The 72,089-nt window shown below is 33.6% G+C and overlaps 2 protein-coding genes across 3 annotated transcripts; both read left to right on the top strand.

Moving 5' to 3' along the window:
* The first annotated feature begins 13,948 nt into the window (after window positions 1-13,948).
* On the top strand, window positions 13,949-68,431 carry LOC140440203 (uncharacterized). Of its 2 annotated transcripts, none has more exons than XM_072530555.1 (4): window positions 13,949-14,053; window positions 55,008-55,161; window positions 62,372-62,868; window positions 68,234-68,431. In XM_072530555.1, the coding sequence occupies exons 2-4, from the start codon at window positions 55,043-55,045 to the stop codon at window positions 68,338-68,340; spliced, it is 723 nt and encodes a 240-aa protein (XP_072386656.1). In that variant the 5' UTR covers window positions 13,949-14,053; window positions 55,008-55,042; the 3' UTR covers window positions 68,341-68,431. The 2 variants fall into 2 exon arrangements, with proteins under 2 accessions (XP_072386656.1, XP_072386648.1); XM_072530547.1 differs by having other exon boundaries at window positions 62,351-62,868.
* A 2,436-nt stretch (window positions 68,432-70,867) lies between these two features.
* Window positions 70,868-71,290, top strand: LOC140435138 (uncharacterized). The gene has a single exon (XM_072523874.1). The coding sequence runs from the start codon at window positions 70,868-70,870 to the stop codon at window positions 71,288-71,290; it is 423 nt and encodes a 140-aa protein (XP_072379975.1).
* Window positions 71,291-72,089: the final 799 nt, after the last annotated feature.

The raw sequence follows: 72,089 nt of genomic DNA, 5'->3' as shown, positions 1-72,089 counted from the left end.
TCGTCTTCGATATTAATGAACGTATAGCGACATACGACATATCACATGACACTACGGAAGCTAATAGACATAGTTGCTTTATATATAAAGCATAAGGTAAATATATGGTAAATTTGTTTTATTAAATAATAAAGCAAATATAATAGTACAATTAAACCTAGAGCTAAGATTATTACTATTATGAAAATTAATATTAAACTCGCCAGTCTTCCGGGTTGAACCGCGTCGATATTCATTGGGCCGAGCTTTCGACATCCTCTCTGATGGGCTTCCGAGGTCACTACAATAGTGAACTAGTGAGTGAACTAGAAGTGACTAGTGAGTATAGTAGTATCTGGGGGCTCGGGAGACTGAGACCTCGGAAGCCCTGAAGAAGACATCAGAGAGGATGTCGAAAGCTCGGCCCAATGGATATCGACGTGGTTCATCCCGGAAGACTGGTGAGTTTAATATTAATTTTCATAATAGTATCAATCTTAGCTCTAGGTTTAGTATATATATATATATATATATATATATATATATATATATATATATATAACTGTTTTGGATGGGTTGGAGTCAATAAAAGGGCTATTGGTTAACTATTTTTTTATTCTCGAGCTTTCAATTGTGTTTACAATTATTATCAAGAGCTAAAAAAGACAAAATACTTACAAGGTTGAACTAAAAAGAAAAAACAATTTTTGTTAACTTACCAAATAAAAATTAGTTTAGTAAGTAAAAATTACTGCTAATACATCTTCAAAATATTTAATATAAAAATGCTTTAATCCAATAAATGTTTCTCCGAAAATTTTTATAATTTTGAAAACATTTTTTTAGTACAAAAATAATTGATAAAAGATATATATATATATATATATATATATATATATATATATATATATATATTTATATATATATATATATATATATAAGATAAGATTTTGATAACATTAAAATTTTATGTAGTGAAAGTAATAAATTTAAAAGGACTTTTTTGGAAATGGTTTGTATTAGCAAAAGTGATAATAATTTAAACAAAAGATCAGAAATTCAAAATTTAAGCAAAATTTATAATTATATTCTTTCTTTATGATTTATATATAAAACTTGTAAAATGTAATATTTAATTTTCCATATATCTGTTACATTCTTTCAGACATCTTACCCTCGGTGAATAAATCTTCTTCTTTTTGTTACTAAACAAAAAATAATGTTTAAACGAAATTTTACTTTTGGCAATATAATTGTCAAAAATAAAAATTTTATGTTGGCATTTATGACATTGAGGCTATTTGTAATTGGTTGCTATTTGAACTTATTTATAAATTCATTTATTTTTGTATTAAAAAAAATGTTTTCAAAATTATAAAAATTTTCGGAGAAACATTTATTGGATTAAAGCATTTTTATACTAAATATTTTGAAGATGTATTAGCAGTAATTTTTACTTACTAAACTAATTTTTATTTGGTAAGTTAACAAAAATTGTTTTTTCTTTTTAGTTCAACCTTGTAAGTATTTTGTCTTTTTTAGCTCTTGATAATAATTGTAAACACAATTGAAAGCTCGAGAATAAAAAAAAAATAGTTAACCAATAGCCGTTTTATTGACTCCAACCCATCCAAAACAGTTATATATTTGTTCCAAACGAGTCACAAGTACTTCTTTTTTCTTATATATATATATATATATATATATATATATATATATATATATATATATATATATATATATATATATAGAGGGTATAGTAAAAAACATGATGTCAGGTCAGAACTGCACCAGATCATACTTTATATTTACTTGGATTATATGAAAAAAGTTTTTTTTTTAAATTTAATGACTGACTGTAGATGACAGTTCATTGGATTCCCCGACGGGCAAAGTTACTAGTATTATATATTTATGCGAAAGTTTTGAATGATTTTATACAAAAAATGTTTTACGTATAACAATACTATATAATTTTTTCCATGTTATTGTTAATTTTCTATTTTAAATCATAATAATGTATTAGTTGAGTTATTTTTAAGTAGTTTCAATAAAAAAATTTAAAAAAATTCTGTTTTTCAATGCTGGAAGTTAATGGGTTAAGAAGAAGTGTGTAGTACATCGAGAAACTGCTAATCTTTCGTAAAATTAATTTAATGAAATTGATTTTTTCTTTATTTACTTATTATATTTTTGTACGGATTTGCTGTTTGCATGAATGTCGGTGAACATACAATTTGTTTTGACTCTCTTTTACCATCACCTTGTAAAATTCTATTAAAATCCATTATTCAATAATAGCAAACTCATGGTAAATTCCCGCAGGCCTGTTTCCATTCAAAAATACCTAACACCGCTTGGTACTACGGAAGGTAAACTACACAATTAATGCCTCAGACATCTAATTTGCCAGCCAGTTATTTAAAATTATATCCTGACATCCACCCTCAAACTGCGAAGGCGCAATGCGTTCTTTTACAATTCGATTGTCAGCTATTTTAGTTTATAAATAGACCCTAATATCATTATCATAAAGCTAATAAAATTATATAAATCACACGACTACAGTGTGGTCTTTTAAGACGCTTAGAAAATAAAGGTATCAACAAGTAGTTTTATGAATATCTTAAAGACAAATTACTACAAAGTTGAGCTTGTTCTGCTTTTTTTTTCTTAAGTAAGTAGCTGGTTGCCACTTATTTATTTGGTTTAATTAGGTAAGACACCATTTTATCTCCTGACGTCTTAAAATTTTTACTGTTCACCGTACAGGTTCTCCTCGTATTACCTCCATTAGTCTTCTATCTTCCATGGTGCTAATATAGCATTTCCACTCTTATTTTTTACTCAATTCCTAGTCGTTTATGTTTTGATGTGCCTTTGCATGTAAATCTGATGTACTCGTCTTTCCCTGCCCGTTAATGTTTTTCCAGATATTTTCATTGTACTCCTATTTCCCTAATATTTGTATAATGTCTAGTGGCTCCAATATGGCAAATAGTTTATATTTTTTGACTGAAATAGGTCTTTTTAAATCACTATTATGAATACATGTATTTCTAAAAGCCATACATAATGGTTGAAACCAGTTTCAACCAGTTGGTTTTTTGACCAGTACGTGTTAGTTAAATTGTGGTTAATTTTAAGGCTATTTTATCTATCAGAGTACGGTTTTCAAAAAAAAAGACAACGATTCCCACCGTAAAAATAATGGTAGTACTAGTGCTTTAATCCGAAATGTTTCCACAGGCGTTAAACACAATATACCCAAATAAAGTCTTAAAGAAATATTTTGAATTATTTTCAATCGTTTTAGGGTGCAAGGACTGGCTGATCCATATAACGTACATCCGTAATCCAAGATGGACCTAATAAAGGCTTTGTAAAAAGTTAAACACGATTGTGGACCTGCTCCTCACCAGATTCTCTTTATAAAAAAAAATTATACCTTTTAAACATTTTGGTTCTACACTTTGTATAAGTGATTTCCACCTAAGCTTCTTGTCAAGAATAATTCCAAGATAAGTTACTTTATTTGATACTGGATATAAGGTACCATTTACATTTATAATATCAATATTGGGTAGATAATTTTTTGTAAAGATAGTAACACTAGATGTGATAATATTAATTTTAATCGTATTGACAATTAAACTTATTCATTCTTCTTCTCATGGCGTCGTCTCCTTTCGAAGGTTGGCGATCCAAAGGCAATTGTAGTTTTGGAAACTGCTGCGCGAAAAATTTCTGCAGATGAGCGGTCGAACCATCTCCTCAGGTCTTTCAGCCACGAGTTCTGGCGTCTTCCTACTGATCTTTTGTCCTGTACTTTTCCTTCCAGTATAACTTGAAGTTATTCGTATCTTTCGCCTCTCAATACATGACCCAAGTATTGCATTTTCCTCTCTTTGATTATTCTTAGTAATTCTTTTTGTTTACACATGCGACGAAGTACCTCAACATTAGTAACTCTTTGTACCCAAGTCTGTATATATACATCTTATGATCTTACTTATTCATTAAAAATCTCAAATTAATAAATTATTCGTAGATAAAGTAAAGTATATTACTCGCAATAATGGCTAATATTTTGTTGGAATAATATTCCCTCACCGGTAACGCATCTCGGTAAATAAATATTGTTCCGAAATAATAGCTATTCCGTGTATATTATAATATTATATTTTATTTTTACTTTAAATTTGTTGATTTTCTTTTTTTGTGTGTTATTAAGAAATTTTAAATCTATAATTATAGATACATATATATCTAAATCTGGGAGTATCCTTGCCTGATAACTTGTCTGATTTTCAGTTGCTCATGTACACCATTATCTTACTTTTTCTTGGCCCATAAATTACACCATTTTATGTTCCTACACAACTGTGTATAAGCATGGACTGAATTGCGTGCCTGCTGTAATAGATCATTTCCAACATCAGCATCGGTCTGAAAGAGTTTTTCTTTCTGAAAACAGTTGCATGTCGATTAAACTGAAAGGAAATATGATCGTAATTAAATAAAAAGTTGTAAAGGTGTTTCTCGACTACTATGTATACTTTGCGCTTGATCGTGTTTGCAATTTTCATAAACGTTCTGACATCTTACAAATGCGGAACTGCAAATACTATCGAAAATGATAATTATTTTTTTAATTACATTTTTTTAAATGACGCTTAGTTAATTCAATTTAATTTGATCCGCCAAAACAAACAATTTAAATTTATGATTTATTAATTGCATAAGACAGATATTGAATATCATATAAATTCAGGTGCAAAAAATTCGAACCGCGCCTATTTTATAGAAAAAAAGACACATTTTTGGAAATGTCACTTAAAGATTGGGTATGTATTTCAGGAGGAACATTACATATAAATAATACAAACAATGTATGCGAAAAAATTGTTTATTTATAAAAATATATGGCATAATTCCAAAATTAAAAAATGAAAAGTTGCTGCTTTGATAATAAAAAACCGTTATAACAGAATAATGTTTGTCATTCGTTATTATTACCTAGTAATACCTCTTCTCTTTAACCTGTACATCGCTGATATACCAGAAACCAGATCAAGGAAGTTTGGTTACTCCGATGACTGGGTTCTTGCAATAAGGTGTAAGGCATTTAAACAAACAGAAGAAATCCTCACGGCGGACTTACACACAGTGGGAAACTATTTCCGTAAATGGAGTCTTCAACCAAATGCTACCAAAACAGAGGTTTTCAGTTGTCACCTAAATAACAAGCTTTCAGGAAGAACACTCAACATCCAATTCGAAAACACCACACTCGCCTACAATAAAACACCAAAGTACCTTAAAGTGACTCTTGACATACCCTTATCTATTAAAGAACATCTGTCAAAAACAGCGGTAAAACTAAAAACAACATCATCCAAAAGCTGTGCGGCACAACATGGGGAGCATCGGCTTCCACCTTACGATCATCTGCCTTGGGTTTTGTCTTCTCAACCGCGGAATACTGCTCTTCAGCCTAGCTTAACAGCCCACATGTACACAAAGTAGATGCCCAATTGAACAATACAATGAGAATGATTGCTGGTGTTATTGTAACGGTTATATTGCTTACCACATAGGTTATTACTTATAGGGGGTTGAAAACTGGGGTCAGAAATTATTGGCTGAGGATAGGGTAAGCAAAACAAAGCCGAACGTTTGCCAACGGCTACTCTTGATTTGATTGGAGAGCTGGGTCGTAGATAAGTGAATAACAAGGGGACTGGAATGGGGTAACTACAAAAAGAGAATCAAAAGGGGTACTTACATGGATCTCCTGGACAAAACAACACAAGAAGGTTCCTAATCTATTTAAAATGGACGCCGCCTACAAGAATCTTCCTGCTGGATGGAAAGATAGGCTTTTTTTTCCTAAAAAAATACAAAAAGAAATTAGAATCTTTTAAAAGGAAATAATACTCTTGGTTTAGGGAGAAAAATTACATATTTATTATTGTCTCACCATAAACAGTTACAAATATAAATAATAAATACAAAATAACAAAAACAAATTTACAATGTTGCTATCGGTTTACAACTCTAGACGTTGGAGACACTATAAGAACTTAAATTATTATTGGGCGACATTTTGTAGCGGAAATAAATTATTACTAATGAAAAATATCTTTTTAAATGCAACTATATATAGAGGTTAACCTTTTTAAATACAAACAAAACAAATTTTCAATTTATGATTAGGTATGTACCAATTGTCAAGAAAATAATGCTAACTGTCATATGTAAATATTAAATTTTAAAACTTTATCTTCTTCTTTTGGTGCCTATCCTCTGTGGATGTTGGTAATCACGTTGGTCCATACAACTCTGTTGACAGCTGACAGTCATTCCTGCCAACTGTCTGATCTTCTTCAACCACGATGTCCTTCTGCGCCCTTTAAAACTTTAAAGAATAATTAATATGACAATTAGTCACTCCCTAATATTTATAATTTTACTTATTACAATTTTTAACTTGAAAGCAATTATTGATGGAAAATGTCTATGTTTACTTTAAAAAAATTTAACAAAAAAAAGTAGTTAAAGAATGTTATATCTCCTTTAAAAGTTCTGGTGTTGGAGCTGGACTTAAAACTCACTGCAAAACAAACAAATGCGTCTCACAAACTGCAAAAAGGATCTGGAATGACAACCAGGGACAAACAAAGTGAGTATGGAAGCTGGACACTAAATTATGAAATCTTTAAAGCTTGGCTTTTAGAACACTTAAGGTTTTGCTTGGGACCACGTGGACATTTATAAAGTTATTTGGAACGCCGTCTTACAAGTTGCTTAGATGAGACACAGCACGAAACAAAACAGTGATTACTCTAACAAAAATTGACACATTACATTCGAGTACAATTAATTTTTTTACAAACAAAATTGCCGGTTTCTTCAGGCTACACACGCCGCGTCTTATTTTAAATAATTTTAAAAAAAATCGGACTTAAAACAAGTGACCACTTCGGTGATCTATTGCAGAATGATAATCTTTAAAAATCATTCGCCCAACTCGGTATAAACAAAGCATATAAACGGGAATATTTCTGTTTATTTGACGTGCAAAATATCCCTTACCGGCATTTCGATCAAAAGAATACCGAAGAAATACGCATCTGTGGTATACAAACAAACTTTAAAATGTGTTTATTATCAACTCCAGCGATGTAAAAGGATTGAAAATACTTTTTCGGTGTTTTAACATATACGATAGGCAATGGAAATACATTGAAAATATTTTTCCGTGTTTTAATACATACAAGGTGATTTCAATAGATACAAAAGAAAATAAAAATGCTACATTATCAAATCCACCCCTACGCAATGGCTCCCAGTACTGAGCGACATTCCACCACCCAAACTATGGTGCATACACTCACCACTAGTGAGTACAGACGCCCCAGACGACCGCCAATAAAAATAGCACAGACTGCTGTGAAAAATGAGTTCAACTTAACGACTACTTGGACTCGAGAATGGATGAAACAACATGTGAACACATGTGAACAAAACGAGGATGAAAGAAAAATAATATGCGGAGAAAACATGGAAAAGGACAAGGAAGATGAGAATCGGAAAAATGATGATTTAGACAAAGAACAAACGGTGGAAATGAATTTGACAACGAAGCAAGGACAGAGAAAGAAGAAAAAGCAAAAAAAAAATTAAAAAAAGGAATAGGGAATTCCGCAAAAGAAGAGATGAGCTCAGCCGAAGAAGAATAAGAAAAATCTGGTTTAATAAAAGAAAAGGGAAAATATATAATTGAAACGGAGGTGTTTGAAGAAGAAGTATGCGAGATGGAGAAACGGAATTAATTTCCGAGTTGAAAGCTGTAAAATTTGAAAAGAAAAATTTGCAGATGTTGCTGGAAATGAAAACTGATGACAACAAAAGACTAATGGATCGCCTAAATAAATTTACATTTATAGAAGAAAGTTTAAACATGAAAATTGACAGATTGTTAAAACTTTTAGGAGAACAAAAACGAAAAATTGTGGAATTAGAATCTTATGTTCTAGCCAGTAGATTTGTTTTTTTGAATTTAAGATCAAGCTTTGATGTAGAAAACTTGTAGAAACAAGGATCTCAAATACCTGTTTTATCTGTGCATATCGAAAAATTTGCTGTACGATCCTAAAATGGGATCAAAGTGTTGTTGCGAATTAGGCGGTAGGATTGGTAACATTCACGACATTTATCGATATCATGAGTAAATTTCAATAACATATTGTAATAACTTGACCCTTAAAAAACTTTTTTCATTTTATAAAAAAAAGTGATAAAGAGTTTTTCGGCGAATCAAATGGCGGGGAGTTGTTGTGGTATTCAAAATTGAAGAGTAAAAATATTAAATGTACGATGAAATCAATATTTCAGAGATTATAGAAAATAAAAATACTCCGAGCTGCCTGGAATTAACCAAAGGTAATCTTAGTCATAAATAATCTTTTGTATAAATATAACAAGTGAATAGTGCGGGTACAATGAATAGAAGTTAACGATGGTTTTTCCCCATAAGCCATAAAGTGTTCAGTAATGCGGTTTTGCGCCATGAACAAGACAATAAAAATAGTTAATAAATAAATAGTTTTCGGAATATGTAAATACCCCGTAGAAATTAAGTGTCCTTGTAGAAATAATATGAATTAGGAAAGTTTGTAGGTATTTCTAATTTTATGTGGGGAGTGGTATGCAAATTTCTGATTGGCCGAGAATTTGGAAAGTGGTGATGGGTGTGTATAATGAGAGGTTGGATGGATGGATAGAGGAGATGAGAGAGTTAGTTAGTTCCAGATTCTTAAAGTGAATGGTTGGAAAGGTACGTGCATTCGAAGGAGAGCATTAAAGACACTAAATTGCAATATCTTGTTTAATATTACATAGGAGGGTGCTGAGAACTGATAGTTCATTTTGCACACAACGAGGAATTGGACAACTCAATGCAGAGGAAGCGTTTCAACGGGAGAAACATTCATAATATATTTAATTTGAGAATTTCGGGTAAAATAATATTATATCATATTAGTAACGTGTGAATAAGTTGTCGATAGTCGAAGGAGATCAAATTTGTTCTTAGAGGGGACACGGAGCTGTGGAGAAAATTGGATAATTCATACAAATTTTTCTTGGTACAATCGATATATCAAAATTGCCTTAGGAAGGACACTGAATATTATTTGATTTGTTTATGTAGAATAATAAGCTGGATTTTAAATTGTAATTATATTATATTATCCATGCATTATTGAAGGTTCACGTACGTAGAACGAATTTTGTTTGATAAACATTGTATACTAATAATTTTTGGAGGTATTTTAATCAGTTTATTTTATTACATTATCTTCATATCATATTATGTTGTTTTATTTCGTTATTCTTTGGACCTAACCCATCAGCTGTAAAGTATAGATATTGAAGCACGAGTAAAACCTGAGATAACAAAATAACAAAATTGAAAGGTGTGATATAAATCATAAATCAAAAATTTTAGTAATGTTTTATATAAATTGTTTGCAAAGTTTTAAAATTAAAATTCTTGATATCACATTAATATATATATATACGAGGCATGTTTTTTAAGTAAGTACCGTTTTGCGATTCCGCCACCGCAGAGCTACGGTCGGCGTTCCGCGCATGAGCGCTGGTTACCTACATCTCTTGTCTACGCACTGACGCCATTACAGTGTGATTCTTCATTGTATACTTGTTTACTCCAGTGTTTAAGATGCTTCCAACAATCGTGAGTCACGCTGATTGTGAAGTACGGGCTAAAGGCGTAAAACCGATCGATATTCATCGTGAGATCGTTGAAGTTTACGGACAAAACATTATGAGTGATGGAATGGTAAGGAAATGGGTGAGAGCATTTAATGATGGCCGCACAAATGTGCATGATGAAGAGTGGAGTGGGCGTCCTTCGGTCGTTAATGAAAATTTGGTGCAGAAAGTGGACGAAAAGGTGAGAGAAAACAGACGCTTTACAATTTCATCATTGTCCGACTGCTTTCCTCAGTATTCTCGTAGTGTTTTGTATCGCATTGTTACCGAGAACTTGAATTACCGGAAATTGTGTTCACGTTGGGTTCCAAAAATGTTGACGGATTTGCACAAAACCCAACGTTTAGGCAGTTCATTGACTTTCCTTGAGCGGTACCACAGTGAAGGTGAAGATTTTTTAGACCAAATTGTTACTGGTGACAAAACGTGGGTAACCTACGTTACACCAGAATCGAAACAACAATCGATGGAATGGCGACATTCATCATCACCCAAAAGAGTGAAGTTTAAGCAAACAATTTCTGCCCGGAAAATCATGTGCACAGTTTTTTGGAACAGAAAAAGAGTATTGCTAGTGGAGTTTCTGCCTCGTTATGAGACAATCAATGCAGTGTCTTATTGTGAGACATTGAAAAATCTGCATGGTGCAATCCAGAACAAAAGACGTGGCAAGTTGAGTAAGGGTATCGTTTTGCTGCATGACAATGCCCGTCCACATGTGGCTAATCAGACCAAAGATCTCATCAAATCATTTAAATGGGAAACTCTAGATCATCCTCCATACAGCCCTGATCTGGCGCCCAGCGACTACCATTTGTTCCAGCACTTGAAGAAATACCTGGGCGGTCAGCGTCTTCAAGACGATAACGAAGTCAAAACATTTGTGATGCAGTGGTTAACAAGTCAGGCGGCAGAATTTTATCAAGAGGTTATTCAAAAACTGGTGCCACGTTATGACAAGTGCTCCAATATTCACGGAAACTATGTAGAAAAGTAGATTAAGGTACAGGCTTTCATGTAAAAATAAAATTATTGCCATATCTTTGCACGTCTTTTTTTAATTCCAAAACGGTACTTACTTAAAAAACACGCCTCGTATATATATATATATATATATATATATATATATATATATATATATATATATATATATATATATATATATAAATAAATTAGATGCTCGTTTGTAAATATATATGTAAAATTGATCTAGAAGAACTTTACAGTAAGAATAAAAGGGTAGAATTTGTTTGGATTCTATCTCATGTAGGCATAATAGGTAATGAAAAAGCTGATCGGAAAGCTAAAGAAACCTGCTATACGAATAGACCAGATAAAGAGCTCCTAGAAATTCCTCATTCCGACATTCAAAACACCATCAAAGAATTTTCAATGAGAATATGGCTCGAAAGATGGAAAAAACTTGACGACAACAAACTACAACGCATCAACCCAAATTTGTCACCAAAAGGGATAATGCCACAAAAACGACGAGATCAAGTCATACAACACCGCTTGAGAATAGGACATACCAGGTTAACCCACCAGTACCTAATGAAGAAAGAATAACAAAAACTATGCTATGTTTGTGATATTCCTCTGACAATCGAACACATTACTGTTAGTTGCCCACTCTATCACCTGGAACGACTTCAAAGTGATTTACCAAGTGATCTGAAAAGGTGCTCTGAACTATAGTAAATGTGATAAAGTGACTAAGTTTCCAAAACTAACTAAATTGTACAATCTAATATAAAAATAGACTTAAGTTCTCAATTGTAATTAGTTGTTATAAGCAAACATCTGATTTTATGCCCAACTCTATCCGCCTATAACCTTTCATGGTTGACGCGGTTTACTTAATAAAAAATAAAATATGTATTATGTTTTATACAAAATATATGTAAATTTAAATGTAAATGTGTCAAGTTCCATACGATAAATAAATAAATTCTAGTATATTTGAAAAATAAGCTGGAGTAAATTCTCAGAAAAAAAAAACTAAATTGTTAAGCAAATTGTAGTACGTGTGCTTTTCGTACAACGTCAATATTTTAGCTTATTTTACGTTGGGTTTGACTATTTAGATAGAAATTTTTCCACGTCATATGGACTATCGTAAAATTTAGTTACCTGCTATTGTTAGAACAGTAGGGTAGGGATTATTCAGCTAAAAATAATTTACCCACTTTTCATATTTTAAACAATTTATGCACATGTTTCTTACTAAAATCCTAATCTTTATTACATATCTCTAATATTTAGGAATGTCCCGAAAACTGCATTTTAATTTTCAATGTTCATTGTTTCGTAAAACTATTATACCTTCATTTGTTCTTTCAGATGATAATTAACAGTTCTTGAAATCACTTTAAAAACTATGACGCAATTTTTACGGAAGTACAAAAGTATCTTTATTTATATCTTAATTTTAAAACAGATGCCTGCATATACAATTTCTAAAATATTTTTTTAAATTTATAAATCAAGAATTATAACAAATATATTGTTCTGAAACTATTTTCTTGTGGCATGTTAAAGTAATTTCTGGGGGAAAAAACATTTTTTAACATCTGTTTTATTAAAAAATGATTATCCTTTATCGTTTATAAATAAGGAATTTTCAACAATTGACCGAATAGAACAGAACAACTTAGAACGAGATCCTACAGCATACACAAGGAATAATACGAGGAAAATAACAATACCATACATGAAAGGATTATTACAAAAACTTATTGCATTTATAAAATACCTTGTGCTTGCGATCAGTTTTATTTAGGTGAAACATTAAGGCCATTAAATGTTAGAATAAGTGAACATCAATCTTATATTAAAAACAGAGAATTTGATAGATCTCAAATATGTGAACACGCATGGGATAGTCCTTAAAGAAACGGATGGTAAAAAGACAAAAATCAAAGAAGCGGCTCTAATTATGCTAAATGAAGCCAATTGTGCAACAAATTCCTCGGCAGAATGTAGTAGGATCTGGCTACTCATAATAAAAGAGGAAGTTATTAAAAAGAAAATACCAGTATTAGTAAGTCGGTAACATATAGAGGATACATCATTTATGTATTTTAAATCACAAACACAAAATTCTGACAAAATCAGAATTTGGTGTTTATTGAAGGTAAACTAAATGCACGACCAAATACTTACGATGTCGGGATAGTATTATGAGGTTTTTCCTGGTTTTTCCCTCATAATTTACTATGGAATCACTAACAGGAGATTTTTACTGTCATCATGGCATTGTCTTTTTAAAGACGAATTACATGCTATGATTTTTTTATGACGGATATTCTTAAGTCAAAGTTGATTTCATGTAATCGAATGAACTATCTTACAAGTAAAGTCGTCCCAGGAACGCAACTCAATCAACAATATTTACAATATCATTTTAAAGTCGTCTACTTTAAAATGTATAATGTATGTCTGAATTGTCAATATAAATGAGTCAGATAAAATTAAATTATTAGAAGAATTTTTCACCAAGTAACAAAACAACAAAATTTGTTTAATTTACTAATGTTTGTATTTTGAGAACGATTTACGAAATGGAAATTGAAACGTCAATAAACGTACTTTAACTTTTAATTGTGGCTTATTCACATTTAAATAGTAATTACCATAACATATATTTATATATATATTTATATATTTATATATATATATATATATATATATATATATATATATATATATATATAATATTCTAATAAACACCAGTATGTTATCGCGGTTTCCTTATAACCTGGGAATGCCAAATAAATGTCAATAAAATATTTTAAATTTAACAAACAAGTTTAATTAAGACTTTTTAATTATAAATGTCTATCTCGTTTCTATTCGAAATTGGTTTAGAGCTTCCAGCATGATTTCAAATTTAGTAGAAATCATAAATGTATTTGTAACATACAAATATTATTAATTGTCTAAGCAGTATAATTATTTTCGGTATTTTTTAGTTACATCTGTTAAGGTTATTCACTCTGTAATCATAAGACCAAATGTGCAACATAATTTGGCATTAAATTACCTACAAATGGCAACCACCGTGTTGGATAGATTGCGTGCGAGTTAATAAGCAGGCGCTTATGGCATCCGAAAAGAGTATACATGCGTTTTTAAAACTCCTGCGGATTTCGAATAATCATTCACCAGCGAGTTCACCTCGTCAAAGGTTGTCTTCCATCGACACATTCAAATACTGGCGAAGTCGCGGGTTGACTCTAAACTTTGAAACCTTCCTAAACCGGATTTTGGGGTAATCCACCTAGTTTGTTGCATGATCTTTCTACACAATATTGTATTCGCTTATTTTGTATGCAAATTATTTTAAAAAATCACAAAAATGTACATAATAAGGTTAAATACTCCTTAGACGCATTTTTAGTTTGCTGAAACATTTTTAATATTATCTTATTAATCTTTTGCCTATTAAAATTTAGAAAAAAATTATCAAAACACAGTAAACAAATTACGATAAATCGCAGTTTACTTAAAATTAAATTTCTTTCAATTTATAATGTTTAATTTTAATTGGAATTTTTGCAAAATAAATTTTTTAAATTGTTGCCCAAATATAATAAATATAATTCAATATAAAGTCAAGAATGTAACATCTATATGTTTAAACCTTTCACATATTATCTTAAATATATAATTTTTCTGGAGTAATTACATCTACTTCTAAAAGAGTATTTCTTTGTTTCTTCCTAATCTTAAGTTTATAATTATATTTATTAGTTTTTGGCCCATTGTCATGGGTTAAATCGGCTAGGTATGTCCTATCTGCGATTAACCTATGTCTATTTTGGCATGAACTACCATATATATAGAGTGATTCTTTGGGAGTTTAATTAGACGTTTTAGAGAAACTTGACATAATTAATATTTTTAAGTTTAGTGTGAGGCAATTTTAGATATGAATAATTAATTTAAAATACTTAAAACCTACTACAACTTCCGGTTATACCTGAAGTTAACTACATCTTTCTTATTTTAAATAGAATGCACTATATAATATTAAGCATTTCGATAGAATAACTTTTTCGATAAAATTCTTACAATATAAGATCACGTTAACTTACACTGAGTTTTTTATGAGATATGACCAATTTTATTATGAACTAATGTGCGATTTAACACCCTGTATCTTAATAAATAATAAAATTGCAAAAAAGAATTTTCCTCCAGTAAGTTGTCAGTCCATCGTTTTCGTGGTCTTCCTACTGATCGTCTTCCTATTGGAGAACCGTCTCTTGCCGTCTTTACTACTCTATTTGTTGTCATTCGGCTTATATGATCGTTCTATTCTACTCTTCTATTTGTTATCCAGTTCTTGATGTTCTCCATCTTGCATCTACGTCGTATAACTGTACTTGTAGATCTGTCCCATAGTGTCTTACCATTATTTTGTGTTGTCATCTTTGCCGTTTCTAACATCCTTTTTGTCCTATCTGTGTCAGGTCGTATTTCTGCCGCGCATGTCATTATGTTTTGTAAATTCTGCCTTTCATTTCTTTCCCGATATTTGTATTTCTCCATACTGTTTCATTCAGGCAACCTGCGGCTCTGTTTGCTCTATTTACTTGATCTTCCACTTCTGTTTCGTGCTTTTCGTAGCTAGATAATGTGATGCCTGGATATTTAAACTCCATCACTTGTTCTATTATCTGACCTTTCAGCTCCAATTTACATCTTAGTAAATTTGCTGTTATAACCATGTATTTTGTCTTATTGGGCAAATTCACATGTTAAATTTTCTGGCGTATATATTAAATTGGTGCAGCATACGTTGTAAATTATCTTTACTTTGAGAAAGTAGTATTGGGTCGTCTTAATAGCAGATTATTTTAAGTTGTTTTTCTCTCATTTGGTATCTTTTTTTAGTTCTTATTTTTTTTATTTTTTATCCATAATCAGGTTTAACAATAGAGGGCTCAGGGAATCTCCCTTTCTTATCCCATTGCCTGCTTCAATAGAGTCGGTTAATTCTTTTTCTACTTTTACTTTTATTGTGTTGTTTTGGTAGATATTTTCCATCGTTTTGATTATTCCTAGAGGTATCTCCCTTGTGTACAATGAGTGGATAACATCCTTTAATTTAATCTGGTCAAATGCCTTCTTAAGACCCATCTTCTTCTCATGGCGCCGTCTCCTTTCGAAGGCTGGCGATCCAAATAGCAATTGTAGTTTTGGAAACTGCTGCGCAAAAAATTTCTGCGGATGAGCGGTCGAACCATCTCCTTAGTTCTTTCAGCCACGAGCTCTGGCGTCTTCCTACTGATCTTTTGCCCTGTACTTTTTCTTCCAGTATAACTTGAAGTAATTCTTCATATTTCTTCAATTTTCTCCATATTTATTTCTTCGTTTGTCGTCACTTCTGGTGTTGGTGGTTCATTATCGTCAGCTTTAGCAAATAGGGATCGAAAGTAGCCTACAAATGTTTCCTTCTGAATGTGTTTCGTTTTTATTAGTTTGTCCATCTCTTTTCTTTGTCGTCTGATCATTGTCCATATTTCTTTTTGTGTTCCGTAGAAGTCGTGTTTCATCTGTTTTGAGAAGGTCTATCAGTGTTCCGCTTTTATTTGTCTAACTAAAGTATTTGTTTTATTTCTAATTCGTTTAACATGGTTATACCTTGTCTCTTTATATTTTGTCTTCACTTCATCTCTGAACTCTTTATTCTCTCTTCTTTCTGTCCAATTAATTCTGTTGCTGCATTAATTATATTATTTTTGAGGTTTTCCCAGCTTTCCTCGATGTTATCGTTTCTTAATATTTTATTCCCAGCGATCTTCTCTGATATTTTTTTCCTGTACCTATAAGTATTCCGTGGATTCCGTATTTAGTCCTCCTACTTTGATTTTTGTTTGTGTTGGCGCCGCTCTCTTGTGTGTACAGTATTTCAAATGATTCATAATATATATATATATATATATATATATATATATATATATATATATATATATATATATATCTATATATGTATATATCTACATTTATATATAAACACAAATATTTAAGTATGTAGCGGAAGACAGGAAAAAGAAGTTCTCTTTTTAGTTAACTAAGCAAATCTTGATTTGCATCATCATGGCGCTACAATAAATAAGATTAGTACAAGTTACATAACAAAAAATTATTTTGTATCTTACACTAATTGAGGTTAGTTTTCAAGATGTTAAGAAAATGAAATATGCAACTCTGGCTTCTATATATAATATCGACATCTATCCAAAAAAAAAATGTTTTAAAAAATTTTTTACACAATACGCGCATTTAAGAAACTTTTACAGACATTTGTAACATTCAAGTAAAATTGTGTTGTCAAATCAGTACAGAAAATTATAGTAAATATTAAAATATTATAAATTATAGTCATATTATAGTAAATCTAGGTTATACTATAATTAATTAGAAACAAAACAATTGATTGTGAATTCATAATTACTAACTTGAAACGACAGAACGTTGGGTGCTAGTCTTAGAATTATAACATACGTAAAGTAGGTAGTAAACGTGGTAAGAGCTGGATTTTCTGAAAAAGAAGAGGCAAAGAAATTATTTTATGAAGTAGGAGAGATATTATATATAACTTATATAATGGAACTATACTGTTGACGATAAATTGTCTTCAGTAATAGATTTGTAATCATCTAAAGTTAACAATATTGGGTCTAAGTTGCTCAAATTGTTGATATCTGTCTTTTTATTAATGGTTTCTTTCTCTTGAAAAATGAATGCCATGGCAACAAACGATATTTTTGAGTAATTATACTCCCTGTGGATAGGATTCGAAATATCAAAAGAGTTGTCCTCTTATGTTAGCATGTGTGGCTAGGGAATATCTATCAGAGTGTAACCTTGTGAAGAGTCAAGCGGCTGGAAATTTTTTGGGAGGTGTAACCTATATACAGCCTAAACAACTAAGTTTGTATACAACATCATTTTTATCTGAGTTTTATTGACTTGTACAAAAATAACAAAACTAGAGTGCTTTTATAAGCAATTTTTACATTTGGTAAGTATTGGGCAAAAATTCTGGTCAATTTGGGAGAAATTACCCCAAATTGACCAGAGACCTTCTTGTTTGGAGAGAGCTTAGGGGAAATCCGATTCGGTTGCGAATAGTACGAACTCTATCCACTCCATCCAAAACCCGTACACGAGTTTTCACCACTGGCGAAAATGTCCAATGCTTGTTTTGCCGTACAATCTGTAGTATAATTCTCTTATCGGAATGATAACCGCAGCCCCTTTCGAAAGAAACGCCTGCGTCTCACAGCTAGAACCAACCGCAATGGCAAGAAAATCATTTCCAGTAGCCCTATACAGTTCTATCGATCGAGTACCAATGTGGTGTTTATATCTCTACAATGCCATATCTCTGTTTTCTTGGCTAACAAATCTCACTAAAGCTTCACCGTTTCGTGGTTCTTGTCCTGACAAATACAAAGCTACACCGCCATTTCATCTAAAGAAATTTACTATATCTTGATCACTACTTTGCCACGGTAATCCTCTAACGCTTACTACGCATAACTGTCAATTTCATCGTCTTTTGAACACCTTGTAACCAAAACTGCAACTGACGCGAAATTAATAATAATTCTAATACGATTTAAGAACACAGTAAATATCTCAGTCAGTTCCTCAGGAATATGACCCATATATGAGGGCGTTTTTTTATCTGTGACCTTTGGAGGTTCCCGATGGAGGAATAGGAAAACCCACAATATTTCCCGGGTTTGCTATTCCTGAATTTATTCCTGCAAGGAATTTATGAGAGTATGTTAATATTTGCTGTTGCACAATCAATAAATCAATCAATTATATTGTTACGATAAATATACTGGCCTAACTTTTATGACTAATTATTCTGTTTTATTGTAGAAATTTCGGTGGAAGTCTAGAACCAAAATTATGGTGAATGAGCCGGCTAAGCTTCTCGATCTTTCGATGCTGTTCTAGTATATCAGGATTTCGTATATAAATACAACATTTTTATATGGAGGGCCAGTTAATAAAGAAGATTCGCGCTCGCGATATTTATGTTACGCTCGCCTAAATAAATTATGTGTATTATTTAGTGAGAAATAAACTTATATAAATTATCGTGCCTTTTAATAAATTAAAGTAGGAACAATATAATAAATTAGTAAAGACATTATAAATTAAAGACATAACAATTAATAAATTCACAACAAATGGTGTCAGAGTGAGATCGAACATAAATTAGACTTATAATAATAATACAAGTGAATATAAAATAAATTGTGAAAATGGCTACGATTTATGAGCTGACAGTGACTAATTTAAGAAGACATCTTGAAGACAGAGAATTATCTTCCACCGGAAAAAAGGCTGAGTTAGTCCAACGACTAAAGAACGCTTTGCTAGAAGAAGGACTAGATCCAGAGACTTATATATTTGAAGACAAACATGATGCTGTCATCTCGTCGATTTCGAAATTGGAGAACAAAGTTTCTGACGATATTTCGAAAGTTTCTTCTGATGTAGCCAAAGTATCCGGCGACATCGCTTCTTTAGAAAGCAAAGTTTCTAACGAGATTTCTTCTCTGGAAAGCAAAGTCTCTGCTAACATCTCTTCGGAAATCTCTAAAGTCACTTCTGAGATGTCTGCCCTGGACGATAGAATATCTTCGTTAAAAAACCAAGTTGCTGCCGATATGTTGGCCTTCGAAGAAAAGATATGGAAAGAGATGGAAAAGAAGATGGAGGAAACCGGGACAGCAGAGAGAGGAAACAATCCAATTACAGTGGAGATAAAAGAAGACGAGACGAAATGTAAGTTGGAGACACGGCCGAAATTTGAAGGAAGTGGAGGTTCTATTCATGTTAAAGTCCCAACTTTCGACGGAAAATCATCATGGAACAACTACATGAAACAGTTCGAATCAGCCGCAAGAGCAAATGGATGGTCTGAAAAAGAAAAGGCGGTAAACCTGACTATCGCTCTTCGAGGAGATGCCTTAGATGTGCTTCAGACCATAGCAGTAGAGGAGACCGATGATTTCGAACAACTGAAGAAGAGGTTAAATATGCGATATGGCCACGAACATTTGGAGCATGTATATCAGTCGCAGCTTAAAAATCGTAGACAGAAGAAAGATGAGGCTCTTCAAGAATATGAGGTAGATATTGCCAGATTAGTACGATATGCTTATCCAACAGCTCCCGAAGACATGATGGAAAAATTGGCCGTTCAAACGTTTATTGATGGTCTTCGTGATCATGAAATGCAGAGAACACTACGATTAGCTCGTCACAAGACGCTGGTTGATGTCTTATCCGCCGCCCTCGAATACGAGTCAGCTACGCAGGCCTCTGGTGGGTACAGTAAAGTTAGGACTGTAAAAGAGGAAGGAGATGAAGATAAACTTGACCAGCTCGTTAATATGATGAAAAGCATGACATATAAGAAAACGAAGACCATCAGATGCTGGAATTGTGGTGAAATAGGACACGTGCGAAGCTCCTGTAAGCACCCTAGGTACGACGCAAATCAAGAAACTCACCATCAGGAAAACTAGAACGGGTCAGCCTTAGGGGGGCAGCTTCGACCCAGAACTTTTCCAAAGACCCTCTCATACTAATAGCTTCTTTGAAATGTCGTGAAGATAGTGTATATGTAGATGGAGACATAAATGGTAAAAAGCATACGTTGTTGGTGGATACCGGAGCGACCAGAACCATTATACGCCCGACAGTTATAAACAGCCGAAAGAAACTGTTACCAACGAGGTTGCGACTTCGGACCGCTACAGGTGAAAATGCTAACATTCATGGAGAAATCCAGGTACAATTGGGAATTGGAGCAGAAAAGTTCGTCCATACTGTTATAGTTGCTGACATCGAAGAGGATGTTATATTAGGAATGGACGTAATGAATATGCATGGATTCCAATTGGATTTTAAGAATAAGGTAATCAAAGTTGGCAACGAAGAGGTATTTCTCCATCCACATAATGACAACACTGTGCAAGCAGCCATTACAGAAGATACAGTCGTGCCTGCGAGAAGCGAAACAATCATAGTAGCGCGACTACAGGGAATTGTAGACGAAGGGACACCTGTTATGATGGAGCCTTGGAACCACGACGATGAGGTTGGCCGTGGAATCATAATTGGAAAGGAATTGGTGACTTCGGCCAAAGAAATTCCTGTGAGACTTATCAATGTCAACGACTACCCAGTGACCATCAAGAAAGAGACAAAGGTAGGAACTTGTGTACCTGTGACATCCATAATCCGTCAGGCGACAACATCTGATAATTCCAACGACAAATTCGACCAAATGGTTGCAGTTGCAGGACAGTCTCTAAATCAGATGGAGAAAAGGAAATTAAGGGAATTTCTTCGGCAGTATCGTGATATTTTCGTACCGAAAGGAGGAAAGACGGGAAGAACTACCGTTGTTAAGCATAAAATTGATACTGGTAATGCTAAGCCAATTCGTCAAACAGCTCGACGATTACCACAGGCGAAGAGAGAGGAAGCTGAAACGATTGTTCAGGAAATGAAGAAAAACGGGGTGATAGAACCTTCTACGAGCCCATGGGTCTCTCCGGTGGTCCTGGTTAAGAAGAAAGACGGAACGACGAGGTTCTGTGTGGATTACCGTTTGCTGAACAACGTTACCAAGAAAGATAGTTATCCTCTGCCTCGGATCGATGACACATTGGACACATTGGCTGGAAGTAAATTGTTTTCTACTTTGGATTTGAAGTCTGGATACTGGCAGGTAGAAATGGACCCAGTAGATAAAGAAAAGACAGCCTTCACCACAGGATCTGGATTGTGGCAATTCAACGTTATGCCATTTGGACTCTGTAATGCTCCTGCGACATTTGAGAGGCTTATGGAAAATGTGTTGAGAGGGTTATCTTGGAAAACATGCCTGGTTTATTTGGATGACATAATCGTCTTGGGGGAGACATTCGAAGAACATCTGAAGAATTTAGAAAACGTTTTTAATCGACTTAAAGCTGCCCAATTGATGTTAAACCCCAAGAAGTGCCAGCTATTTCAAGGTAAAGTCAATTATCTGGGTCATATAGTCAGTAAAGAAGGAGTGGCCGTGGATAAGGGAAAAATCGATTCCATTAAGGAATGGCCAAAACCAACTGACAAACATCAAGTGAGAAGTTTTCTTGGACTATGTACTTACTACCGGAGGTTTATTAAGAAGTTTGCAGATATCGCTAAGCCATTAACGCGACTTACAGAGGAAGCAAGAGAATACCGCTGGGATATAGACTGCCAAAATGCCTTTGAAACGTTGAAAAAGCATTTAATAACAGCACCAATTTTGGGGTATCCACTGCCAGAAGGAGAGTTCATCTTAGATACGGATGCAAGTAATGTGGGAATTGGAGGAGTGCTGTCTCAGATTCAAGGAGGGCAGGAACGAGTCCTCGGATATTTTAGTAAAGTTCTTTCAAAACCTGAGCGGAATTATTGCGTCACGAGAAGAGAACTTCTAGCAGTAGTTAAATCAGTAGAGCACTTCTATCAATACCTCTATGGAAGGAAGTTTTTAATCCGAACCGACCATGCCGCCCTTAAGTGGTTGATGCAGTTTAAGAATCCAGAGGGTCAGATAGCCAGGTGGATCGAACGACTCCAAGAATACGATTTTAAGATTGAGCACCGAGCCGGAGTTAGCCACAGAAATGCTGATTCTCTTTCCAGAAGGCCATGCTCCGCAGAGTGTTCCCACTGCAACAAAACGGAATCCAAGGAAGCAGCAGTGCTAAGAACGACGATTGTCAACGACGACTGGACGCCTACTAAGATAAGGGAAGAACAAGAGAGAGATCCAGTTATACAGAAAATCCGAAAATGGAAAGAGGAAAACCGTCGACCACCTTGGCAGGAAATATCAAACCTATGCTCAGTAGTTAAGACGTATTGGGCCCAGTGGGACTCATTTATCATCGAAGATGGCTTGCTCAAACGAGTCCTGGAAAATGATGACGGTTCAGAGAAGAGAAGACAGTTGGTGATCCCAAAGAGCAGAATAGCCGAAGTACTTCGTCAGTTACACGACAGTCCATCGGGAGGGCATTTTGGTGTAAGGAAAACCCTTCAGCGAATTCGGGAACGGTTTTATTGGATGAACAGTTCCGACGATGTAAAAGACTGGTGTAAGAAATGTACTATTTGTGCCACGAGTAACGGGCCTTACCGAAAAAGGAGAGCTCCTATGAGACAATATAATGTTGGAAGCCCGTTTGAAAGAATAGCTTTGGACATCGCTGGGCCATTTCCAGAAAGTGAAAATGGAGGCAAGTACATGCTGGTAGTAATGGATTACTTCACTAAGTGGGTCGAGATTTACGCACTTCCAGACCAGAAGGCCGCCACCGTTGCAGATAAGTTGATCCAAGAATATATCAGCCGATTTGGAGTGCCTTTGGAGATCCATAGTGACCAAGGCAGGAACTTCGAAAGCGATCTATTCCAAGGAATATGTGATAGACTAGGCATGAAGAAAACAAGAACTACAGCATATCATCCGCAATCTGATGGTATGGTAGAACGGATGAATAGGACAGTTGGCAAATATTTGACAAAGATGGTGTCCGATCATCAGCGAGACTGGGACCAATACCTTCCGTTCTTCACAATGGCCTACAGATCTGCTGTTAACGAATCAACAGGCCAGACACCAGCGAAAGTCCTATTCGGACGCGAAATGCGACTACCTTGTGATCTAGAGTTTGGGTGTCGACCTGGAGAAGATGTAGCAGGTGAAGATTATGTGATCGAATTACGAAGAAGAATGGACGATGTACATGAGTTGGTCCGTTCCCACCTTCAGATCGCTAGCGACCGAATGAAGAAACGGTACGATACACAAGCCGAAAAGGGTTGCTTTAAGAAGAACGACAAAGTATGGCTGTATAATCCCAAGAAGCGAAAAGGTTGTTCTCCCAAATTGCAGCAGTTTTGGGAAGGTCCATACCTCATTATGGAGAAGATCAACGATGTCATCTACCGAATAAGCAAGATTCCGAGGGGAAAGCCGATGATAGTACACCATAACCGGTTGGCATCTTTCGAAGGTGACCACGACGTAGATGAAGAAGTGGAAGTAAACCAAGTCCAAGATGTGTCTGACCTCACGTTTGAGGAATTCATGGGTGCCTATGGAGGTACCGGTAAAGCGAGACATGGTGTTACCACTGAAGAAAAGCAAGATCTACTCTCTCTCCCCGATGACTACTCGCTGGCCCTTACCATCCCGGCCAGTATCAAAGACGCACCAGGGTTGGCATCCGTCTTTCGAAGGAAGTTTGGTCGAGTTGCAGAACTTCAATGCCAAGTGCCAGCTCCCGGTAAAACCTTGAAACTCCAAGATGCATCACGTTACCTTTTCTACCTGGTAACAAAAGACACTGCCCGTGACCAACCTACCTACCGAGATGTATGGGAAGCCTTACTTCAATTGAGAGGGCACGTACTAGAGTCCGACGTGCAAAAGTTAGCCATGCCAAAGTTGGAGTGCCGCCAATTAGATTGGAGGGTTATCCGAAATATGGTGGAGGAGATCTTTAAAGACACCGAAGTCCAGGTGTTAGTCTGTTGCAATCCGCATAGTTACTGGTGCGGAGAGAAAACCGTCCCTTGTCATTTTTATACAACTGGAAGTTGTAAAAGAGGGTCCAGTTGCCGATACCAGCATACAGTTCCGGTTCCAGTCCCGACAAGGTTCCAGGAGGAACCATCTTTTAAGAGGGGGGCAATGTTACGATAAATATACTGGCCTAACTTTTATGACTAATTATTCTGTTTTATTGTAGAAATTTCGGTGGAAGTCTAGAACCAAAATTATGGTGAATGAGCCGGCTAAGCTTCTCGATCTTTCGATGCTGTTCTAGTATATCAGGATTTCGTATATAAATACAACATTTTTATATGGAGGGCCAGTTAATAAAGAAGATTCGCGCTCGCGATATTTATGTTACGCTCGCCTAAATAAATTATGTGTATTATTTAGTGAGAAATAAACTTATATAAATTATCGTGCCTTTTAATAAATTAAAGTAGGAACAATATAATAAATTAGTAAAGACATTATAAATTAAAGACATAACAATTAATAAATTCACAACAATATAGAAGCAAATGGATCTCAGATAATAATTGACCATAATCCATAATTTATTAACCCAAGATTGGCATTATTATAAAAAATCCGCATTAAGTTTTATTGCATATACTAGTATTATCACCATCTGAAAAGGCAAATAGTGATACTCTCATTGGAAGGTGAAATTTTTTCCCCTTTGTAAAAAGAGCTTCTTTTATACAATCAATTAAATGTATAATATTTATGTTCTGTTTAATTATTAGCTAAGGCTGTACAACTATTATCTTTTTATAAGTTTATGAACTAAAAATAATTATACTGTTTTATTTTGTTACCATTTATTTAAAATTAAAATTTTCTCTTATTTATTTTTACATACTGATATCTTAACCTAACTTTTACAAAATTTGATCAATTGAAGATATTTAGTAATTATTCCGTACTTAGCTAATGTACATACTATGTTAATAAATACTATATTATACCTTTATTATAATTCAGTTATTGACAGACGTGAAATACATAGTGTATACATCTTACAAATAAAAATATCTACCTACTATGTTAATAAATACAACTATGGTAATATATATATTTTTTTAATCACTACGTTAGAACATAAACCCGATTCAACACCTCGGAGGTTTAGATCCTCTTAGTGATTGTTTTACTATATTTTTATTTTTTTTTTATTTTTTTCTTTTTTTTAAATTTTTTTTAATGTTTTTTTTATAATCCTTTTTTTTTATTTATTTTTTTAATCTATTTTTTTATATTCCTTTTTTTTTAATCTTTTTTTTTATTTTTTTTTCAAACATAGGTTACAAATCTAATTACAGGCATACTTTACTCTCAGACAAAAAGTTTACCAAGCAGTCAAACATTTTCTTTTCATTAAGTAATAGTAGAAAGAGAATATTAACAGGAAGTGGGATGTTCTTGTCCATCATTCTTTTAATAAGGTTGTTGGTGTGTTGTTTATACTTTTGACATTCAAAAAATATGTGGTTTAAGTCACTTTTAATGTGACATTCTTGACAAATATCGGAATCTAATATATTTATTTTAAATAAATGTGCAGGATAACATGCATGACCAAATCTAAGTCTACTGATGGTAGTTATATATTTGCGAGGGAGGATGAAATTGTTATACCAAGGTTTTTTTGGAATATTTGGTTGTATCAAACTATATTGTGTTGTTGAAATACTACAGTACTTTTCCTAGTGTGCTTTCCAGTTGTTCATTTGTTCAGTTCTTGAACAAGCAAAAGCATCTATAATGCAAGGATGATAGTTGGTTGGTGTTCCATGAATGATGGAATTTTTAGCTAACTGGTCTACGTGTTCATTATATGTAAGTCCTGAATGTGCTTTGATCCACATCAATTGTATTTTTTGGGTGTATTTATTAATTTCAAATAAGCATTTTTTAATTAAAAAAATGTATGGATTAGAAGTACTACATGGTAGTTGCGGTTTTTGAATAGCTGTAAGTACAGATAATGAATCAGATAAAATTACTGCTGAACTATAGGATGCAAATTTAAAATAAATTAAAGCTTCATATATGGCCGCAGCCTCGGCACTAAAAATAGAGAAATTTGTGGGCAGCTTAAACATTTTTTCTATAAATTTATCTGGAATATAAAAGGCACAACCAGTACCCTTTGAACTTTTAGATGCGTCTGTATAAATACAAACAGGTTTGGCCAATTTGTTAGATAGTTGTTTAAAACAATACGACTTATTAAAGGGTTCTCATGATAAATAGGTTGTATTATATGTACTTGATCCAGTAACTCAAAGAAATCTTTAAAATGTACCACTTTATTTGCAACTGTAAGTTCAGTATCTTTATTTGCAGTATTTCGAAATGCTTCGCATAAGGGTGGAGAATTCTTGTGAGTCCAATATTTATTTGTTAAGTCGAAATAGTTTAAACTACTAATATCTTTATATAAACAAGTGTTGTAACAACGAATTTTAAGGAGAAAGTTTTGACTGAGATATTATCTTCTAAATTTACTGGGCGGTTCCATTGTCTCAACATAAAGTGGTTCAATAGGGGTAGATCTCATAGCACCTATGCAACACCGCAAAACTGTGTTTATAAAAACATCTATACGGCCTAAAGTATTGTTACTAGCGGATCCGTAAAGTACAGAGCCATAATCTATAATGGACCTGATATAAGAACGATAAAATAGAAGACATGTTTCAACATCAGCACCCCACCAAGTTTTTGTAATTGATTTGAGGAAGTTTAGTGCTTTATTACACCTATCAAGCATAAAATCAACATGCAGTTTCCAGGTCAGTTTTGTATCCAAAATCATACCCAAATATTTTATCGACTTACAGAGGGGAAAATAATTATCATTTAATATTATTTGCTCTCTGTGAGGCAAGTTATGTCTAGTGAATATACAAATGTTAGACTTGTTGTTTGTCAACTCAAAACCATTTTTTCTAAACCACCTACAGCAATGTTCATGAACACATTCCAATGTGTTTAAGCCGTCATTGTATTTTTTAGATTCAGTATAGATACAGAAGTCATCTGCATATTGTATTGTATTAACTGAAATTTTTTCGATACTAATATTATGAAAATCGGCTGTGTAAAGATTAAATAGAAGTGGACTTAAAACTGAGCCCTGTGGAAGACCCGAACTATTAAAACGTGGTCCAATGAGTTGATTGTTTTCCATCCTAATATATATTTTCCTGTTTAAGTAGAAATTGACAATATTTTGGGCAAGCAGGAAAGGTATTTGGAATTGTTGAATCATTTTTTCTTTTAGCATATCTAAATTAACACTGTCATATGCACCTTTAATATACAAACATAATAGTGGAACATACGTATTGCGAGAATATGCATTTTGAATGTGAGTTACTACGGTAGCGAGTGCATCCAAAGTACCACATCCTTGTCTGTAACCGAACTGAGAATTTGGAAGTAGTTTTTTCTCACTTAACCACCATTCAAGCCTTACTTTTAGTATCCTTTCTAATACTTTGAGAACACAAGACATAAGTGAAATTGGTCTGTATGATTTTGCCAGATTCGGATCCTTCATTGGCTTTAAAATTGGGATTACAATAACTTCTTTAAATTCATCCTTACTTGCAGACATAAATTCGTTAAATATTTCCAATAAAAGATCTTTAGCGATTGGAGGAAGCAGATCAAGCATAGGATACTTAATGTGGTCATAACCAGGACTTGTGCTAGAACGATTATTTAAAACATAGCTTAGTTCTGTCTGTCTAATCGGTTGAAGTAAAAAGTGGTTTTTGTCGGTTACTATTTTCTTAGGTTTATTAGGCATAGATATCACTGTTGGAGGAGCAATTATATCAAAAAACTGTTCTATCCAAATATTTTCAAAAGATTTCATTTTGTTGGTGATTTTCTGTATAACTTTCTAGCTTGAGTCCAAAGTACTGATGATGGTATTGATTTATTAAGTGAAGAAACCCAATTGACCCAGCTTTGTTTCGCAATACTTTTTAGTTGTTTTTTTGTACTTGCCATGTTTGATTGGCATTTTATATAGTTCTCAAAATTACGTTCATTCTTATAATTCATGAGTGAATATTGCCGGTTTTTAATAATAGTGTCACATTCAGAATTCCACCAAGGTGGCAAGTTTCGAGTTTTTGGCTTAAAAGGTTTATATTGTGGTATTGCAATGTGAGCAGCATAATTTATACTATTAATTAAATGTTCATATTTGCTTGATGTGTTATTTGGAATTTCAGTATTTTGGTTAAAAAAGTTTTGTACTAAAGAAGTATATAAGGCCAATTAGCTTTTTTGATGTTCCATTTATTTTTTGGTAATATTTTTTCTGTTTCGGCTTTAATGCAAATTTCCAACTGTATAACAAAATGATTTGATCCTAGCGTGTCTGAAGAGATAGACCATTCAGTCTTACTAACAAGATCCGGACTGCAGAAAGTTACATCAATGATTGAGTAATTCTGGTTAGGTTGAGTTAGTATTGTTGGTTGTCCATTATTTAAAACTGTAAATTCAAGATCATCTGCCATTTTAATCAGCTGTATTCCGATTCCATCATTTGTACTTGAACCCCAAATAGTATGATGGGCATTAAAATCACCTCCTATTATAATTGGTTTTTGTAACTGGGAAAATATATTGATCCAATCATTTATTGTGCATCTTATTTTCGGGGCTCTATATAGTGACATAAAACTAATTTGACTATTTCCATATTTAATTTTTATAGCACATAACTGTATTTCATTCAGTATAGCAACTCCACCATAACCATCCAACCTATCATTACGAACAAGATTATACCCATTAAAATCATATAATACATTTTTTTTAAACCATGTTTCACTAATAAGAGCTATGTCTATTTTGTTAGTTACTAAATAACGCATCATACTATTTTTATTTGAGACAGCAGAACGAGCATTCCACTGCATTATTTTTAACTTAGGTTGAGAAGACATTTTTTTATTTAGTATTAATCAGAGTACCCTCCAATACCTGTTCAACATTATTGACTATTAATTGTTTATCTATAGATCGTATATCATCAAAAGTTTGTATACTTTGTAAAAGCTGATATATAAAAGTAGAAAGACTTTCAGTTACATTTTTTTTAATTTCAACGTTTTCATAATTTGGTACAATTCGATTAACAGGTAAAGGTTTATCAGGTCCAAAAACAAAAGGAAACATTGGTTTCTCAATAGACGACTGTGTAGTTGGTGAATTGACTTTTCTTTTTTTATTTGTTTGAGATTTCGTAATATTTAAATCAGTGTGAGTAAAAACAGAATTTGGCTTGTGTGAAACTTGTTTAGATACCGGAATAATTTTACTAGTTGTAGGTAAACTAGGAAAATCCCTTTCATATTCTGCTAAACATTCAAAGGAGTTGTTACTTACAAAATTTGAAAAAGACTTTTCACAGTAATTACGTGCTTCTACAAAAGATATGTTATGTTCAGCCATTATATTTTTTATTTTTTTCTGTTTTTCATATTATGGACATTTATTAGATATCGACAGATGGTTCCTACTTTTACAATGAATACAAAATACAACTTCTCTATTACAATTATGATCTTTTTCTTTAATTTCACTACATTGAATACACCGCTTGTGTACTTTTACACTGCTTGGATACATGTCCAAATCTAAGACATTTATAACACTGAACGACTTTTCCAATATACTGTTCAACAGGACAAAATACCTTATTAAAAGAAACATAATTTGGCAGAACGTTGCCTTCAAATGTGATAATTATTGTCTTTTTATCTATGAATTCAACTTTATTATCATTAAGAACTTTACGTTTAGTTCTATATATATTAATAACTTTAGAAGATGATTCTATAGTATTTATTAAATAATTTACGTCATACTGAGTATCTACGTCCCGTACTAAACCCTTGATTTCCAACAAATGATTAGGTATGTACGCCTTAAGATTTTCCAATTTTAATGCTTGATTATTTACTAAATTATTTGCTTCCAGTAAAGACTTTAACAAAACCTTGATGCGATTTCTACCTATGCTTTTAATTTCTAAAATATTTGTAAGCTTTTATTTTTTGAATAATATGTGACCAACAGTCATCGGATGTAATCTACCTAAATTTTCAACATTTACTTTTTCAACATAAACCCAAATATTTTTAATATTATACTTATCTGAGCGTAAATTAAAGGTTTTCTTTTCCGGTTCCATGACAGCACCTACACTGTTGACATTTTTTATGGTCATGCTTTGATTATTAGTTATTTTTAAATGGTCCTCACTATTATCTACTAACATTTGCGTCAACGAGGACGTCCCTGCACTAGTGTCCCCCATTGGGGGAACAAAATATAAGTTTACAACCGTAAAACATTTGTCGTTTAACTATATGGTCAAAATTAAAATCCTAATTATACATAAAAAGTAAATCACAATACTAATTAGAAAACCGGCTCGTTTATTATGGTTTTTGCACTTAAATTTTAAATCAATACTGTTTAAAATTATTAAAAACTGATCAATTGAAGATAACAGAACCTAGATATCTTACTGTATTATTTGTTTTATAATTTTGGCGGAGTTGCCAGGTTACGAAAACGATTTAAAAATAATAGTTTACAACTATAATAACAAACTATATTAAAATAATGTTTAATAACAAACGAGGGAATTTTTTTAACTAAAATAATAGTTAATGTAAATATGCGTACATTTGACGTAAATAAATAAATATGGCAAATAAATATACGATAATATTTCTTGAATTATTTTCTATATATCCTATAATTTGGTGGACGCGCCGACCAAAAAAGTTTTTTTGTTAGAGTTTATAATACTTTGCAAGAAATCACAACTGCAGAATAAATAATGTCCTATTTAATGTGACGGTACTTACATCGGAAACAGTTTTGAAAATTTTCAAAAGCAATTTTTGCAAAGTCAATAACTCTCCTCATAATTTAAACTCTCGACAGACATTATATGCGATTTAAAGTTGACTCTAAGATTTTATTTTCAGTCTTTAAGGTGTATGCTATGAAAACTTTTATTTGAGGATATTTAGTCTGATTACATGGAACCAAATTAGGAATTTGTGAATGGTCATTAACGTCTTATTTTTAATGACATATCCTCGTCGTTATAGTATAACTAAAAACATTTTCTATTATCTCCAAGTTTTCTGTAATATAAGTAAATAAATGACAAATTTTATTGCAAAACACAAGTGGACCAAAGGGAAACACGACAGTATTTTGTAGTCTAATTAACGCTATTAGGGCACAACGAAAAGGTCTATTGAAGATGGCATCGGCTTACTGCACTGCGTACTTACAAATGCCGTGAGCACTGAGGCCACCAGTATTTATTTTCTTAAACACGGCGTTTACACAGGACAACTATTACTATCACTGGTGCAGACGAGACAGTTGATTGTCATGTGTAACTCTCTACTTTCCTTCAACATCGCACAATCGCTGGCACAACAGTCGTTTCATAAGCTGTCGTGACAATTATCATAACAGCGTTCGAGACAGTTTAGATTAAGATGGCCGGAAATTAAACAATTTCGTGGACAGCCACAGCTCATTTAGCATTAGTATAGGATTTGGTCGATAAGAAAGTGTAAGACCCTATTGAAAGCCTAAATAAATGTCTGGTTAGAAATATTTAGACACAGAGCATCTGATAGACAACATTAGTATGTTCTAAAGGGGCCAATGAAGTCTTGGTCTTTTTTAGAAAAAGTTTCTTATAATACTGGACTGTGAGGTTGGATTTCATTCCAATGGTTCCAGAGGGAGCTGATTATGCTGGAAAATGGAAGATTTGCAAACAAGCGCACCACATCAAAACTTACTAAGACATGGTCACTTGGTCACTGATGATTATGATGAAATCACTGAACTGGAAAGAGGTTAATTATATTGATGCCATTTCTATAATTTTATGCTTGCTATAGAATGTCTGTTAGGAATTAGGCTAGATTAGTATTCGAAACATTTATTGACTATAAAATGGGTCGCATACTCAATTGGAGTTTATAAATTTTGGGCAGACAATAGAACCAAGGAGCATTGCCATTGTATTATGAAGGGATTTGGAAGGAAGGGATTTGGCTAGTTTCTCGTCAACGATTTTTTTTGTTTTTTAGTTCAGTGATGTATATGTTAATTTTGTTCGTGTAGGTTAAAGTGGCTGATAGTATTTACTATCATCTAAGATTGGTTGGCTCAAATTTAAATATTGATCTCTCATCATCAGGACTGTGGCTTTACCTTTGTCACTATTTAATACCATCAGGTCCAGGTGTTCTTTTAAGAATGTGGACGTTTCTTTGTAAATTTGATCGATATTAGAGGAAGAACATAGGAAGGTTTGTGAAAGAAGTTGGTCAGAATGTTGTTGGCAGATTTTCTTAATTCAAACTGTTCATTGGCTTCAGTGTCACCTGCATATCTTATGTTGTTAATAGATCTTCCGTTAATTATTATTCCTGCACTTTGAGATAGTAATGCTTCTTAAAAAATGGCGTCACACTATTATACATTAAATAGTAATGGAGACATACTACATATCTGCCTAACTCCTCTCCTGATTTCAATTTATGGACTGGGTTCGTTATTTATTACGATTTGTGCTCTTTGATTCCAGTAGAGGTTTGTTATTATTCGTAAGTCCCTATGGTCTATGCTTTTTGTCTTTAGAATTTGGACTAATTTTTCATGTCTTTGTCAAATGCCTTTTCAAAATCAACGTAACAAACATGCACATCGACATTCATCAACAATCAACATTAAAAGCAAATAACGCTTCTCTGGTTCCTAGTCCGTTTCTGAACCCAAACTGACTATCATCTATTCCTATTTCCAGTTTTTTATTTATACAACCATGTATTATTTTCAGGAATAATTTGAGAATGTGACTTATTAGTGATATTGTTCTGTATTCGTTCCATATAGCGTTTGTATTTTTAGGGATAGCACAAAAGGTGGAGAGTAATCATTGTTTCGGTATGGGTCCTGTTTTGTATACTGAGTTAAATAAGTCTACTATAATGTCCAAGGTTTCATTATTTATGCATTTTGAGGTTTCTATAGGGATCTGGTCTGGACTTACTGTTTTACCATTTTTGCTGTTTTTTAATGTCATTTTAATTTCTTCTTTTAATATCTTAAAACCATATCCTCTTCTACTTCTATCTCCATCTGTTCTGTTCTATTGTCCTTGAACAGGTCATTGATGTATTCTGTCAATCTCTTTAATTTGTCGTTAGTATTCAACACAAGTTTCCCATTTGCATCTTTCAGTATTCCCGGTTTTCTTGTTCTATTGTGAGTTAATTCTTTAATTTTTTTATGTGTGTTAAAACTATCATGTCTTTTCTGGTATTCTTCTATTTCTGCGCATTGTACTTTTAACCATTGTTCTTTCGCTTTCTTAATTCTGTATTTTATTTGTTTATCCACTTTTTTGTACATCTGATTATCTTTGTTTTTATATTGACGTCTTTCTTCCATTAAATCTAAAATTTCTTCCGTCATCCATTGCTTAAGCAGTGCACTAAAGTTCATTAATTTAGTTGTCCGATGAATTTTACCGACGACTTCATTTGATTTTCTTGCGGTGGCATTCTAAAGACACTGCATCTTGCTTGTTTTGAAAATAGGAGCGTCCGTACATGTGTATATTTTATTTCTTAGTGGGTCGTCGTACATTTACAGTGCGAATTGGTAAAAAGAAATTGGTAAAAAAATTTACTGGGATAACTTACACGAGAACGACAGGTATACACCTATAACGTTGACGACTAATAAAGGTCATGTACTATCTTTGAAAGACGAAGTAATGGATGAATGCCAAAAACAATAAAGCCAGTAAGCCTGATCAAATATACAGTAAGTGGATGAAATTACTCTCAAATGACAATATAAGGAAACTTATTGTATTGTTCAATCAAATATGATTACAATGAAATTCTATGAGGTTTTTGACAACCTACGGAAACTATAAAGGCAATATACAGGCAATGGAATAAAACAGGAAGTGGATGCAGAAAGGTCAACAATGAAAATAAAATTCTCTGTTACGCAAACGATGCAATATTCAAAATAAAGATTTTCTTCAAATGCTGGAAATAGCAGAAATTAAAATACTTAAGAGAATTACAGGAAAAACGGTGAAAGACCGAATAAGGAGTAACGAGATTAGAATAAAATGTAATGTACAAAATATAACCAAGTGCACACTAAACAAAATAAAACAATGGACACAAGAGTTGTTAAAATAGCAAGGGACAAATCATCAAAGGGTAGAAGAAGTATCGGCCGACCGCGCAAGAAATGGAGTAACAATATACCAAAAGATACCACGAATAAGAACTTTTGATCAGAACAAGCTTTTTTCTTATGCGGCTTGCATTCAGTTATTGCTAACACGCTTTAGGTCGTCAATCCATCTAGTTAGTGGGCGTCCTCTGCTCCGTAGTGCTTCTTGTCTTGGTCTCCACTTGAAAATACGTTTTATCCATCCGTTGTCTGATAATCTGGCGACGTGTCCTGTCCAATTCAATTTTAGCGACGCGATTTTTTCGATGGCGTCTGCTGTTTTTGTTCTACGACGTATTTTTTTATTTGGGTTTCGGTCTCTCAAAGAGACACCCAACATCTGGCGCCCCATATCCCTCTGACTCACGCGAATCTTATGCACTACCTTTTTTGTGAGTGTTAATGTTTCTGCTTCATAAGTGAGTACAGGTAACACACATTAGTCAAAGATTTTTCTTTTGAGGCATATGGGTCTAGTTATCTCTGCCCAACCAAATTTCATATATTAAGTACTTATACAATGCAGTCTGTACTGTACAATATCCCTTCCATCAACAGCAATATTTAGATTTAGCACCAGATTAGTCATTATTTGCGTCTTGTTCATATTAATCTTTAGTCCGACCTTCATTTAAGCGTTTCATAATTTTTCAAACAATAATATTGAATCATCCATATGATCGTCTATAAGGACGATGCCATCAACAAATCTCAAATGACTTCTGAGCGTCTCTCCTTTTATGTTTATACCATGCTCGTTCAGATGTGCCTTCTTAGAAGTATGTTCTAAAAGCGCCGTAAATAACTTTGGAGAAACGGTTTCTCCTTAACGGTGGATATATTGGATTATGTTAGTGCAGCGATGATCTATTCGGCATTCTATCAATGCTTTTAACAGTTTCTGATAGCTTATTGTATCGAATGCTTTTTCGTACTTCACAAATATCAGTGCCAATGGTTTGTTGTATTCTGCAGACTTCTCTATCAGATACTTTATTCCTAGTAAGTGGTCGTTAGTGCTGTATCCCGATCTAAATCCAGCTTGATTTCTAGGCTGATAGAAGTCTTACTTTGCGTCCATTTTTTTTGATAATTTTTGTAAAATTGATCAGCATAACCAAATGAAATTGCAGAAAGGTCTCTGCAAAGTTTCACCCAATTTAACTGAAACCACATTTAAATAAGAAGAGTACCAGGGCCATTTGCTAAGTCATAATTAGCTCCTTGATTATAGCATACTGGTGCTAGATAAACTATCTATTAGAATATAAAAAAAATTAATTTGGATAAATTGTGGTACGTCCATTAGAATTTAAGATTATAAAATCACTGGACAAAATATTTATAAGTATACAAGTACTGGACTATATGGTCAAAATTCCCGCACTTTATTGTTAACCTCCAAATACGAAACTAATAACACAAAAATTAGTCTAGACACAATCAACATAAAAATTTTATTAGCCAAATATGATTTATAGCGAATATGGTGTTTTGGAATTGGTGCGAGAACACATTGTAGTATTTTAATTAAAATTAGTGGAGGTCTCAACAACGTCGTATTTTTAAACAGTTATTGAAGGATTGGATTTTTATGACAGTTACAAATAATGTAAATAACAAATTGTGTGGTATATAATATCCAGGATTATTTTCTAGAGTACTACGACTGTTGAAGGAAATTTTCTTTTGCTGTTTATAGTTTTCCATGCGGTCAGATCTAGTAATTCCTTGTAATTTTTCTAATTTGATATTATCTAGTATATCTAATATATACTCTCTTTCATCAATTTATGACTAGATTATCGCTAAAAACTAGATAACCAATGTTTCTTCGCAGATTATAAGAAGTATAAAAGTTATTTATTCTAATAGAGAAAATATAAAAGCGAATGGTTACGTTTTTCTACCAATATTATTTGTTTATATAGTATTTTGTGCGAATTAACAACCGAAATAGTGGGCAAAATATTTTACAACACAAAAACCACTTTCAGTTATAACGGTAACAAGTACTACTGGTTTTAAATTAAAAGATGAAAACAATGACAGATAAACATTAAGTTTATTATAAATTGTTGTATTTTATCAACAATTAAATGTAGCGAATTTGGTATTAATAGTCAAAGTAAGCCGTTACCATGGTTGCGATGGGCTCTTACGGAATCATTACCTTATTTTTTTTCAGTCGTGAATTTTCGTTAGCAAAAGCGCTATATATAGTTTACGGTGACAAGAAATTAGCCGAACAAGTCGATAATATTTTTATAACACCGCCAGATGTAAATGGTGCTGGTACAGACGAGGATTTTGCGAATGAAGATGAAGGTGGATTCGTAAATAACCTAACAGGTGCTTAGTTGTACAAATAATGATATACCTACATATTATAAATGTTTATTTTTACAGGTAGGCCGCTACAAGCACAAACACAAATACAACTTTCTAGTAATGAAATAATCGGTACTGACAATGAAGAAGTGCAGACAGAGGTAAGTATAACCAGTAATTTTTTAATTTGCTTAGGTTTAAAATGTATTTTTATTACAGTCACAAGCAGTAGCGAAGACACCGAAAGAGAAACTAGAGCAAAATGAAAGAAAAGATGTAATAATGAAAAACTGTGCTTGGGTGCAAGGAGACTTAGGGTGCGTTCATTACGGAGATCATCGCATGGTATCCTCGCCTGGAGAATAGCACTGACAGTGAACGCTCGCATTTAAAATAATGCTATTATTTTACGTGGCGTTGATAATGAGGGCTATGATGTATCATTTATGTGAAATAATTACATGCTGTAAACTCCGATTTTAACACATTTATGTAAAAATTTTCAGATCGGTATGATGTAAGAACTACGTATAACGGGTTGCCTACCTTGATATGTAATTTATCTATATGTAAATGTAATTTTTAAGCTGCCTAAAATTACGTGCCGTTTTCGCTCTTAGTGCTCTTAGTTAGGTTATGTTATTGTATGTAATTTGTGGAAACAATTTACTATTTTTTTATAATGGTAATACATTAAACTAATGGCTTCAATTAAAAAGAAAACAATCAGGAAACAATTGGAAGTGATGTTAGACTTCATAAAAATAAATAGTGCTTACTGGCAAAATAGTCAAGGAAGGCTAAGAAAGTAGCCCAATTGTTAGAGGAATTTGCTATCATGGTAAATATAGTAGATGGTGGCCCTAAAAAAACAGGAGAACAATGAAGACATGTAAGAAAATTAATTTCTGTTACTATCAAATTTAATAAATGCTAAATTTTTAGGTGTTCAATGAGTGGAAGATTTTGCAACTCATTTCAAAGATTCATCTTGGGCAGCCCCAGATTATAAATACATTTGATTTTAAAGGTAAAGATTAATAATTGATGTATTATGTTTATTATGGTGTATAATATTTTTCAGAAGGAAAAGGAAATCAACCTGTGGAAATTAAAAAGGCAATAGTTTTATTTAACATTCTATAAACATATCCTTTATAAAATTATATCTCAATTATGGAATAAACTAAATATAAACAGTTTTATTTAAACAATTTTATAACTCAAAACAACTTTTATTTAAACAAATTTTTTAACAGCTTTGTAATATGTTTCAGATTTTTTGTTTTGTCTTGATCTTTGTGTTATTCTTTTTGATTTTGTAACTAATTGTAACATATCATTATGAAATATACTAATTATAAACACTTTTATTTAACAATTTGTTTTTATTTTACAACACGAAGTTTGCAGCAATAATACTTCTTCATATTCTCTAAGGGGTTATGAGCACATTTGGACCATTTTGTAATATATTTTAGTTTGTTTTACTATTATCATTAGTTAACATCAATACAACACAGGAATGTATGTTTTCAGCTTTAACAGGGCTGTAATGTAAAACCCTGTGCTTGTGCAAATAATTCTTTAGGATAATCCTCCATTCACCCCTCTGTCTACCAACTCTTCTCTACATTCTAAGTCCAATAGATTTTAAATCATCCTCTAAATTGTCTTGATACCTAAGTCTTGGGTCTTTTTCTGGTTCATTGTCCCATCAGCCCTCTTCTGTTAAAAACCTTTCCGACTGTTGCACCTACCTCTTGCCTGATGAAATGCTCTATCCATGTAAGGTATGCCACCTTAATGAATTTTATGTCAGGTTCCACAAAGGTTCTATACAACCCAAAGTTGTAATGCAAACCTTGTTCTTTGTAGTAGTATATTTTAGGTGTATTTGTAGGTTTACTTTGTAGTATATTTTAGGTTTGTTTTAGTTTTTGAAATTGTATTCTTTACTTGTATGTTTTAATTTTCAAAGGGTTTTAACAAATTTTGGACTAATTTGTAATATATTTTAAATTTGTTTGTTTTGAACTTTTTGCAATTAATTGTTAACATACAGGTTTTATGTTTTTAAACATTTTTATAACACAAAGTTTATATATATATATATATATATATATATATATATATATATATATATATATATATATATATATATATATATATATATATATAAGTATATATATTAATTATATCTCATATAATTATAAAATAAACTAAGGATAAACATTTTTATTTAAATAAGTATTTTATAACTTAACATTTGCAGCGATAACACTTCTTTATATTCTCTAAGGGTTTTCAAAACATTTGAGCCAGGTTGTAATATATTTTTATTTTGTTGTGTTTTTTTGTAATTAATTGTAACATACATAATTTATGTTTTTGTTAATGGACAGAGACTCCGAAGCCAATAATGCACAAACACACACACACATGTTTTTGTTTTTAATAATATATAAACATTTTTAATTTAATATGTTATAATACAGTCTCCAGCAATTTATCTTCGTATTATCTAAACATGTTAGAAAATTTTGAGCCACTTAGTAATATGTTTTATATTGTTTGTTTTGAGCTTTTTGTAATTAATTGAAATATTAATATTTATATCACTAAATTGTAAAATGATATTACTAACTATATTTGATTATAAAACGATATCACTATTTATCATTGTGAAATAAATAAATTATGAAAATATTAATAGGTTTTTGTTTCACTACACAAAGTTTGCAGCAATAACACTTCTTATTATCTGTGCTTCCACCATCCAACCATTTGTTTTGATTTGCCTCCTTTGGAATCATTTCTATGAGAACTACAGGCTGTACTTCATCTTTTTCACCATTTTGGCAAGAAGTCCTCCCCTATCCCTGCAGTTATTTCTGTTAATACTTTACTAAATGTACTTTGTTCCATTGAAAATAACAGGTTGTTGTTACCAGTACATTTTTGGTAACTTCCATTTCCTACAAAATTAAGTAGGGAGAGAACCTTTAATTCTATTGGAATTTAGTTACCCCTCTGCCTTTCAGGAACTACAGGTCGCAAAGTATCTACAACATATCAAGCAATTGTTTTTGACACCCTAAAATACTTTATGACGAGCTAGAGCTGGTTATCTATTTCAAATGAGTTACTGGTGTCCCGTAACTGACGTTGCTCTACATTTACATAATTTCTTTCTGCCACATCATTCAATTCATTGAGTAACAACAAATTTACAAAATCCATTTTTTCAAAAACAAACAAGAAGCCAAAAGTTAGGTTAATTTGAATTATCTGACAGATCTTCAGGATTGACAGAACCGAAAATAACGTTTTATGTAATTTTCTGCTGTGGCTTGGTCATTTTACACATAGCAACGCAGGTCATGATACATCATACCGTTTTTACACATTATGTTTTGAGAACTGTAATCTGATGTACGTTTTCTGAATTTTACACTAGTATGTAATTATTTACGTAAATGATACATCATAGCCCCCAATATGATACCATCCTATGGTCCGAGCGAGGGTCGGCGCCTCGTTATGAACGCACACTTACAGTCTGCTAGTTTTCGTTTCCAGAAGATTATTCTAGGTATGAAAATCTATCATATCTTGATATCTTCAGTATATTTTTGATGATAAGATCGTAAACTACTTAGCGGAATAAACCCAACAATATGCACAATTTGTAAACCAAAGTGACCCATGCGTTACATCTGTTAAAATACGTTGTTTTATAGGTATTCTCCTACTATAGGGGTACTATCCATTACCATCGAAGAGAATGTATTGAAATACACATGATGATGTAAAGAACACTTTAGTTTCTAATTCAATGAGACGAAATAGATTTCTGCAAATTCAAAGGTTTTTGCATTTCGCAGATAATACAAAGCCTAATGTTAGTGACAAAACATAGAAAATTTGGCCATTGATTGACAGAATAATAACAAAATGTCTTGAAAATTTTTGTTCCAACAAAAAATCTATCATATAATAAGTTTATGATAAAGTATTATGGTCGCCATCAATGTAATCAATTTATACGAAATAAACCAATCCGCTTTGGTTATAAAATGTGGTTATTAAATACTTCCATTGGATATCTGGTAAACTTTGACCTATACCAAGGAAGAAATCCACGTTCAAATGAACAATATGATAAATTTTTGGCAAGTGTTCATCCCCTTTGGTTCGAATGCTTGAAGAGATAAATCAGTCAGATTTGCACTACAACTTACACGTTGACAAACTATTCTCAGGATTAAATTTATTTAGTTACCTACGATTTTTGGGTTACGACACAATTGAAACAATAAGGGAAAACAGAATTCCACCTAGCTGTCTCTTGGAAAAAAAGGAGTTTACTAAAATAAATCGTGGCTATTCACAACACGCAATAAAAAAACAGCGGTGTAATTCTGTTGTTACAATGGCATCTACGAGTTGTGGTGGTTCAGCATTGGGCACAGTAAAAAGATTTTCTCATGAAGAAAAACACCATATTCAAGTAAGTCGGCCTCACTTTATTGCTGAATACAATAAAAATATGTTGTTACCAACTTAATGGATCAAGTTGTTTCAACCTACCCTGTAGCAATTCGCAGTAAAAAATGGTACTGGCCAATTGTAACATGGTTGTTGGATGTTGCAGTCCATAATTCATGGCATTTGTATAAAAAACATAAAAAATATATATCCTTGCTATTGTTTGGGAGATAATTGGCCCAAGTTCTTCTCGCAAGATAGGGAAGTTCTCCCTTATATACAGGAAGACCTAGTCTACATAGACAGAACTTGATAGATCTTCGTTTTGATCGCTTCGACCATTTCGTTACACCAAGCAATAGAAGGCGATGTGCTGGTAACGGATGTACAACATCTGGACGAACAATGTGCCAAAAATGCAACGTTGGTTTGTGTGTTAATTGTTTTATAGGATACCACACCACACGATGAAAATATTCTCAAATAAATATTTTAAAAAATTTAAAAATTTAGATTTTAACGATCCTAAAAATACCTTAAGCGCCCAGCGTTACCATGTCGTAACACCACATAATTAAAAAAAAAAAGAAACCGAAAAACTTGTTTTTTGCATTCAATTATTAATATTTTCATCTAATTAACCCTAAAAGTAAAGATTTTCAAAAAAACTTGAACGGTAATGGGTTCAATTAAAAAACTTTACTGGTGTACATAACTTAGCTATTTATAATTGTATAGTAAATATGACGGAAAAGTATATTAAAGACAAACGAGTTCATAGGTTAAACATTCGATAGCGGATAATGTCAAATTTAACTTAAACTTCTTACAAAGTTTAAGTTAAATTTGACTTACCAATACCAAATTGGGTTCTTTGTTTGGCGTAACAAAAACATATATTTATATATTTATGAATTAATATCTACCTTGAGCCCTATTTTACAGCCTTTTTGTATTTTCCCACCAAGGAAGAAGTTTTTAAAAACATGCCAGGTTATTTTGCCAATTTTCAAATTGTTAGGCTACTTTTAGACTGTACTGAAATTTATGTACAGACGCCAAAGTGTTTGTGATCCCGAATACGATTTTGTTCTTAATATAAATCTCATTTAACAATTAAGTTTATGACTAATGTTTTACCTGGTGGGTTAAGAACTTATGTCAGTAAAGCTTATGAGGAAGAGCATCAGACAAAGTAATATTTGAAGAGAGCAATGTGATCTCTTTATAAGATTCTGTACTCAACTTTAATATCAAACACTGAAGTTAATTTATAATGTATATTTGATCTACTCGGGTGTTAGATTAAACTACTTGGGATACAATAGAAGTGTATATATACATCATCATCATTTTGGCTTTACCACCCTGTGTGGGTCCTAGCCTCCCCAAGAATTTTTCTCCAGTCGTCCCTATCCAACGCCTTCCTCCGCCAAGTGTATATATACACTTATAGATAAATTCCCAGAGAAATAAATACGTCCAAACTCTTAGACGTCGCAACCAGAAGTCTGTCTAATCTCGTAGACTACCCAACTAAAAGTGATTCTTTCTTTTTCAAATTGGACAAATTATTCCCTAGAATAGAATAATATCGACTTAAAGAACTCTCTCTTAACAAGAACCGACTTATTTTTATTTTCGGCATAAACACATAAACATAAACAGTATTTTTTAAAAAGAGACGCAAAAAAGGCAAATAACTGTACCACATTGAAGAAAAGGTTCTCTTTGAAGTAAAGCTATTTGTTAGAAGTTTAACAAATTTTATTACTCTCTTACTAGCGCTATGAAAAAGGGGCCTAAATGTTCTTTGTTCTCAAAAAAATGACGATTGCTCTCAAATTTCTAATCAAGCAGCCATCAAGTAATCTGCATGTTTCGGTTCCTCTTTTAAAGTATAAAAAAGCTGAAAGATATAGGAAGAATTAGGTCTATAAAGAAACAAAATTCTAAAGTACCGTCACCTTCTCATAAAAGACTATATCAGCACCTCTCGTGCCAAACAGATTACAATAATACCTATATAAAATATGAGATTCTAGGTCTACTTTCAAAACATCGTTATTAGTTTCGGCGAAGTGCAAAAGGAAGATTTTTGGATACAGCCCTTGGCGTAGCTGCGGTAATTGCAAGGGGTTTTTAAAGTTAATCTTAATAATATATATAATAATTAGTTACTAATCTAATTATAAAAAAATGTTACACCATCTCCCTCTTCACACACAACCACACAAATAATTTTTTTGAATTGCTAAGATAAATATTGTTCTTCATCTAACATGTTTTCTCCTTACATATTTTCAAATAAAAATAACGAAAAAAATTAATAACTCGATGCGCAATCCTTTCTTTGAACCTACTTTAATTTTGTTATTTTTGATAGTATCTTTCTTGATTTTTATGGTATTACTGTGTATCCGCCTTCATTTCTGTTTATGGTATTATGAATCCTGTATTGTGTATTTTCTTGGATAATCAGTGGCATTGTAATGTACCTACATATTTATATTTTATACTATGTAAAATTCACATGCTGTAAATCTTTTTCTTCAAATAAAAACAAATTTTGTGACCTCATTGACAACAAGCATATTAATATGATTTACTAATGTAATTCCAAGCATAAAAAACTGTTAAAAAGTTATGCCAAAACATTAATATTAAATCGGTATAAAAATACGTTTTATAGCTATAATAAATCTACATAGCGGCAAACTTAAATCGATAGCGGCGACAATTCTTATGGTATTGTTACGTAAAAATATGAGTCATAGTTTTAACCTTTAAAACATGTTTTTAATCTAATATGTTGTAGAGTTTACGAGAGGCCTCGATTTACCTGAGCGACCTTCCAGAAGCGATGCGAGGGAAATCCAGTTTGCTTTTACCGTTTCGCCATCGAAGGTTTTAGACGATTCGAGATAACGGCACTGGTATATAATAACGGAACTTTATTTGGAAGGGACAGTTAATTCGGACGACGCGCTCGCGATAAAATGTTACGTTCGCTTTTTAATAAATTATGTATGTTTAGTGAAAATAAATAAATATCAGTCATTGTGCTTTTTAATGAATTAAGATAAGAACAAGACATTATAAATTAAAGACTTAACAATTAATAAATTCACAACAAATGGTGCCAGAAGTGAAATCGAACATAAATTAGACTTATAATAATAATACAAGTGAATATAAAATAAATTGTGAAAATGACGACGATTTATGAGCTGACAGTGACTAATTTAAGAAGACATCTAGAAGACAGAGAATTAGCTTCTACCGGAAAAAAGGCTGAGTTAGTCCAACGACTAAAGAACGCTTTGCTAGAAGAAGGACTAGATCCAGAGACTTATATATTTGAAGATGCTGTCATCTCGTCGATTTCGAAATTAGAGAACAAAGTTTCCGGCGACATCGCATCATTGGAGAACAAAGTATCCGGCAACATCGCTTCTTTAGAAAGCAAAGTTTCTAACGAGATTTCTTCTCTGGAAAGCAAAGTTTCTGCTAACATCTCTAAAGTCACTTCAGAGATATCTGCTCTTGACGATAGAGTGTCTTCGTTAAAAAACCAAGTTGCTGCCGATATGTTGGCCTTCGAAGAAAAGATTAAAGAGATGGAAAGGAAGATGGAGGAAACAGGGACAGCAGAGAGAGGAAACAATCCAATTACAGTGGAGACAAAAGAAGAAGAGACGAAATGTAAGTTGGAAACACGGCCGAAATTTGAAGGAAGTGGAGGTTCTGTCCATGTGAAAGTCCCAACTTTCGATGGAAAATCGTCATGGAACAACTACATGAAACAGTTCGAATCAGCCGCAAGAGCAAATGGATGGTCTGAAAAAGAAAAGGCGGTAAACCTGACTATCGCTCTTCGAGGAGATGCCTTAGATGTGCTTCAGACCATAGCAGTAGAGGAGACCGATGATTTCGAACAACTGAAGAAGAGGTTAAATATGCGATATGGCCACGAACATTTGGAGCATGTATATCAGTCGCAGCTTAAAAATCGTAGACAGAAGAAAGATGAGGCTCTTCAAGAATATGAGGTAGATATTGCCAGATTAGTACGATATGCTTATCCAACAGCTCCCGAAGACATGATGGAAAAATTGGCCGTTCAAACGTTTATTGATGGTCTTCGTGATCATGAAATGCAGAGAACACTACGATTAGCTCGTCACAAGACGCTGGTTGATGTCTTATCCGCCGCCCTCGAATACGAGTCAGCTACGCAGGCCTCTGGCGGGTACAGTAAAGTTAGGACTGTAAAAGAGGAAGGAGATGAAGATAAACTTGACCAGCTCGTTAATATGATGAAAAGCATGACATACAAGAAAACGAAGACCATCAGATGCTGGAATTGTGGCGAAATAGGACACGTACGAAGCTCCTGTAAGCACCCTAGGTACGACGCAAATCAAGAAACTCACCATCAGGAAAACTAGAACGGGTCAGCCTTAGGGGGGCAGCTTCGACCCAGAACTTTTCCAAAGACCCTCTCATACTAATAGCTTCTTTGAAATGTCGTGAAGATAGTGTATATGTAGATGGAGACATAAATGGTAAAAAGCATACGTTGTTGGTGGATACCGGAGCGACCAGAACCATTATACGCCCGACAGTTATAAACAGCCGAAAGAAACTGTTACCAACGAGGTTACGACTTCGGACCGCTACAGGTGAAAATGCCAACATTCATGGAGAAATCCAGGTACAATTGGGAATTGGAGCAGAAAAGTTCGTCCATACTGTTATAGTTGCTGACATCGAAGAGGATGTTATATTAGGAATGGACGTAATGAATATGCATGGATTCCAATTGGATTTTAAGAATAAGGTAATCAAAGTTGGCAACGAGGAGGTATTTCTCCATCCACATAATGACAACACTGTGCAAGCAGCCATTACAGAAGATACAGTCGTGCCTGCGAGAAGCGAAACGATCATAGTAGCGCGGCTACAGGGATTTGTGGACGAAGGGAGACCTGTTATGATGGAGCCTTGGAACCACGACGATGAGGTTGGCCGTGGAATCATAATTGGAAAGGAATTGGTGACTTCGGCTAAGGAAATTCCTGTGAGACTTATCAATGTCAACGACTACCCAGTGACCATAAAGAAAGAGACAAAAGTAGGAACTTGTGTACCTGTGACATCCATAATCCGTCAGGCGACAACATCTGATAATTCCAACGATAAATTCGACCAAATGGTTGCAGTTGCAGGACAGTCTCTAAATCAGATGGAGAAAAGGAAATTAAGGGAATTTCTTCGGCAGTATCGTGATATTTTCGTACCGAAAGGAGGAAAGACGGGAAGAACTACGGTTGTTAAGCATAAAATTGATACTGGTAATGCTAAGCCAATTCGTCAAACAGCTCGACGATTACCACAGGCGAAAAGAGAGGAAGCTGAAACGATTGTTCAGGAAATGAAGAAAGACGGGGTGATAGAACCTTCTACGAGCCCATGGGTCTCTCCGGTGGTCCTGGTTAAGAAGAAAGACGGAACGACGAGGTTCTGTGTGGATTACCGTTTGCTGAACAACGTTACCAAGAAAGATAGTTATCCTCTGCCTCGGATCGATGACACATTGGACACATTGGCTGGAAGTAAATTGTTTTCTACTTTAGATTTGAAGTCTGGATACTGGCAGGTAGAAATGGACCCAGTCGATAAAGAAAAGACAGCCTTCACCACAGGATCTGGATTGTGGCAATTCAACGTTATGCCATTTGGACTTTGTAATGCTCCTGCGACATTTGAGAGGCTTATGGAAAATGTGTTGAGAGGGTTATCTTGGAAAACATGCCTGGTTTATTTAGATGACATAATCGTCTTGGGGGAGACATTCGAAGATCATTTGAGGAATTTAGAAAACGTTTTTAATCGACTTAAAGCTGCCCAATTGATGCTAAACCCCAAGAAGTGCCAGCTATTTCAAGGTAAAGTCAATTATCTGGGTCATATAGTCAGTAAAGAAGGAGTGGCCGTGGATAAGGGAAAAATCGATTCCATTAAGGAATGGCCAAAACCAACTGACAAACATCAAGTGAGAAGTTTTCTTGGACTATGTACTTACTACCGGAGGTTTATTAAGAAGTTTGCAGATATCGCTAAGCCATTAACGCGACTTACAGAGGAAGCAAGAGAATACCGCTGGGATATAGACTGCCAAAATGCCTTTGAAACGTTGAAAAAGCATTTAATAACCGCACCAATTTTGGGGTATCCACTGCCAGAAGGAGAGTTCATCTTAGATACGGATGCAAGTAACGTGGGAATTGGAGGAGTGCTGTCTCAGATTCAAGGAGGACAGGAACGAGTCCTCGGATATTTTAGTAAAGTCCTTTCAAAACCTGAGCGGAATTATTGCGTCACGAGAAGAGAACTTCTAGCAGTAGTTAAATCAGTAGAGCACTTCTACCAATACCTCTATGGCAGAAAGTTTCTAATCCGAACCGACCATGCCGCCCTTAAGTGGTTGATGCAGTTTAAGAATCCAGAGGGTCAGATAGCCAGGTGGATCGAACGACTCCAAGAATACGATTTTAAGATTGAGCACCGGGCCGGAGTTAGCCACAGAAACGCTGATTCTCTTTCCAGAAGGCCATGCCCAGCAGAGTGTTCCCACTGCAACAAAACGGAATCCAAGGAAGCAGCAGTGCTAAGAACGACGATTGTCAACGACGACTGGACGCCTACTAAGATAAGGGAAGAACAAGAGAGAGATCCAGTTATACAGAAAATCCGAAAATGGAAAGAGGAAAACCGTCGACCACCTTGGCAGGAAATATCAAACCTATGCTCAGTAGTTAAGACGTATTGGGCCCAGTGGGACTCATTTATCATCGAAGATGGCTTGCTCAAACGAGTCCTGGAAAATGATGACGGTTCAGAGAAGAGAAGACAGTTGGTGATCCCAAAGAGCAGAATAGCCGAAGTACTTCGTCAGTTACACGACAGTCCATCGGGAGGGCATTTTGGTGTAAGGAAAACCCTTCAGCGAATTCGGGAACGGTTTTATTGGATGAACAGTTCCGACGACGTAAAAGACTGGTGTAAGAAATGTACTATTTGTGCTACGAGTAACGGGCCTCACCGGAAAAGGAGAGCTCCTATGAGACAATATAATGTTGGAAGCCCGTTTGAAAGAATAGCTTTGGACATTGCAGGGCCATTTCCAGAAAGTGAAAATGGGGGCAAGTACATGTTGGTAGTAATGGATTACTTCACTAAGTGGGTCGAGATTTACGCACTTCCAGACCAGAAGGCCGCCACCGTTGCAGATAAGTTGATCCAAGAATATATCAGCCGATTTGGAGTGCCTTTGGAGATCCATAGTGACCAAGGCAGGAACTTCGAAAGTGATCTATTCCAAGGAATATGTGATAGACTAGGCATGAAGAAAACAAGAACTACCGCGTATCATCCGCAATCGGATGGTATGGTAGAACGAATAAATAGGACAGTTGGCAAGTATTTGACAAAGATGGTGTCCGATCATCAGCGAGACTGGGACCAATACCTTCCGTTCTTCACAATGGCCTACAGATCTGCTGTTAACGAATCAACGGGCCAGACACCAGCCAGAGTCCTATTCGGACGCGAAATGCGACTACCTTGTGATCTAGAATTTGGGTGTCGACCTGGAGAAGATGTAGCAGGTGAAGATTATGTGATCGAATTACGAAGAAGAATGGACGATGTACATGAGTTGGTCCGTTCCCACCTTCAGATCGCTAGCGACCGAATGAAGAAACGGTACGATACACAAGCCGAAAAGGGTTGCTTTAAGAAGAACGACAAAGTATGGCTGTATAATCCCAAGAAGCGAAAAGGTTGTTCTCCCAAATTGCAGCAGTTTTGGGAAGGTCCATACCTCATCATGGAGAAGATCAACGATGTCATCTACCGAATAAGCAAGATTCCCAGGGGAAAGCCGATGATAGTACACCATAACCGGTTGGCATCTTTCGAAGGTGACCACGACGTAGATGAAGAAGTGGAAGTAAACCAAGTCCAAGATGTGTTTGACCTCACGTTTGAGGAATTCATGGGTGCCTATGGAGGTACCGGTAAAGCGAGACATGGTGTTACCACTGAAGAAAAGCAAGATCTACTCGAGCTCCCCGATGACTACTCGCTGGCCCTTAACATCCCGGCCAGTATCAAAGACGCACCAGGGTTGGCATCCGTCTTTCGAAGGAAGTTTGGTCGAGTTGCAGAACTTCAATGCCAAGTGCCAGCTCCCGGTAAAACCTTGAAACTCCAAGATGCATCACGTTACCTTTTCTACCTGGTAACAAAAGACACTGCCCGTGACCAACCTACCTACCGAGATGTATGGGAAGCCTTACTTCAATTGAGAGGGCACGTACTAGAGTCCGACGTGCAAAAGTTAGCCATGCCAAAGTTGGAGTGCCGCCAATTAGATTGGAGGGTTATCCGAAATATGGTGGAGGAGATCTTTAAAGACACCGAAGTCCAGGTGTTAGTCTGTTGCAATCCGCATAGTTACTGGTGCGGAGAGAAAACCGTCCCTTGTCATTTTTATACAACTGGAAGTTGTAAAAGAGGGTCCAGTTGCCGATACCAGCATACCGTTCCAGTTCTAGTCCCAACAAGGTTCCAGGAGGAACCATCTTTTGAGAGGGGGGCAATGTTACGTAAAAATATGAGTCATAGTTTTAACCTTTAAAACATGTTTTTAATCTAATATGTTGTAGAGTTTACGAGAGGCCTCGATTTACCTGAGCGACCTTCCAGAAGCGATGCGAGGGAAATCCAGTTTGCTTTTACCGTTTCGCCATCGAAGGTTTTAGACGATTCGAGATAACGGCACTGGTATATAATAACGGAACTTTATTTGGAAGGGATAGTTAATTCGGACGACGCGCTCGCGATAAAATGTTACGTTCGCTTTTTAATAAATTATGTATGTTTAGTGAAAATAAATAAATATCAGTCATTGTGCTTTTTAATGAATTAAGATAAGAACAAGACATTATAAATTAAAGACTTAACAATTAATAAATTCACAACAGTATCACCTTGTAGTTCGCATGTTTTTTGACAATGAGGTAATTCTTAGAGACTTAGATTCTCACAAAAAATCTATTTAAGGATGGATAAAAATACTTTATGTTGTAATAATAATCAGATACTAATAAAATATGGCTGAAGGTTTGTGAGTGTTTTATTGTTAATTATTCGAATTAAATACTCAATTAAATTAAGTTTTTTTTATTGACAATTATTTTATTTGTTTGGATCTACGTTTCTTCTAAGTTTTTCTTTTATTTTTTATCGTTACTACCATATTTAAAACCTACAATTGTATATATCTATAAATTTATTCAAATACTATGATATTATCAATTGTATCAATATTATTACACCGGGAGCTAAACGGAATTGTTTTTGAAAAACTGTAAGATTAATATAGAATGGCTTATGTTTTGGTTGGTTTAGTAATAATAACTAATGTTTTTTTTTTGGTTAAAGATAATAATAAGTAGTCAAATGCACTCGTCATCATCATCATCCAGCCTTCTGCGTCCAAAGTTGAGCATCCTTCCAGTTCTGTCGGTGTTAAGCTTCCTGTAGCCAATTCCCAGTTCCACTTTAGCCATACTATGCGCTCTATGACATGTGTGAGGCCTGTCCTTCTTCTTATTTCTTCGTTTCTAACCCTGCATTTGGGAGTTGGTCCAAGAATCGAGCGTTCCATTTGTCCTTGGGCTACTCTGAGTTTGGTTGCCGTAGCCTCTGTTAAGGAAAGTGTTTCGGTATCGTAAGTCATGACTGAAAGCAGATATTGGTCGAACGTCTCGAACGAATTTAAATAATTTGGTATGTTGCTCTTGAAGATGTCTGATAGAGCTCCATATGCGGCCCATACTAAAGTGGGTTCTTCTTTACAGTTCAGGAGTTTGGTTGTCTCTAGCAATTTGGATTTCACGACTTAAGTATTTATACTTATGAACTAATCTTATTTCGTTGCAGTCTTTAGAAAATTTAAGTTCAAACCTACTTCATACAGACGTCATCTAACTCAGTAAGCATAGTTCCAATCTCTGTTAAGTTAGCTGTTATCTGTTATCAGAATAATGTCTGTCGTCCGCAAATCGTAGGTGAGAGAGCATTTCGATTGTTGCATTGATTCCTTTGAATTCTCACTCCAATTTTTTGAAAACACGTTCTAGAATGTTCCTGATTTCTTTTTGGATTTTTATACATTTTGTATCTTTTTGTTTCTAAGATACAAACTGTATAAAAATGTTTAAAATGTATAAAATGTAGTAAAAATGAAAAAACAAATATTTGCAATTTACTATTTTTATTGGGAATTAACCACAATTTTAGTTTAACATATGTTAGTTTTGAAGTTTCGATTTTCACTTTGGAAATAGTTCTCAAAATACAAATTAAACCAATATTGTTTTATTACTTAGTAGGTAATGCAATAAATTCATCTAATAATTTAATTTTATCTGACTCATTCATATTGAAAATTCAGACATATATAATACATTTTAAAATGGATATCTTTAAAATAGTATTGTCAATATTTTTGAGTTGCGTTCCTGGGACGACTTTATTGGAAGGTAGTTGACTGATTTGCTCGTTACCTTTCATGTGTATGAAAAGCAGCGTCCAACAGATATCTAAATTAGAAATCAAATTACAACGTCAACATGAAAAAGATAAATCATTAAACGAAAGAGACAACAGGTGGCGAATCAAATACAATTATAAAATATATATTATATATAAAGAACCACCTTTATCTCAGTATCTCCGCATACACCGTTTAAATGGGCAGGCCATATATTTGGGATGGAAGAAGATACAGGCTTCCAAAGAAACTGTTAAATGCAAGAATGCAGCAGAAAAGACCTATTGAAGAACCTAGAAAGCGATGGAAGGATGATGTGGATGAGGACGCCAGAAATTTCCTTGGCAGTCGATCGTGGAGGAGGATGACTACAGGCCGTAACGGATTTATAGGTTTGAAGGGGGATTTAGAGGATGGATAGATGGATGGACCTTATATAAAATACCTTGGGAATGCAACAATTTTTATGTGGGAGAAACCTGAAGACCTCTAAATAGCAAGATAGACGAGCACGAATCATACATGATAAACAGAGATTTTGACATATCCCAGATATAATATATGCATGGGATAATAAGCATAGAGTACAATGGAAAAATGCATCAATATTCATGAAAGAAACATACACCAAAAAGAGAAAGATCATGAATCACTCGACCCCCCTTTCTATTTAAGATTTTATGGATGATGCCATCCCCTCCTAAGTTGCTGCAGATATGACAGTGAACTATGGACCAACTGTCTTCCTTGAATACAAAATCGACGGGTTTGAGCGTTTTTTAAGTAAATTTACCTTTATTGGTAAACAAAAAGTTATTGTAAAACATATAAAAACTTACCAAACCTAAAGCGAGATACTGACAGTAATGCACTGACAGAGAGTAAAAATTAACATCTGATATCTCATTGCTTACTGTCAACTGTCATTAATATATAATTATGTTTACATGGGCGTATCTTTGGTGTTTTCGAAAGAGGTAAAGTGGAGATATCATGTTATAATTTTAAGTCAAATTAATGCTTCCTCTTATTCTCATGCTTCTCATGTGAGCGCAGTGGTGTTGTTCTGGTCATATTTGTGGGAACGAATTCTGGATTAAAGCAGTTGACTGGTTTGACCAATATAGTCACCTTCATATTTAGTAAACGGTATCTCGTAAATAATATGTGATTTTTTGAGTTTTGGAGTTTTTGTTTTCAGTTTTGTGAAATATTTATTTAAAAGATTATTGCCTCCTCCATAGAGAGTTGTCGTCTTGGTACTGTTGGTTTTATTGATATTGGTATAGCTGTAAAATTTATTTAGTCTTAATTTGAAAACCATTTAGATTAGAAATTTGGAATATGCATTACTTAGGAGTACATTGTACATTTTAGAATCTTGACAATAGAAAGGATTACCTGCCTAAACGTTGATTTAAATGGCACAATAAAATCTAGTTTCATTTTTCTTATTCTTTTTTTCTTAGGACTTCTCGCTTCCATTTTTGGACATAAACCTCTCCCAACTCCTTCCATCGATCTCTATCCTGAGCAACATACTTCCAATTTGTTCCGGCTATTCTTTTGATGCCTTTCACCCATCTCATCTGTGGTCTTCCTCTTGGTCGTCTACCGTTGTAAGGTCTCCAATGTTGTATTGTGGCGTTCCAACGTTGGTCTTTTTGCCTAGCAGTGTAACCTGCGAAGCTCCAGTTGAATTTGGCAATTTTTGTTGTGACATCCTCAACTTTTGTTTTTGATCTTACTCAGCTGTTCCTCTTTTTATCTGAGACTCGTATACCTACATACCGTAGCCCTTTCGGTTGTGGCTAGCTTATTCATATTTACCTTGGTTATGGTCCAGGTTTGACATCGATATGCCTTAATAGGAAGAAAGAACTGATTGAACACTTTGCTCCTTAAGTATTGACGTATTTTGCGGTTCTTCAGTATCCAACTAAGTTTTTCAAATCCTACCCATGCCAGTCTTGCTCTTCTAGTGATTTCCGCACTTTAGTTCCATTAGTGTTATCTAAATTCCTTTATTTTTCTGGTATGGGATTATGTAAACCCTTTATTGTTGTTTAATCGTTTCGGCAAATGGCCATTTTTAATGAACACTTTATAATATACTAGAACTTTGGCTATATACATGTTATAGTATTGGTATCTAAAAATAAAATAATACAAAACAAGCGAATTCTTTAAGAATAATTGTGCATGTTGTTTATGCCAACGTCGTTATAAACTTTTTTATAATTAGTTAATTAAAATTTAATATAGATCTTTAGAGAGCCCTTTGATATCGGTCTTATTATTAATGCAGTTTGGATTTTTATATGTATTGTATCCAATATACATATTTTTTTATAATTAAGGCTGTAATAATAGGTTTATTATTTATTATAGTATTTCTATGTGCAATAATTCGTCTAAGCAATTACTGGTGCGTCTGCCCAATATAATGATGAGTTATAGTCTTTACATGTTATTTTAGAAACTACATCTGATTGAGACAGCTGTTGTTTTATGGACAGTAGGTTTGAGTTTTGAAACATATTTGTTGCATATTTTTGGTGATTTACGTTCAATATATATTTAATATCTAATTAGCATTTTTAACATTTGTTTGAAAAAAAACATAGTACGGCAATGCAATTAAGTTGCTCTGTGCATTGATAAGATTATTGCTGTTATTGCTGGGTTAGTTTTTTTTTGTAAATACTGATGAATTGTATAATGTATACTCTTTTTCTTACATGAATTTCAGACAGCGGCAAATTTGGTAAATTAATAATGTTACAGGGCACAACATTACGAGACGTTAAAGTACAAAAGCTATGAAATGTACACCAATGAAACTGTATCATCGAGTGGAATATCCTAGAAGACAATTTGATAATTATTTTCAAAGCCGAAATGAAGATATACCAAAATATTTTACTCAAAAACATTATGGGTGAGTTTTGAATGATTTTTTATATCAGTGGTTTAGAATGATTTTTTATATCAGTGGTTTAATCTTGCACTTTTTACTGCTTAGTTTGATTGGTTTAATATACACATATGTAAGCATATGCCACAACATATAGTGTAGACATTTCAATTTGATGTGCTTTATGTTAACACTTCACTGGAATGAGAAAAGTAACATCCGATCTTGGGATCTAGAAGAGCTCTTCGTAGACAATCTATCAGTCCCACGTGTTTCTGAGATATTACTATGTAAATGGTTTAAATACTAAGCTCATTTTCGTCTTATCATGCAAAATAAAATTATTACGTATTGTACCGTAAAGTGTAAGTTATAGATTTACGTAGCTTAGATTGTATCAATTGAGGATTATGCGTTTGTTTTTTTTTTGTGTATTACTTTCCATGATTTTACATGCAGAAATGTGCGTTATTCTGATGTTTATATCTAAGAAGTAAGTGATGATGTCGGAAGGGGCTTTTCTTATCTATTTAGGCAGCCGAGTACCTTTCGAATCAAGGGTGGGCTCTACTATGAAAAGCAGCTCTATCTTTGTTGACGCTCCTTAGTACTTCTTCATTAGTTTTCCTTGCTGTTCAAGGTATCTTTAGCATTCGTCTATGAACTCACATTTCCAATGCTTAAATTTTGTTCATAATCGATACTTTTAGCGTCCACACTTCTGCACTATACAAAAGTACGGACCAAACATAACACTTAAGCATTCTTTGTCTTAGTTCTAAACTGAGATGATTATTGCAAAGAAATGACTGAAGTAGTTTTAGTCATTGCTATTCTACGTTTTATTTCTATGTCTGGATCTAGTTGGTCCGTTATCACAGTTCCCAAATATGTCATTTTGTGGACTTTCTCAACTATCTAATCACATTAAGTAGTTTCCCGTTGATTTTTATTCCATATGGTTGTCTCTCAAGTGCCTTTTTAAATAACTGGTCCGAGATAACATTGAACAATGTTGGCGACAAAATGCAACCTTGTCTGACTCCTCGTTGTATGGAGATTTCATCGGTGTAGTTATCTCCAATTTTTACGATAGCAGTTTGATTCCAGTACAAATTTTTAATGACACGAATATCCTTGTCATCTTTTCCGATATTCTTCAGTATTTGCATTAATTTTACATGCTGTACTTTATCGAATTTCTTTTCGAAGTCCACGGAAAATGCAAAAACATATTTTCTTATATGCTCATTAGGCTAATTAATCGATATTCTGAGCATTTTCTTGCATTGTGTTTTTTAGGTATTGCGACAAAGATGGATTTGAGCCAATCTGTGGGAATCACTCCGGTGTTATATATTGAATTAAAAAGTCTTACTACTACTTTTATGTTATCATCCTCTATTAGTTTCAGCAACTCAGTTGGTGTATCATCTGGACCACAAGCTTTTCTAATTTTAGCATTATTTATAGCGTGTTCTACCTCACATTTCATCATTTCTGGGCCGTCAGTACAGTTTTGGTAGAATTCGTCAATATTATTCCTGTCATCTTCAAACAACTCTGATATATACATTTGCCATTCTTTTCTTATTTCGTGCTCATTTAGAATAATTTTGTTATTATTGTCAACGAGTACAGAGGGAACTCGTTTTTTAAATATGTTACTCATTTCTTTTAGTTTTTTGTGCATATTAAATAAGTCGTGTTTAGATATTACATCCTCCATTCCATCGCACTTTCTCTCATCCATTTTTCTTTTGCTAATTTTATCTCCTTTTTTATTCTTCTCTGCAGGTCTCTATATTCTGTTTCATTAGATTTTATCAGTCGACGTTGTTCTATTAATTTCAAGATGTCATCTGTCATCCATTTATTTTTCTTGATTAAGTTTTTTCTATAATCATTGTTTGTAGAGATTTCATTAACTTGGTTTTTAAATTCACTCCATAGTTCTTCTGGATCTTCTAGTTGTTCTCCGATGTTTTTATTCTATTGTTAAATTCTTTTTTAATGATATGTTTTATGTTTATATCGTCAAAGTTAAGTACATTGGTTTTTGGTTTTTGTCGCTGAGTTCGTTTTGACCTTAGTTTAATATCTGTTACAAGTGGTTGATGATCAGATCCAATATCTGCCCCAGGAAATGTAGTGACTTTTTTGACGGCATTTCGGAAACGCTCCTATACAAGTGTATGGTCTATTTGATTTTTTGAGGATTATTGCCAGGGTTATTGCCATCATCAAATGGGGCTTTCCAAGTGTATAGTCGTCGCTTGGATAGTTTATACCAGGTGTTTGCAATGATAATATCGTTTAAAGATAATTTGCCTATCAGCTAAGTAAATATACCGCATATGTCTTGTACTTGTTTAAAATAGAATATTAATATAATATTAAGTGCTCTTTTTGCTATGCTTAGTTTGAACAAATTGTTAAATAGATAAAGTAGCTATCATTATATATATATATATATATATATATATATATATATATATATATATATATATATATATATATATATATATATCATTTATATATATATATATATATATATATATATATATATATGTATATATATATATATATATATATATACAGGGTGGTCCTTAAGTAATTGTACAAACGAAAAACGTAAATTCTACACTTTAAAATATTACGATTTTAGCCAAATTGCTTTAATAAAATGTTGATATTAAGAAAGATACAGGGTGTTAAAGTGCAAATTTAAAATTCTATTTATCGCTATAACTTTCATGTTTGTAAATATTTATGCATAAAAATTTACAACTGGATACTGTTAAATATGAAAAATTATAATTTGATGCACACTTTGATGTAGCTGATAGAGGGCGCCACATATGTGGCATAAATTTGCACTTAACTTTTTTGCTCTTTGAGTTACCTGTATTTGTGACCAAAAATATTAAAGATACATTATTTTAACAAAAAAAGGTATACTTCTTAATAACTTTAAAACAGTTTTCGTGATAATCGCATTTTACAATCAGCTGCATAATTCTGATTTAAGTCAATTATTCCAGGCAACGAAGGAAAAATAGACAAAAACATTAATAAATCTAAATTTTGGTATAAAATACCTTTAACTTAAGTTAATAGTTAGCGAAATATTAAATAAAATAAATATATCAGCAGGGTAAATAATAATAGGATTTGACAAAACAGAATAATAGGATTTTACATCAACATTTTACGTTTTATGTTAAATTAAAGTCATAATCAAAACATTTTGTTTACAAACCAAGTTAAGAAATAGTTAAACTAAATAACATAACTTTTTGTCAAAGTAAGTGTTCGATATGTCCACCATTTTCTGTAATTCATTTGTCAATATATTACATAAAAGATCGTCTCATATTAAATAGCATCCTTGGTTCTAAAGAAACTGCTGCAGTATTTATTTCTTCCCGTAGTTGGTTGCGAATGTTTATGGGATTCTTATAGACACGTTGTTTTAATACTCACCATACACCAAAATCAAGCGGATTAAATTCTGCGCTACGTGGTGGCTATGATGTATAATGGATGAATATATTCTTTTGGATACATATCCAAACCTTATGGTATATTATGGAACTACATCTTATTTGTCCCAGAGGTTAAATAATGTATTAAACTGTGATGTATCTGATTCATTGGTTACTTATAGAAACACGGAATAACCTATCGATGAAATTACTTATTTATATGATTACGTTACAGCTTACGAGTAACTATAATTACATCTCGAACAAATGGTCTATTATCATTAACTAACGAACTAATATTATGCAGAACTAAATTACTTGTGTGTTTACTATATTTATAACAATATCGGTTATTAGGCCAACGATGAAGTTTTTGTAAAAATGCTGAGTCTTTAGGTCAAAAGGTTAGATTGGTAGCAAAAGTATTATGAAACAAGACACATATGTGTTATTCAATACCTAGGCTTTAGTTTCTAATTGTCCTAATAAAAATGGGTAAATTTATGCAATGAATAATAAGTATTCTTTTGGGATTTTTTATAAATTAAATAATTATATCAATATCTCACCACATTGCCAAGGAATATGACTGCCACGATCAATCCAACGTTCAGAACAGTTATATTTAAGTATGTTCTCACTGCCTTCTCTCTAGAATGTGGAGGTGTACTATCTTACATAAACCACATATTTTGGGTTTTCAGTATTTTACAATAGGGAAAAAGTAATACAACGCCAGTAGGTATAGAAACTTAAGAAGCGATAGAAAACGGAAATTGTAAACATGATGACGGCCAACGTCTGAATACGGACACGGCACCTAAAGAAGAAGATGAAGAATGTTTTCTTCAATAAGACATTTAGCAGCCATAACAAAAATTTTGTAATATTACATTATCATCTTTGAGTTGTTGTAATAAGAATAAACTGAATTATGCTTATCTACAGGTATTCAGTGCTTTACCGCACAAATATTACAACTAAGAATTATTATGCGGCTGACTTATAAAATGCGAATATCTCGAAAACGGTTAAATTTTGAAGTTATTTACAAGTATACCTTTTACTTGTAAAAATAATGTATCTTTAATATTTTTTAACAGAAATAGAGCTAACTTAATGAGCAAAAAGTTAAGCGCAAATCTATGCCACACATGTAGCATATGTGGCGCCCTCTATGAGTTACATTAAAATTTGTATAAAATTATAATTTAACTTGCTTTAAAGCATTCAATTATAAATTTTTGTCCAAAAATATTTACAAACGTGAAAGTTATAGCGAAAAATAGAATTTTAAATTTCCACTTTAACTGTATCTTTCTTAATATCAACATTTTATTAAAGCAAGTTGGCTTAAATCGTAATATTTTTAAGTGTAGAATTTACGGTTTTCGTTTGTACAATTACTTAAGGACCACCATGTATATATATCCCGTTCATAGCGTAATCCGCCTTTGGGTTCCCGTTCGCCAAGCCTGTCTATTCTGCCAGTCATACAAAATCTGTTTTGCCACAAAACATGAAAATTATTAGTGTTATTTGAAACGTTTCCTGTTATCATTTCTTTAAACTAGACCACTGTTTTTGCATGTTTGGTAAAATTTATGATGGAATCAAATACCGATTTGTTTGAGTGATATTAACCTGTCTTGAATTTTGTTTGTTATTCACTTTATTCTTTCGGTTGGTGTTGTAGTTTTCGGCATCTGTTTTGTCATTAAGTATATGACCCTATACATATATCTTGTTCCCCTTCTCATGATTGAAAGCAATTTCGTCTTTTTATTTTTTTTTAAACACAATTTATGCTGACTTTACACTTATAAAAGTCCTAGCAATAGGTCTAGAAATCAAATTGACTATATCCTCACTAATGTTGGCTGGAGATCATTAATCCAATTGGTCAAATTATATCCAGGGGCGATGTGTGTATCAGATCATACTCTCCTCGTAGCTAAAGTAAAGCTCAAGCTTAAAGCGCCCAATAAACAGAGAGAGAGAGAGAGACAAATAGGATAGAAATAAAAAAAAGGACGACCTTCTCCAAGAATTGCAAAAAGTATGCCTTATATTGGTAACAGTACATCTAAAGAAATATAAAAGACTATTAAACATTGTGAAACAATACCAATTAATCGCCCAAAGGTAAATAATGAAACAGAAACATTGGATAAAAGATAAAACCCTTAAAATAATTGAAAATAGAAGAAATCTTTGACAAAGTAGTGTACATACTGAAAGGGAGAAAGAGAAAAAGCTAGTTTAAGAGACCCCAACAAAGAAATAAAATGAAGATGCAAGGTGGATAAACAATAGTATCACAATATATGCAAAGCAATTGAGAGCCACGATCAAAACAATCAGCTAAGAGACCTATTTAGAAAAATGCACTAAACAACAAATGACTTTAAAGCCAGAACTTGGGCCGTTGAGGATCATACAATCACCCTAATAACCAGCAGAGAAGATATAGCAGAGACATGGAGATTATATTGCTGGGATCTATATAATCACGTCAGTAATTTGTTCACCAAATCCCTGATGAAATTGAAGAAGAACCTAATATATTCGAGAATGAAATAAGACTGGCGATCATTAAATTCAAGTATAACAAAGCACTAGGTCCAGATATGATAACACCAGAAATGCTCAAAGCCATAGACGAAACCAGAATAAAATTGCTTCACTTGCTCTATAACACAATAAAGCATTCCAATCAATAGCCTGATGAAGAAAGGTAGAAGGCCAAAGATTACGAGAAAGACCCCCAGTAAGATGGATCGACTAAATTAGTGGAATATCAGTTAAAATAAATAACCAGAGACAGAGATTTTTGGAGACGGACAAGTCACGACACACTCCCTCCGGAGGGTGAGGACCGAAGGGAAATTACTCTATTTGTCCACTTTAAAAATGATAAAACATTATTATTTTTTATCTGCTTGTTTTAACCCCTTTTGAATCTTCATCCTATTGAACTTGCAACCACTTTCCATACTACTTATACATATAGTCGTATTATAATTAACAGTTTATTAGGAAAGTAGCAAACAAAGGATGCAGTAATCATAATTATTAACTTCAAACATTGCAGTTTTTTACCTCTACGAACACGCACAACTGTATTTATTTTCTTTAAATTGTTTACCAAAACTTTTTAAAGCGAAGCTTCTATACTGGCACTCTATTAATTTTTCTCTATAGTAAAATACTGAGTCGACCGTCACAAAAGTAGCGTCACGACACGACGTCACGAAAGTAGCGCCATGAAATAGCGTATTATGTGGCGCTACTTCTACTACAGAAGCACCTTGGTAAGGCGCTGTAAACAATTGGAAAAGTCCATTTAGGTGACGAATAGCGTCCTTTTTACAACATGTAAACTTCTGTAATTTTATTAAAATTTAAAACAAGGATAGTAACTAACAGCGGTTTTATGCAATTCTTAAATATTATTTGTTTGTTTATTTGAATCATCTAAAGATTCACCACGTGTTTATTAAAATAACACTTATAATTAACATAATAAATAAATAATAAAATTATTTTATTCAATTTTAAAAATATTATTTAAAATTTAAAAACACAAAAAACTTAGTATGAAGCTTCGCGCTAGTTTACAGTACCGCCTACTGTACTACTTTTTTTACTTGCGTAGATTAAATACATCACTTTCTTATTTTCTATATATTTAAATATGCTTGCAGTTGTGGTTTTTGTTGTAGATATTCTATATCTTTTATTAGAAAACTATTTGAAGACCAACGAAAGTCACCCAAATTAGCAGTAAATACAATTAACCTACCCGAAAATTTTTCCTCCTACAATACAGGCAGTTCGTTGGAAAAATGGGCCAAGAAAAGATCCAGACTAAAGTCAGCTCAAAGAAAAGGTCTGAGGGAAAATCTAGATGTACTTGACGAGAACGCTTACGACATTAGTGAGATTTTAGAAAGTCTGGACCAAGGGGATATCGGCAAAGAGGACTATGTATCCGACGTAAATTCTGATATAGAAGAGTTGTGGAAAAAATCCCAAAGGGAAATTGAAACTAACGAAAAAAGAGATAAAACTCACTGTACCAAACATGAACGGTGTAGAAAGAGATCGAAACATAAGATGAAGAAATTTATTCGATTCTCGTTATCAAAACCAGCTAGTCCTAATACTGAACAAATCATTAGAGTTGAAATATCCTCAACAGTTTCTATAAGTGAATTGAATCATCTGCACAAAAACATAGGTAAGTATGTATAATCATTTTTATCGATTTATAGAGATGTGACGCATTAATGTATGGTATAATATGAATCGACATATTTGTTTCACAAGAATTTTTGGGAAGAATTGTCCAAGCATATGAGTACAAATCCTGTGGATATTGATCATTGAATTTCTTGGAAATAAGAATTTTTAAGACGATTTATATGTTTTTTGTATTTATATGTCTGTGTTTCCCTTCACGAAGAGCTTTTTAAAGAGCTTGTGTTTGTATTAAATTTTACCAAATTTTAGTATTTAACTTGTGGATCATATTATTATATTACATATGATACTGATACATTTAATACTGATTGTTCTGACTATTCTATATCTACTTAAAACATCAGATTTTATATTGTAGGTAAAATTTTAGCAGTTATTACGAACGTAAATACTAAATAGAATACAACTATTTAAAGGACTTGTGTTGTATATCTTTAACGGAATAGTTACCGACTTTCAAAAATCCAAATTCTCAGTACATGTCGTTCAATTGTTATGAAACTTTTTATTCTAGTCTGTTTTAATTTTACTGTCAATAAATACTTTTACAAGTACATATGCATGTAGTGATATCTCATAGTTATTGTTTCTTTCAATATTATTTCAATATTAGTCCAAGTGGTCTGAAGAAGATGTCCTCATTCTTCATCATGGATTTGGACGACCTCGAGTAACTTCAGCACATGTAGATTGTTATTTGAGAAGTATAAGATAGAGTATCTACAACACGCTCAATTAGAAATTGTTGCTAGGGGAGTTATACAACGTAGAATTGTGGAATTCGCTTGTAACGACGATTTTTATCTATATCACTGATAACTCGATATCGATAACTATGACCTCAATATTTTAAGCAGGAAATCAATTGGCAAGGCCAATAGTAGAAGTTTTGCATTCTCCAACCAATCTCGATCCTGTCTGGAGTGACAATCTTTCATAGAAGCAACAACCCGATAATGAACAAGCAAAATTGCTTGCATAAACAAAGAAGAAGAATTGATTTTTAGAGTTCTAACCCTATATCCTTTCGAGGCAGTTAAAATCTTAATGAACAATTTCCTCTTTGGGGTTCTCTTTCAAACTCTTGGAAAAATGTGCACGTACTTTTACTACACAAGAAAGGAGACAAACACTCACAATCCGTTATAGTTTTTTTTATTAAAGTTGGTAAAAGATAATGAACTACCAATTTCGCTGTTTACAAACTTTTACAGCATCCTGAGACCCTCAAGAAACTATAGAATAGAAATATGTATGTGTGATTTAAATTTATATTAGATATTAAGACTCAATAGACCACCTTAACTCTTATGTTAACTGTATGAGTCATTTTTAATAAAATAAAATAATGTAAGATAAATGAATGAAAGAAAATACTTAGATATCAGTACAATTCTAATCTATACATCAAATGTAGCTTAATAATGTTATCTATTTTTATAGATTCTACTTAGTTGTTAAAGCATAACTTCTGCCTTTCTGGTACTCTCAGGACAAAAAATAAATAACATACAATACAAATATGAAAATAATATAAGTTTCACATTAAATTAAAATTAAAATCCACGTCGCTTATATGGTCTGACAATATTCTTTAACAGTCACGGCAAAAATGGAAAAACATTTTGGAGGGCCCTCGATTCCGAGATGCAGGAGATTCCTGTAGACGCAAGGTGTTTTATTGGAGGTGGTTTGAATGGATCTATTGGTAGAGAAAGAGTGGGTACAGAAAGAGTTCATGGAGGTTTCGGGATGGGAAGAAAAAGTCAGAAACATTTTGTGCTGTGTAGAAGAAGTCAGCTATAAGAGGTCAACACTGACCAGTGATAGTGGATACGGAAATCAAAGTGAGGCGGAAAGGAAAGCAAGTAGGACACCAGAAAGTAAACTGGTAGAAGTTAATGGACAAGTATTGGGCAATTATCTTTAAGAGTAGAGTGCTGGAAGACTGGTAGGAACTCAAAAGTGAAGTTGCGATGCGAGTGAAAAAGGAACTGCTAGGAAAACATCTGGTAAAGGGTCTCCTAGAGACAAAGAAACTTGATGGTGGAACTATAAAGTGCAACAGAAGGGTAGAGAGAAAAATGAAACTAGAAAGAGGTATGACAGGTCTAAAAGAGAGGAAGATAAGGATATATACAACTTCGCAAAGAGTAAAGCAAAGCACCATCTGCCTACTACTAAGAAAATATCGTCTGCACAGTTGTATGAAGGGTTGGAAACACCAAGGGAATAAAAAGTTTATGCAGCATTGCTAAAGCAAGAGACAAGTCATTAAAGGTCTTGACCCACGTGCGGCAGATTAAAAAAGAGTGTTAAGAACCGATGTTGAAATAAAGCAAAGATGGTATGGGTACTTTAAAAAGTTGCTAAATGAAGAACACCAGAGGAGAGACAGGAAATGCGGGATCTCAATGTCAATGAGCATGTAATATCGGGTATAGTAAGAGATGAAGTTGTCGAGGCGTTAAATAATATGAAGAATATCTGTTGAGTTTTGGAAGGCTCTAGGAGAGGATGCCCAATGCATGGAGGGAAAGTATGATGGTATCATTGTATAAAGATAAAGGTGACATTCAGGACTGTAAAAACTATAGAGGAATTAAGTTAATGTTACAGACAATAAAAAATTGGGAGAGAACTGTAGAGCGAATGTTAAGGAGAGAGATATTGGTAGGAGAACAACAGTTTGGGTTTATGCCAGGAAGGAGGACAACGGATGCCTGGTTTGCTTTGCGGCAGTTGATAGCGAAATACGACGAAAAGAAAAGAGAGCTACATTTGATATTTACAGATCTTGAGAAGGTGTACAGCACAGTTCCTAGACAAGAGCTATGCAGATGTATGACACTAGATCGAGAAATTGCCCACGGGATACAGGCGGGTTGGTTTAACTGGAAGCGAATGAGCGGGGTTCTTTGTGATAAAAAAAATTTGAGGAAGGGCTAAAAAAAAGATATACATGAGTGTAGTGAGGCCTGCGTTGGTGTACGGAGGTAAAGTGTGGCCTGTAAAGAAGATTTAGGAAAATATGATGGAGGTAGCTGAAATAAAAATGTTATGGTGGATGTTAAGTAAGACTAGAAGGAACAGGATGAGAAACTACTTGATTAGGGAGAGCCAAGGTAATTACAGTTTAAAAAAATATTCAAGAACAAAGACTGCCATGGTTTGGTCGTGTCAGACGTAAAGATGAAAATTATGTGGGACAAAGGATAAAGCAGTTACAGTTCTTTGTATTTAAAGTTGATCATCAACAAAAATTCATTCAAACCTATTTAAACTGTTTACAGACTTTAAATCTTTAAATCTATAAACAGTGTCGAAATTATTAGTAGATTACTATTTTCGTTGGAAATAAGTCACGATATAAATTTAAAATGAACTTATTTTAAACTTATATTCTGGCTTATTCCCAGCGAAAATAGTAATTGCATTAAGATACCACAAGAAAATAGCTTCAGAACATAATTAATAGTAAAGTTTAAATGTGGTCTAAGAATTATTCATTTATTTGATGTAGCTAACAGTGCAATATCACCATCTCCTAAGAAAAAGAACATGTTATTTCATACAAAAAATCGTTTCAAAACCTTTTTCCAATTTATTTGCTAATTTTTCATCTATTTTGTAATTATTTATAATGAATTTGACCCGATATTCATAGGCATTTCTTTAATAAATTCAGAGACTGTCATTTATAATAATTTTATTACTTTTTTGATACTGACTTTCATACTTCAGTTTTCAATTTCTTGTTTTCAGCGATTTACCAATTTTGTCCATTTTGCTTAAAAAACGGCCAAATCTCAGAACTTACATTTATTCTTACTACTTGATAGTCTGACAGCCAATCTGTCGGAAAACGCCGAAATAATACTTTTACACAAGAAAGGAGACACTACTAATATTGAAAACTACAGACCAATAAGTTTGTTGTCACACTTATACAAATTGCTAACAAGAATAATAACCAACCGAATAACACAAAAATTTGATTTATATCAACCGGTTGAACAGGCGGGATTTAGAAAAGGGTTTGGCACTAACGATCACTTACAAACCATCAGAAAACTGGTAGAAAAAACCACAGAATACAATGTACCTCTACATATGGCATTTATTGACTTTCACAAGGCCTTCGATATTATTGAAACTTGGTCCTTTTTGTCAGCCTTGAAGGATGCTCGAATAGACCCACGGTACACTACACTTATTAAAAACATTTATGAACAGGCCACATTCCACATCAAAATCAATGAAGACGAAAAAACTGAAAAAGTGCGTCTTGGTAAAGGTATTAGACAAGGGGATACTATTTTACCAAAGCTTTTTACCATAGCATTGGAAAATGTATTCAAACAGCTCGACTGGCAGCAAAAAGGTCTAAACATTGATGGTGTTCGTTTGAGTCATTTGAGGTTTGCAGACGACATAGTATTATTTAGTACAGCTATCAAGGAACTGGAGCAAATGCTCAAGGCATTAAATCAGCAGTCAAATAAAATAGGTCTTAAAATGAACCTTCAGAAAACAAAAATAAGGAGTAATTTACAAACTAATATTGTTATTGACAACGTCAGTCTTGAAAATGTAGACCACTATACTATATATATCTTGGACATACCATTAAAATCAACAAAGAAAACCAAATAGCCGAAACAAAAAGACGCATACAATTGTCTTGGGTAGCTTTCGGCAAGTTAAGCTTTATCTTGAAGAAAAAAGATATACCAATGTGTCTAAAACGTAGAGTTTATGACAAAATGTATCTTGCCTGTAACTACATATGGACTGGAGACCATGGCCTTTACAAAGAAAACCTTAGAGCAGCTCAGTACAACCCAAAGAGCGATGGAGAGGGCCATGCTAGGGATTAGTTTGAGAGACAGGATTCGAAATATCAACATTCGTGAAAGAACAAAGATTACTGATGTCGCAGAACGTATAGCAAGGCTCAAGTGGCAATGGGTTGGACATGTTACTCGAGATAATTCCGAAAAATGGACATAGAGAATAACAAATTGGAGACCAAGAGAGAACAGACGAGGAGTAGGCAGACCACAGAAGAGGTGGGCAGATGATATCAAACAAGTCGCGGCTAAGCAGTGGATGATAATTGCTAAGAGTAGAAATCAATGGAAGCAAATGGCAGAGGACTATGTCCATCAGTGGACAAATACAGGCTGAAGAAGAAGACTTGATAGTATCATTTTATTTGTAAGATTTGACTAAAATATCATAATGTTTAAGTCAAATCAATTAGGTACTCCCAAAAAAATACTAAACATTTTTTATATATTTTAATATATGCAAATTTAATAAAAGTATTTTTTTTGTAGATGATCGTAACGACCAAAAGCGGAAAGAAACTGATAGTTTTGATAAAGAAGAGCAAGATTTTATCATACGCTGCAGCCAACTGGTCATAGAACCTAAAAACAGATAGTGTTCAAAATAAATATATTGTATTTTAGTTATATTTAAAAATGTTTATAAATTAACCAATAATAAGATATTAATATAAATATAGCAACAAGTCAGCTACAATGTTAATTATTTTTAATTTATTTACTGCTGATTCAAAATGTTACTAAACTATACGGTGAGATGTCTTTTTTGTTGAACGGTTCTCTGAATTATTATTTGCAATTGCATATAATTTGGGTTTCTCCCAACTCATTAGATTTAACTAATCTTCTTCCGGGTTTAAACTGTATCTTTTTTGGAATATCTGTTTGTGAGTCTATGTCAACGTTTCGCTACACTTTCAGGTAGCTATTTCAGAACAGGGAAACTCGTCTGGAGTTCAATCTATTTTAAATCCGGAAACTGATTAGTTTTTTTTTTTTGACAGTTGTTAGTTTTACACGAGTCGCACTGCAGCCAATCGACTTATGATACATCTTCGATTAACTATTATAAAAGTCCTTGGGAGTTTAAAGACTTGATATAGACGAGTATAAGCTCTCTGCCAACAACCAAAGGACCTTTATTTGGCCTTGATTTGGCTCTCATATCAAAGCGATAACAAACTGTACCATGAAGGAGTTGGAGCTGCAGTATGTAAGGAAAACCAAGGCTAAGCCTTAGTGAAAGCCTAGGTAATCGCTCCACTATCTTCCAAGTAGAAATGTATGCCATAGAGATATCTTTGTAGGAACTAATAAAGAGAAACTGCAGGGACAGATCTATAAAAATGATATCGTATAGCCAGGTGCAATAAAGGCGCTAGAGTTGAATCAAACTGACACCAAGTTAGTTTGCAACTGTCTGCAGAATCTGATTCGGATCAGAAAAAGTAACAAAGTGAGTTAACTCTGGGTGCCTGGATGAAAATCAGGCCAACTTTCCAGATGAAGAACAAAAGAAATATTCTTGGGCATAGAACCTTTAGTTGGTATAGCAAGAAGCACAGCCAAAAAAACGGTGTCGGACTTGGTGCAACGGAAGAAATGGTACCAACAAATAGGTCATACACAAGCGAAGGCTTTTATACATAAATCTTTAAAAAATAGCTCCAAAGATCTACTAGATATATATATATATATATATATATATATATATATATATATATATATATATACATATAGGAATAATGTACGAATTACCGCAGGTCTCCTAATAGAACACTGTCGCCTCAAGCGGCACATAAATTAAAGCAGACTGACAGAAAGTGCGGATTGTAGATTTTGTCAGCTTGAAGACAAGACGGTCGAACACTTTTTGCATAATTTTCCAAGGTTGGATAAGATAACAATGGGATGAGCCATAATAGACATCTTAGATTACGTGGAAGGGTGGTTAAGGGCTCATTCATATTGAACTTAACCTAACCTAACCCAAATCCTTTGATAATAGCACTAAGTTCTATCAAATTTTGGCCTCTCTGCTACTTCCTTCTACATTTTTATTTACGCATTCAGAAAAATAATTGATGGCTAGTTTTTTTCTATAACATTTCTTTTTATCTTGTATCTATTTAATTCTATCCTGATAGTTGGGATGATCCAGCAATTTTATAATATGATGAATCAATTGTGGTACGGCTGGATGATAATTTTCCTATTGAGCATTTCGTAGATGTGCAAATCATTATCATTTTACAACCCTGTGAGGCTCCTAGCTTCCTCAAAAAATTTTTTCCTGTCGTCTCTACCCATTGCCTTCTGGGTCTTCCTCTTCTTCTCTGACCAATGGGTCTATCAAGGAGCGTTCCTCTAGCTAGGTTATTTCGTTCCATCCGCATTACATGCCCTATCCACCTCAGACGTCCTATCTTAATATATTTTACGATATCTGGTTTCTGATATATTTTATAAAGTTCGAAGTTGTATCGTCTTCTCCACACTACATTGTGATTCACTGCTCCATAGAATCGCCTTAGTACTTTTTTTTAGACATGTTTTCATGCTTATTTTCATATACTTCGTTTTGTTGGTTTTTATTGTTAAGCCTATTTTTGTAGCTGATTCTTTTAATGCTACATATCCGTGGAAGAAGTGTATAAAAATATAATAGACAACGTGCAAACAGCTGCAAACGAAGCGCTTGGTTTAAAATCCCAACGACACAGTAAAGAGCTATGGTGGACCAAAGACATACAAAACCTAATAATGGAGAAAAAGAAAGCGTACGCACGGTGGCTAAGTACTAAACATCAAGTAGACAAAGACAAATATCTGGATTTACGAAGAACAACTAGAAGAGCAGTAATAGCAGCAAAAAAAGAAATGTGGGATAGAAAATGCCAAGAGATCAAAACTTACATAGGTGGAAGAAAGTGTTCAGAGACATGGAAACTTTTAAACAAAATAAAGAACACAGAACGAAATACTACTTCTATTCAGTTAATACCAACAGAAAAATGGAAATAACACTACGAGAATTTGCTAACAGAAAGTAGAGCAGAATATACCACACAATCACCAACGGAAGTATTCGTTGAAGGCGAAGAGATAGTAGTGGGAGTTGATATGGTGGAGAAAGCTGTAACTGAACTAAAAAATGGTAGAGCTCCTGGCCCAGAAAACATTCCAGCCGAATTAATAAGATGTGGCACAGATAAACTCTTTCTAGCAGTTACTTGGTGTATGAACAAATATATAAACGGTGTCACACCACCCAGTCTATGGAAAGTAGCTTATATTTTTTCTATCCATAAAAAAGGAAATAAGTTGGACAGCTCAAATTACAGAGGAATATCGGTAACTAGTACACTAAGTCGGGTGTACGGACGCATTCTTAGAAATCTCATTGAGATAGAGTATAGGGAACAAGAAGAAGAAGAACAGGCCTGTTTCCGCGCCGGAAGGACTTGCACAGATAATGTCTTCTGTCTAAAACAACTAATCGAAAAAATTAGCAACCAATCAAGAGACCCATCTCATGTGTGTTGACCTCCGTAAAGCATACGACAGCGTTCCTGTGACTAAATTGTGGAAATCACTACAAGAAACTAACATTAGCTACACTCTAATCAAAGCTTTAAAAAATCTATATGAAAATTCTACATCACAAGTAAAAATTGGCAACAGACTATATAAAAAGTTCATCGTTAACAAGGGTCTGCGCCAAGGATGCTGTATTTCACCAACGTTGTTCAAGATATATGTTGCAAAAGCACTAAATCAGTGAAAACGTAAATGTCACGGTATGGGCATAGACCTCGGAGAGATTTGTTTTAATACCTTACAATTTGCTGATGACCCAGTCATCATAGCTAATGATAAAGACAATCTAGACTCTAGAGTATATGGCAAGGAAACTAAAGGAGGAGTATGAACAGTGGGGCTTGGAAATTAATGTGGAAAAAACTAAATACCTACCCATAGGAGTTGATATATCCAATATCGAACTTAAGAATAATGAAGAAATTACATCCTGTAGTGAATACACGTACCTTGGAGTAATCTTCGATAAAACAGGAAAAGACGATGAGGAAATAAAGAAAAGGGTAACACAAGCTAGAAGAACAATTGGCTGCCTAAATGGAATACTTTGGAGCTCCGAAATAGAAATAAAGCGAAAATACAATATATATGAAACACTAATTAAAAGCAGCCTACTTTACGGATCAGAAACTTGGCGAATAACCGAGAACAACAGAAAAAATTAGAAGCTGAAATGGATGTCTTTAGAAGATCGTTAGGTATATCCCGCAGGGAAAGAGTTCGAAATGAGGAAATAAGACGACGA

The sequence above is a fragment of the Diabrotica undecimpunctata genome, chromosome 1, assembly GCF_040954645.1.
Source record: "Diabrotica undecimpunctata isolate CICGRU chromosome 1, icDiaUnde3, whole genome shotgun sequence".
In the NCBI taxonomy this organism is placed as follows: domain Eukaryota; kingdom Metazoa; phylum Arthropoda; class Insecta; order Coleoptera; family Chrysomelidae; genus Diabrotica; species Diabrotica undecimpunctata.
The sequence above is the reverse complement of the archived record's forward strand: the minus strand, read 5'-3'. Positions and strand labels throughout refer to the sequence as shown.

Bases quoted from the DNA above. Each gene is read 5' to 3' on its own strand.
- LOC140440203 (XM_072530547.1), top strand. From the start codon at position 55,043: ATGAAATGTACACCAATGAAACTGTATCATCGAGTGGAATATCCTAGA. The intron at 55,162-62,350 runs GTGAGTTTTGAA...TTTTTGTTGTAG, and splicing joins TTTACTCAAAAACATTATGG to ATATTCTATATCTTTTATTA. The intron at 62,869-68,233 runs GTAAGTATGTAT...TTTTTTTTGTAG, and splicing joins TCATCTGCACAAAAACATAG to ATGATCGTAACGACCAAAAG.
- LOC140435138 (XM_072523874.1), top strand. From the start codon at position 70,868: ATGGTGGAGAAAGCTGTAACTGAACTAAAAAATGGTAGAGCTCCTGGC.